The sequence below is a fragment of the Durio zibethinus genome, chromosome 2, assembly GCF_047325235.1.
Source record: "Durio zibethinus cultivar Kanyao isolate XHJ-2024 chromosome 2, ASM4732523v1, whole genome shotgun sequence".
Taxonomy (NCBI): domain Eukaryota; kingdom Viridiplantae; phylum Streptophyta; class Magnoliopsida; order Malvales; family Malvaceae; genus Durio; species Durio zibethinus.
In genome coordinates this window covers 31,048,600-31,120,688 of record NC_143163.1, presented here as the reverse complement: position 1 = coordinate 31,120,688, position 72,089 = coordinate 31,048,600, and the positions used below count along the sequence as shown (strand labels likewise).

At 29.6% G+C, this 72,089-nt stretch overlaps 3 protein-coding genes and 2 long non-coding RNA genes across 8 annotated transcripts; 4 read left to right on the top strand and 1 right to left on the bottom strand.

Moving 5' to 3' along the window:
• Window positions 1-2,286: 2,286 nt before the first annotated feature.
• On the top strand, window positions 2,287-7,038 carry LOC111317834 (uncharacterized). Of its 2 annotated transcripts, XR_002693535.2 has the most exons (5): window positions 2,287-2,745; window positions 2,827-2,942; window positions 3,416-3,472; window positions 3,595-3,669; window positions 6,768-7,038. It is a non-coding gene; the product is annotated as an uncharacterized LOC111317834 (long non-coding RNA). The 2 variants fall into 2 exon arrangements; XR_016331894.1 differs by lacking the exon at window positions 2,827-2,942.
• Window positions 7,039-32,666: 25,628 nt separating this feature from the next.
• LOC111317407 (non-functional NADPH-dependent codeinone reductase 2-like) lies at window positions 32,667-34,169 on the top strand. The gene is made up of 4 exons (XM_022919830.2): window positions 32,667-33,081; window positions 33,208-33,451; window positions 33,533-33,712; window positions 33,809-34,169. Exons 1-4 carry the CDS (start codon window positions 32,744-32,746, stop codon window positions 34,031-34,033), a joined length of 987 nt encoding a protein of 328 aa, XP_022775565.2. The 5' UTR covers window positions 32,667-32,743; the 3' UTR covers window positions 34,034-34,169.
• A 2,304-nt stretch (window positions 34,170-36,473) lies between these two features.
• Window positions 36,474-38,196, top strand: LOC111317406 (non-functional NADPH-dependent codeinone reductase 2-like). Its single transcript, XM_022919829.2, has 4 exons — window positions 36,474-37,081; window positions 37,164-37,410; window positions 37,510-37,689; window positions 37,816-38,196. The coding sequence occupies exons 1-4, from the start codon at window positions 36,741-36,743 to the stop codon at window positions 38,038-38,040; spliced, it is 993 nt and encodes a 330-aa protein (XP_022775564.1). The 5' UTR covers window positions 36,474-36,740; the 3' UTR covers window positions 38,041-38,196.
• Window positions 38,197-49,110: 10,914 nt separating this feature from the next.
• Window positions 49,111-59,094, bottom strand: LOC111317832 (zinc finger MYND domain protein). 3 transcript variants are annotated; one of them, XM_022920306.2, is made up of 8 exons: window positions 58,640-59,094; window positions 58,027-58,167; window positions 57,837-57,939; window positions 57,574-57,716; window positions 50,224-50,466; window positions 49,977-50,069; window positions 49,597-49,797; window positions 49,111-49,512 (listed from the first exon to the last, which is right to left on the bottom strand). In XM_022920306.2, the coding sequence occupies exons 1-8, from the start codon at window positions 58,964-58,966 to the stop codon at window positions 49,300-49,302; spliced, it is 1,464 nt and encodes a 487-aa protein (XP_022776041.1). In that variant the 5' UTR covers window positions 58,967-59,094; the 3' UTR covers window positions 49,111-49,299. The 3 variants fall into 3 exon arrangements, with proteins under 3 accessions (XP_022776041.1, XP_022776039.1, XP_089607522.1); XM_022920304.2 differs by having other exon boundaries at window positions 57,574-57,939; XM_089751396.1 differs by lacking the exon at window positions 50,224-50,466 and having other exon boundaries at window positions 57,574-57,939.
• LOC149520125 (uncharacterized) lies at window positions 51,298-53,368 on the top strand. The gene is made up of 4 exons (XR_016331891.1): window positions 51,298-51,347; window positions 51,826-51,929; window positions 52,033-52,200; window positions 52,296-53,368. It is a non-coding gene; the product is annotated as an uncharacterized LOC149520125 (long non-coding RNA).
• Window positions 59,095-72,089: the final 12,995 nt, after the last annotated feature.

Below are 72,089 nucleotides of genomic sequence, written 5' to 3'. Positions count from 1 at the left end.
AGAAAAAGTTTTAATACACTCAGAATACTTATAAATTGGTACAAAATTAGTTTTATATTATCTTGATTAAATCTTAACTACAAGGATCTTTTTTTTCCTTATTTATCAATTAATTTTAATATTTAAATCCTAAAAAAAGGTATTTAAGTTTTCACCATAAAGAATTTTTTTATCTTAAAAATATTTTAAAAAAACTCATGGTTTATTTAAAAGATTTTATCATTTGATTTATTTAATATTTTATGAAAAACAATTATTTACGTTCCTTTATTTATCTACAAAATAATCATACAAAAACATTACAAATATAAAAATAACAATATCAAAATTCACATCAAATTTCTTATTTTTTTTTCAACTAAATCAAAATTGAAATTAAAGAAGACAGAATTAAAATAAGAAAAGAAAAAATAATAAAAATAGAGAAAAACTATAAAATAAAATAAAATAAAAGGGAAACTTGTAATAAAATTGATTCGGTCAACACGCAGGACAATTGGGTTGGCGCGAGTCAAGGCTTCCCAAAATGGCATTATTTCTCGACATTATAAAAGTCAACAAATTTTCTTTACTTCTGTCTCTCTCTCTCCTTTTTCATTCGTTTTCTTCGCCTTCTCTCTAGAACTTATGATGCCAATAACTAATAAACTCAAGTTTTTCTAGATTCCAACAAGACTTTCAACAGCAGATGACAGGACGTTCAAACGTAGTCGAAAGATTTAACCAAAACCAAAAACCTACCGTAAAACCCAAAAAAGGGCCATCGTAGATTCCTCCGTCCACTGCAATCCTTGTTAAAAAACTCAAGAACTAGCCAAAAAATACAACAAACCCAAAAAAATAAAAAATTTTCCATAAATTCAAAAAAATTTAGTAAACTCCAAAAAAAAAAAAAAAAAAAAAACCCAAATCCAATTCTAAAAGTCAAAATTTTAAACTCCAAAACAAAGCCAAAACTTAGATAACTGAAACCAACTATCAAAAAACAAAATTACTTCTTACTTGCTTTTTGTGAATTCCTTTCAATTACTTATGATTGCTTTTTGCTTGTCATGTATTGCTATCTAATTATTGTGTCTTCTCTTAATTTCTCCTTGTACATTGTTTTGTGAATTCTTGTGTTTATATATGGACTCTAAATCGAAATTCACTTGTGTTGATATAGGGATCCAAAACCGAAATTCAATAAAAGAACATTAAATCAACTGAATCTAGCAAGATTTAATTTTAAACACTAAAAAATTTCATTTCCTTTTGCACAAACTTAGTTTATGCTTAAAAATTTCCAACCGCAAGCTTGACAATTAATTTTCAAATCCTTTAAATCACAATTTTAAATATCCAACATTCTTAAATTTTGATTTTTCCTCTTGTTTTGACTTTGACCAAGTACTAAAAATAAAAATAAAGGAAAAAAACAAAAGACTGAAAATAAAAAATAAAAAATAAAAAATATTTATGAACCTTTTTAATTTGAGTTTAAAATCTAATTACAAAATTTAAGCTCAATTACAAAATAAAGTTCAAGACCTAGTAATATAAAAAAATGGTGCCATTTTGTGAAGTTGGATTTGCAAACTCATGGTTAATTCTCTCTTAACTTAGGAGTTAAGCATTTTTCAAATTCGATCATATGAATTTTGGTCCATTAAAACTAAGATCTAGAAAATTATGAACACTTAAACAATTATGGTAACTGCATAACCTGTTACCAACCACATGTAGTCTTCTTTTTTGTCATTTACGAATAACACCTTATTGAAATCTCCCACAACGAGCTAAGGCAAGTCATGTTTAGAGGTAACCATTTTAAGATTATCCCGTAATATTTTTCCACTACAAAAAAATGAGTATTTAGTGATAATTTTTTAACAGCATTTCTCAACAAAGGCCTTTAGGTTCCATGCTTTTACAAAGTTAGCAACGTTTTTAACATAAACACCATTAAATATATATAGTGACATTTATAACATAAAATATCACTAATTAATACAAATTAATGGCGTTTATTCGTTAAAATGTCACTAAACAAGGAAATTAACAATGTTTGAAAAGCCAAACGCCACTAAATTAGTGGAGTTTGTAAGATAAAGCACCATGAATGAAATTATTAAAATTGTTTAAATTAAATTTTTTTAAAAAATGAAACATATTATTTTATTTAAATTTAATGACATTTATTTTTGCAAATGCCGCTATTTAATATCATTTAGGGGCATTTGTTATTACAAATGCCACTATATAGCATCATTTAGTGATGTTTGTAATAACAAACGTTGCTAAATTTTCGCCTAAATCGCATCAACACATTACTTTCTCTTTCATTTCCCCTCAAAATCACAAATGCAAATTATTTTCATTTTCATTTTCATTTTCTTTTCCATTTCCATTTTCTTTTCTCCGTCGAAATCACAAACGTAGATTAAAGCCTTTTATTTTTATTTTCCTTTCTTTTTCTTTTTCAAATCAAATCTGTTTCCCCTATTTCGTATATAGTAGACATTTTTTTCTAGAAGATCCCTAGTCGGTGAAGAAGGCTGATGAAGAAAATGGCTATGACTTCTTCATCTTGCTCAAATATCCAGCTGAATCTTGGAGGGTAGAAAGGATAGTGGAACTCATTCAGTTGAAAATCACTCTCATAACAGAATTTGAAAATTTGCTTTGAATTTGAGTGATTTTGGGATTAGCTTTCGAAAATGTTCTCCATAATTGGGAGTGGCTGGGAGCTCTACACTGTTTTCGGTGAGTTCTAGGAAGTACGCATATACTTATACAATACATAACCTTGAAAGTTAAGGTGGTTGCAATTTCCTCTTATTACAGGGATTTTTTAAATGAGAAACAAGATTCATATCAAAATGTTCTACTAATGAGATGATTTCAAAAATAGAAAAAGTTGCAATGCCCTTGGGTTTTGATGTGAAGAAAACAACTACAAGGTTTAATTTCTTCCCAACTTATGCATTTGACTACTTTTAATCTTCTTAAGAAATTTAGATGAATTAATTTGCAGTTAGTGTTTAAGTGAACAAAGTTTCATCCTTCTTGCTTCATTATCATGATTTTTAATCATTTATTAATAACTATATTACCTGCTCAGTGAAGCACTGATGCTTATTTGATATATACTGATTAAACTGGATTCAATTTTGGTTGGTGATTGTCACCATCCTCATATGGTAAAGATTGTTTTGGTGTCAAGTTTTTTCTAATAGAACTGGAGTATTGCATATCCACATTAAGCACTTGAAAGTTCTATTTCTTTGGGTCTTGATGGCTGAAACAGAAAGATTCATATGTAACTAAATCAAGATGATATATAATTTCTTTAGAACTTTAACTATAATTCAATAACTAGATCTTGGACAATTTTCTCATTTTTGATGGGTTTCCTTTCTTTTACCCATCTCAGATGAAGCTTCTAAGGGAAAGAACTAGACGCAAAAGTCATTTAGTTGTTACAATAAAGGTACCTCTTTTTCAGTCTTCACCTTTTGAGCATAATTTTAGTTTCACCTTATTAAAAGTTTTTTGAACATGGTTATTGGTGATTTGGTCCATAATCCCTGACCTTGCCTCTTTCCTTTTCAGATTTTTCAGGTGGCTCATTCATTTTGCATGGTTGAACTTCAAAAGTCTGGAAGAGACACCCTGGAATTTCACAAGGTATTAGACCCGATTGTTGTGTGGTTTACTCATAAAAATGCTCTACTATTGAATAGAAATTCTAGGCCTCTGTCCTGTTAATGCAATGGATAATTTCATTTACTAATTTGCTGATAACCATGGTCACTTTATCATGTAAAGCCATGCAAATCATGTCAAATTGATGTTCCACAATTAGAAGTAAACCAGAGTTTTATTTTTTCTCCCTTGGCTTTATATTACCTTGAATTCACACTTTGCTTTCTTAAATTTACAGTTCTATAATAATCTCTCTACTAGGCTAAAAGATATTGTTTGAAAAATGACAGATGAAAAAAAAGTACAAAAAATTCTTCAAAGTTACACCTAGACTCAGTTGACAGATTAGTTCTTTTTGAAATTTGTGGTTTTGACCTCTTTGTAGTTTTTGGATCAATTCTTGATGAATTCTAACTTGTTTTGAGCCAAAATTTTTTTGTTAGATTCCTAACTCATATATCTTTTATTCTATAAAAAATATAGCTTCAAATCCCATCCACACAAGTACAAAAAATTCTCGAAAGTCATGCCTAAACTCAGTTGATAGATTAGTTCTTTTTAAATTCATGGTTTTGACCTCTGTGGTTTTTAGATCAGTTCTTGATAAATTCTAGCATGTTTTAAGCCAAAATTTTTTTGTTAGATTCTCAACTCATAGATCTTTAATTCTAAAAAAAATTAGCTTCAAATTTCATCCATACAAGTACAGAAAATTCTCCAAAGTCACACCTAAACTTAGTTGACAAATTAGTTTTTTTTTTTAAATTTGTGATTTTGACCTCTTTGTGGTTTTTGGATTAGTTCTTGATGAATTCTAGCTTGTTTTGAGACAATTTTTTTTGCTTTTTAGATTCCTAACTCATAGATCTTTAACTTTGGAAAAAATTAGCTTCAAATTCCATCCAAACAAGTATAGCAAATTCTTCAAAGTCACACCTAAACATAGTTGACAGATTAGTTCTTTGCATCAGTGACAGCTTAGCAAGGATTGACTCTCTTTCTTGGCATTTAGTTTGCTTCTTTTTCATTTCACACTATTAGATTTACATGTTTACTTGTTAGTTTTAATTGATTGCATTTATTTTCATGAATTTACCTACTATTTGGTTAGATTTCTTTGAACATGCTCTGTTTTTTTCCTAATTTGTGTACTGATTGAGTTGTTAGTTCAATAAGCTGGATTTCTTGTTATTTGGTGCAGTTTCTTTATTGAATTTTATGGTAAACTTGTTGATGAATCTTATCTTAGCTCAGTTCTAGCTCATTCTCCTTGAAGTTTCTAGATCTGGCTTTTTCTCTCCTTGAATTAGTAAAATTCTTATGCAGCTGAGTTTCTGTTTTGATTTGTTTTAGTAATTTGTTGTGATTTCTCTTCAGTTTCTAATCTTTAAATTAGTTTCTATTGTAGTTCTTTACATGTTCTTTTAATTTTCAGCTCATGCTTCATTAATTTTGCATCATTTAGACCTAGATCTATAGCTTTAAATTCAATTTCTATATTTTTTTCACTTTTGGTTTCAACTTGCATTTTGAATTTTTGCATTTTTTGCTTCACATTTGAATTTCAAATTTGGTCTTACATTGATTCTTCACTTGTCTTAATTTTGCATCATGTACTTTGTTGCCATTTAAATTTAGTTTTTGTTCATGAAGTCGTGATTTGTTTATAGTAGCTTTGTGTTTTCGGTTTTGCAAGATTAGTTGCATTTTACATTTAGTAAGTATTTATATTTTTTAATATAAGAAATAACTTATCATTAAGTATAGAAATTTGTTTTATTTTATTTAGTAGGTTCTTGAGCACACTAGTGATCGTGGTGGAAAAAATCTTTCATCAAATGGCAGTGTTTAAGTCTAAGCAGTTATCAATTTTATACATTTTAAATTTTTGGTTAATGTACTAAAACAATTTTAATGTTATTGTATTAAACTTTGTGTTACATACATACTGGAACAAATTATGTATTTAGTTATTTAAATATTTATAATATTTAGTTTATGAATTTAAATTCGTTTTTATAAATTTAAAAATATTTATTTATTTATTTATTTAATTACAATAATAAATATTGAAATAAATAAAAAAAGTAAATTTCTTAATTTAGCGACGTTTGCAGTGACAAAAACCACTAAATTTAGCGACGTTTTTAGCGGCATTTGTGAGCATAAACACCATTAAATTTTCTCACTTAGCTATATTTGTATAAAAAAACGCTACTAATTTTAGTGGCATTTAGGAGTACAAATGCTGCTAAATGAGGAATTTTAGTGGTGTTTGTACTCATAAACGCCACTAAGTTAGTGGTATTTTTTTCTAAAATGTCATTATTTTTCTCGACACAGGAATAGTCGATGCTCTTAATGGTGTTTTTGGTAAACATCGCAAATCATTTAACAGTGTGAAAAAAAATCACTAAAAACTTATTCTCCTGTAGTGTTCTTTCCATAAACTTAGGACTAGCATAAATAGTAAAAAAAATCCAAGATAAGTTAGAAGATAGTACATTCATAGTTACATGAATATCTTGTTCATTTGGCAAAGTTTGTGCATTGTGATCAAGTCTAATCTTCATAGCATCCAATTCCTCCTTGAAAACAATAGGTCTCTATACCTTTCCATGTATTGAAAGGGAGTTTATTGATTATGTGTCGAACATCTTTTTCTTGATCTTTTGTTTCAATGATAACCATAATTTGTGGTTGGTAAAGGTTAACCAAGTCCCTAAACATTCTTACAAACTCAAGATGTCTAGCCCCTCTGTAATTCCAAATGACAATGACATTGTATCAAAGAGTTTAGGTATTGTAAACTTCGTGAACCTGTCCATGTTTCAATCTGATGCCATGTTCTGACCTATTCTCAAAATAGTCTCTATCTTGTGTAATAAATACTCTACCCCTTGGATTACTAGAGAATTGATATATATCTTGAACTTATGTATCATTTTCCTGATCATTAGAGTTGACACTTAATTATTTTTTACGTGCATATCTAAGGTTCTCTCTAAAAGTGAGGAAGTTGAAATATTGTTCAACCATTATGTTGGCAATAATGTGTTTGTTATGACCTATCTATTTAGGTAAGATAACATATCGGAGAAGTGTGAGCTTTGATGAAGAAATGGCAAGACAAGCAAAAAGGAAATCAATAATGGTTGAAAGTTCCACAATCTTTGTGGGTGCTATATGGGTGTTGTCCTATTTTCCTTCCTTATGTTTATCAATGATATTCTAGTAATATTCTGGTAATATTTTGGTAATATTCTAGATTGATGATATTATGCTAGTAAATTCAAGTAATATTCTAGATTGATTTGATATTAATTTAGAAAATATTAGATATTGATTTGATATTGATTAGGTAATTATAGGAATTGATTTAGTCATTATTTATATTTATTGTATTTTCTATTTTATTACAATTTACCTCTGCATAAATAGGCTTTAAGTCTTATTATAAAACATAAGTCATTACAATAAAGTTTTTATCATTTTCTCATCTTTTATGGTATTAGAGCGATTTCATGGTTCATTTCGAAAGTGAATCACCTTGGAATAATCAATATTTGCTTATTCTCATCCTTGGTTTATTCTCTTTTCTAAACTTCATTTTTTTACTTTCGTGCTTCAAATTTTTGGGTTTCTCTTTCCATATTTAAGATTCATCTTTTATATCAATACTCATAACTTCTCAAATCTCCATTTTTTTAAGAGTTTAATGACAGGTATTCAATAAGAAAATGTACAATCAATTGTCATTATTCTTGATGGAAATAACTACAATAGGTGGGTTACGGCTCTGTGTAGTTATCTAAAGGGAATGAAATTATAGCTTGTTGTTATTGGAGAACTCAAAGCACCAGAAAGAAAAGAAAAAGAATCTGGTGATGAATTTACAGATCGACTAGAGGAATGGGAAAGTAAGAATCATATAATTCTGACATGATTCACCAACACAATTATTTTTTCTATCAATTTACATTTTGGGCTATTTGAACTTGCAAAAAATGCTTGAGATTTTTTTGCCACATGGTACAACTCTCTACCTTACTCATCAATATCATATTTTGACCACTTTATCTTGCCTTCGTCAAGAACCAAGTGACTCGATTAATGATTTTCATTCTAAAATGCAACATTTATAAGACATGCTTGAAAATTTTGAGCCAAAATTCAAAAATGAAAGTGATGCTGGTAATTTTGTTACTTATCAAAATCAAATTCGTCTTATTCAATTTCTAATGGCACTTCGAGATGAATTTGAGAATATCAGATCTTCACTTTTGCATCAACATCCCTTACCAACTATGGATAATGCTTTTATGGAATTGATATCTAAGAAAACTTAGTTAGGCATGAGTCAGACTCATAGTGTTGATACTATTGTTACTGCTACTCTTTAAAAAAGTACTAGTTTTACTTTTCACAAGTCTTGTTCATGATGTGGGAGGATTAATTATCCTGTTCAGAAATGTAGAGCTAAATATCATTATAACGGTAGTCTAATTTATGATCTTTACACTAACAAGATTGCTTCGATAATAACCACTGAACTAATCACTTTTGAGTCTTTTTTTAAGACCATTATTATCTCGGTCACTGATCTTTAAACTTTGTTCAATCAAGTATTTTCTCAATCTCATGTTCTTGCTATGTCTACTACCATATCAGCTAATGTTTAGTTGTTTGATACTGCCTATAGAAATCATGACTGCTGACTTTTTTTTGCTTGAAAGCAAGATACCTGTACCTAATGGTCCAATCATTAAAATAGCAAATGGATCTATCTTAGAAGCTAGCCACATTGGTAATATTGAAACCTCAAAACTATATATATCTAACACTTACCTTGTTCCTAATCTTGCTTTAAATTTGCTTTCTGTTGGCCAACTTTGTGACCTTGGTCTTGATTTGCATTTTTCACTATGATATGGTTGTATTGTGTAGGATCCTCAAACAAGTCAGAAAGTTGGGATAAGGCATAAGGTTGGAACATTATTTGAACTTGAAACTTTGAAAATTCCACAACATTTGCTTACTGTTGCTACATTCCAAACAATCAAACTCTTCAGTTTCTTTAGATTTATGGTATTCTAGTTTAGGATATGCATCTATTTCTTGAATAAAGTCACTTGCTTCCATTGGTGTATTAGGTAATGTTTCTCATGACATTTTTTATTATTTTTCTTATTAACTTGGAAAGCAAAGTGCTTTACCTTTTAATAAAAGTGATTCTATCTCATCTGTTCATTTTGATTTAGTTCATTTTGATATTTGGGGTCCAGCTCTCATACTAACCTTAAGAGGTTCACGTTACTTTGTTATATTTATTGATGATTTCTCTCGTTATATTTGGATATATTTATTCAAACAAAAAACTGAACTTTTTTCTATTTTTCGTGAATTCAATAACATGATACAAACTCAATTTTTTAGAAAAATAAGAATTTTTAAGTCTGACAAAGCTATTGAATATACAAAAATTAAGTTTCGTAACTTTTAAAAGATGATGGGACTCTTTCTTATAGGTCTCGCCCATATACTTCACAACAAAATGGTCGAACAAAAAGAAAACATCATTATATTCTTAATACAATTCGTGCTTTTCTCATTTTCTCTGTCCTTCTTGAACATTTTTAAGGTAAAGCTGCTCTCACTGCTGATTAACTATTAATTGTGTTCCTATACTAGTATTAGGCACATGGTCTCCTTATGAGTGTTTATACAATAAGGTACCTGATTATCATTTTCTCAAAGTTTTTAGATGTATTTGCTTTGTTCTACTTCCTACTCATGAAAAGACTAAACTTGAACCTAGAACTAGATTGTGTTGTTTTTTAGGTTATGGTATTAAACACAAAGGGTATAGGTGTTAAGATCTAGTGTTTAAAACTCTTTGTATCTCAAGACATATAGTTTTTTGGAAACATGAAAAGTTCACTAGTGTGTCTTTATTACATTCACAATGTTTTTTTCCATGTATTTTTATAGATTCATCTTTTGATTTTTCTTCAAATGAAGAGACTATTATAAGTACTTCTGACCTTAACTGTGATTCATCTTCTTCCACTCTTACTATGTTTGATCTAACTAAGGTTTCTATTGATACAGTTGTTCTTTTCCCATACATACTGTCTCCACTTCATCATTCCACCCGAGTAAGAGAACCTAATACTCAATTTTGTGATTTCAACTGTTATTATGCTTTAGCCACGTTACATGAACCTCAAAAATTTCATGAAACTATCTCTAATCTTATGTGATAGCAAGTAATGTTAGAGGAGCTTCAGGCTCTTGAGAAAACTCATACTTAGGATATTGTTGAACGACCTTCTAACAAGTCAGTGATTGATTGTAAGTGGGTCTACAAGATCAAGACTAGATTTGATGGGTTAGTGAAATGCTACAAAGCTCATCTTGTTTCTCAAAGATTTACATAAGAATATGACATTGACTATGAAGAGACTTTTGCCTTAGTTGCATGTCTCATATCTGTTCGCTCATTATTAGATGTTACTGTAGCTAGAAAGTGGCCAACCTTTCAAATAGATGTTAAAAATGCCTTCTTGAATGGTCATCTCATCAAGGACGTCTATATGAAGCACCTTCTGGTTCATCTATACCTTCCAACATGGTTTGTCATCTTTGACGTGCTTTATATGGTCTTGAGCAAGCCCCTAGAGCTTGGTTCTTGAAGTTTAGTACCATTATTGCACAACTTGGTTTTACATCTAGTAATCATGATTTTGCCCTTTTTACTGGAACTATTGAAAATGGTACTACTTTTCTTTTGCTTTATGTGGATGATATGATCATTACGGGTAATGATGCAAATGATATTAAAGATCTAAAGACTTTTCTTCATTCTAAGTTTGAGATGAAAGATCTTGGTCCTTTGAGTTATGTTTTTTAGCGTTGAAGTCACTAATGATTCTACTGGTTTACATTTGTCTCAGACAAAGTATACTTCTAATCTTATTGCTCAAGCAGGTTTAACTAATAGCAAGATTGCATCATTACCACTTAAACAAAATTTGAAGCTTTCTCCTTCTGATGGTATGCCACTTCTAGACCCATCTTTGTATCAAACTTTGGTAGGTAGTCACGTATACTTGACAATTACTCGTTCAGATATTGCTATGCTGTTCATCTAGTTAGTCAATTTTTGTTTGCTCATCGATCTACTCATTTTGCTGCTATCTTCCAAACCCTACAATATGTCAAGGGTACTATGTTTCATGGTTTATATTTTTCCTTTAGTTCCTCTTTGGATTTGAATTGTTATTGTGACACTGATTGGGCAAGAGAACTTACTGATTGTCGTTCTACCACAGGCTACTATTTCTTTTTTGGTTCTCTTATTTCTTGGTGAAGTAAAAAACAATTTGTGGTGTCCCGTTTTAGCACTGAAATTGAGTATTGAGCTCTTGCAGATGCCACCTCAAAACTTTTATGGTTATGATGGCAACTTCAAGATATGAGTGTTTCTTATCACTCTAGTACTCTTATATTTTGTAACAATCAAAGTGCCATTTAGATAGCTCACAATAATATTTTTCATGAGTGTACTAAACATATTGAAATTGACTGTCACTTCATTCATCACCATTTGTTTGCTCAAACTTTTTGACTTATTCCTGTTACTAGTATTGATCAAAAAGTAGATATCTTCACCAACTCACATGCACATGGTCAATTTCTTGTTCAAGTTTTCAAACTCAAGTTGGCTTTTACATTACCGTCTTAAGTTTCCGGGGTGGGGGTTGTCAATGATAGTCTAGTAATGTTTTGGTAATATTCTAGATTGATTTGATATTAATTTAGAGAATATTAGATATTGATTTGATATTGATTAGGTGATTATAGAAATTGATTTAGTCATTATTTCTATTTATTGTATTTTTTATTTTATAACAGTTTACCTCTGTATAAATAAGCTTTAAGCCTCATTGTAAAACATAAGTCATTATAATAGAGTTTTCATCATTTTCTCCTTTCTCAATGTTCAAAGTAATTTCTTCCCTTAGAGAGACTGACCCACGTAACCGTTCTTTGATCCTATCTTGTTCAAAGCTTGTTGTTGGGGGTCCTGGTTTACCCCCAAATAGGCCAAAAGAGAAGTTGAGGAAGTTTGTGGTGAAAACTTAGGAGTTCCTTGCTGCCTTCTTTCCCTTCTCAACCATCTGTCCATGCTAATTCACATCCGTTAGCTAGCATTGAGTCCTCTGAACTCTACTATCTGAAAATGACGGTTGTTTCATGGGGTGGACATGGTGTCTTGTTACTTCTTCATGAACTTTTGTTTGTGTTTGCTGAAGGTTTTGTGAAGATGGGTATGGTCCCTTTCAGCATATATTTGAGACCATGGGAGATTACGTCCCCAAGTAAAGTCCTATCAATCCGCATGTTATCTTGCATGGGGCTCGAAACTTGCATGGGATCGAAACATCACTTTTAGGTGCGTCATCAACTCCCTACCCATGCCAACAATTATCTTAACTTTCATAGTTATATTCAAAATATTGCTTCTATCCTTATTCGTTGTTTCCTCAACACCACTTTCCTTTTGAATTATGAAAATCCATTTTTTTTTTGAACTTCGGTTCTTTGTTTAGCATTGACCATCGGTAGCTTGCCCTTTTGTTTTTTCATTCAGACTGTCAGCAATTGATTTTGACTTCTTTAAAATAAGGCTGCCCCTTGTGAAGATACTAAAGCGACATTTTTCTTTTATGAAGAGTAATTACGTTTTTTTTGGGGGGCTAGTATCCTTAAACATGAAGATGAGGACTGTCTCCTGTAGGTTAGCTTTAAGTGTAGTTGTTGACAAGTTTTATTCCTAGCCTTTATCATCTGTACCAGCATCCACGGTCCTATAGTCGTTACCATCTCTTTTTTTCTTCCTGTAGATTTGCTGGTTGCTTGGTTTGTGTGGCCTCAAACCTTCCTTCCTGGGATTGGACTGTGTGGGATATTGGTTTATCAAGACAAAACTCTTTCGTATGTCCTATCTTTCCACAGTGGAAACACAATAACCAATTCCTTCATAAATAATGGATTGTTTCCTTCCCTCCACGTTTACAAAGCTCTTCAATGGTTTGTCCAAGTTAACTTGGACACATAATTGAGCGAATTTCCCTCTCTTCTAAAAAAAAGGTGTGGTTATCAACCTTGAGAAGTCCCCTTATACGCATACCAACTTTTTGTTAAGATCTCAATATCATAATATTCGAGGTAACTCTAGTAGTCTTGCCCAAACCCTCATAGATGAGAAGGATGCTTTAGAGGCTCTAACGTTTGGAGACGATTTTTTAATGGCAAGAAACCGCCCTTCCACGGACCATGTTCATTCCTTAATGACATAGTCACAATCTTTTAGGTTTTGAAACTTTATAAGAAAGAAATCACTTTCAAGATTGATAGCGTAAAACTTACCTTGGGTTTTTCAAATCTGATTGAACTTAAAAATCAAATACTGGTAACTAACGTTTTCATAAACACTTTAACAATCAGTGTATTGATCCATTTTGATCTGATTCTCTTTTTTTCTTCCTTGGAAAGGGTAATGTTAAATCTCCTCTGACTTTTCATTTGCTTCTGGCTCCTGGGACTCATCATCTGTGTCTATCTTATCATCCCCATGCTCCAAAAAATGTTGTTTGTAAGCTCCATAGGTGGCACCAAGGAGTGAATCTTTGTAAGAAATTACTTTTCTATGCGTGTTAGTTGATAAGCATTCCACCTAATGAATTTTCACTTGGTGAGTTGCTTTATTAGAGTGACCATCCTTAACCCTTTTTGTGCTACGTTACACTTCCTCCTATTTTTCTTGAGAGAGTTTTGTGATGTTTGCACCCAACGAAACAAGGAGCGAGCTAGTTCTGATCAAAGAATGTCTATTATGAGTTTCATGGAATAGAGATGTTGATTCTTTTACCTTTTTACCTTTACAGATTTATCTAAATTCGATTGTTGCCCAAATATGAGGTAGAGAGAATCCACTAAAAAGTTCTACCATGTCAATTTTGGCAATGACAAAGTTTGCGACAACAACAATTGGCCATTAATATGACCGCAGTAGATGGTTTAAGTCTAGATAAAGTTGTTGACGACCTCAGAAGGCTCGTATCAAATATAATATTTGGAAGTTGTTCAAATTGAAGAAGTTAAAGAATAATTATAGGAAATGTCTCTCGATGATTAGAAATACATTTGAATAGATGGTGAAATTAATTTTAATAAAATTAAAAAATAATGTTAAAAATGAGATTAATTATTGTAATGGTGAAATTGATTTTTGTAATGATAAAATTAAAATTAATGATAAAATATATGTTTAGATATAAAAATAGTTGTGATAGTAAGATTAATTATAGTAAAAAAATTATTAAAAATATTAAGTTATTTAATATCTATAAAATTAATAATTTATTAAAAAATTATTTAATTATTTTTATGTCAAATAATAAATTTTTTAATAAACAATTAATAATTAATAGTTTGATCTTTAAAAAAATTATTTGAAACTTTAAAATAAAAAAATTTTAAAATAAAATAAAATAAAATAAACAAATAGAAGGTAATTACAGAAAAAAGCTATGATTGCTCTCCATTGAACTATATAAATTTGTTATAATATTTTTAACATGTCATATTGAATAGAAATTTTAAGTTTGTATATTGGAGGTATTGGTTTAATATTTTTAACATGTCATATTGAATAAAAAATTTAAGTTTGTACATTGGAGGTATTGGTTTAATATTAAGTTATACTTAATATGAATACATTATGTGTACTTATGCATAATACTAAATACGATTATTTTAGAAAAATATATTAATATGACAACGTTATCAATTTTAATTTCGGATGTGTGATCAATTTTTTAAAACACAACAATGTTCATTATGTAAAATCTAAAATGTAATTCATAGTATCAGATATATAATCAAATATTTTTTTGATATAAATATACAACTGATAGCAAATGTTTTTTTGGGCATAAACCTATAACTGATTTTACATATAAAGTATTAATTATGTTTTTTTGATGCGATTAATGAAGGTGTTTTTAGCAAGAAAATGCCTTCAATCGCCCTTAACAGAAAACATTGAAGGTATTTTTTACCAAAATCCCTTTCAATAATCTCTTTAGAAAATTATTGTCTGGAATATTAAAGGTATTTTGAGCAAAAAACACATTCAATAAAATCAACTAAAAATTAATCGAATGTATTATGAAGGATGTTTTCCTACGGGTAACGTCTTCAATAATCATAACAAAATATTTATGAAGGCATTTTTGGATATAGTCGCCTTCAATAATTTGACCATTAAAATTTATCGTTGGGGATATTAAATGCGTTTCAAGTCAAAAATGCCTTCAACCATCCCATCCAAATTTTGTCTATGAAATATTGAAGGAGTTTCTTACAAAATTGCCTTTAAAAATCCAAAAAAAAAATTTACTGATTGGATTATAGAAGGCGAGTGTGACAAAAAACGTCTTCAAAAATCGACTTAATATTTTCCTATCGATTATTAAGGGCATCTCTTCATGAAAAACGCCTCCAATATTTTATGAATTTTTTTTAAAGCAATTGGTGAAAGTATTTATGCCAAGAAAAAATATAGAATAATTAATAACAAATAATTTGTACCTAAACCTAAAAAAAAGTTAAAAAGGACAGATCGAACCAATAACTTTATGGTAAACATCCGTACGATTCAAAGAATTTGCTAAGCTTAATATTGAATGAATTTTTAAAGAAAATAAATTTAATAAGCTGAAAATTTTTTATCTAAATATTAATGGCGTTTCTTGTAGACAACGCCTTCATTAATCTCATACAATTTTTTATGACGTTATTATTGAAGGTATTGTCTGTAAAAAATATGCCTTAACTATTCATTGAAACTTTTAATAAAAAATATTCAATGCATTTTAGTCGAGAAACGCTACTAATATCAAATCTTGGATGGCGTTTATAAGTAACAATACCGTTATTTGAATATTTAATAGCGTTTAGATAATAAACGTCTAAAGTTTTATAAAAACACGAAAGCTAATAACATTTGTAAGTAAAAAGTCGTTACAAAACTGTCGCTAATACGTCATTTTATTAACTTTAAAGTCTGGTTTCTAATTGATGGTGTAGCACAGTGAAAATGTTTCAACCGCACCGCCACTCGTTATCCAAATGAATTTGTCGTGCAATTACACCTTTCAACCATGACGAATAGGAGTTGTGTTTCAATCTAAATGAACACTAGATCAAAGTAGTTATCAGTGTCAAGTTGATTTAAATGGGTCGAATAGTTTTATTGACAGTGAGATAAAGCTACTAACAGTACCTATTAGGCTAGCCAGCGATCTAATTTGACTGTTGGAAATAGGGGTGGCAGAATTACCCACAACCATCAAGTTTCGACCTTACACAACAACATAGGGGCTAGTTTTTTTTTTTTTTAAATTGAGTTCAAGATGGATCGAATATGGTCAAATTTTTCATTGCAAATATTGGATCGGATCAAAGACAGATTTAGGTGACATCCTCTTCAACTTGATATAATATATTTCTCATAGTACCTTTGATATATATATATTGTTACTTAGGTTAAATCTTTTTCTCATTTACTCTTTGACTCTTTCTTCCTCTGCATCTTTCTCTTTCAAGTCTGATTTATTTTTCTCATTTTGCTTCCTCTATCTCTCACTCTCCTGATCTTAACCCAAGTGATGGCCTTATCCCTTGTCTTTTCTCTCTCAAACCCATGTTAGATTCCTAGCAATCACCCATTTTCCTTTCCTAAATCTTTCTACTCATTTGAGCTTCATCAACAAAATTTTCTACCTCTCTCAATCTCCAGTCTCCATCCGGTGATCCATACTCCCAACCAACGGTACCCCTTCCCAACCAGAGGTAGCAGGCCAACAGCAGCTATTTTGCTTCAACAACCAAAGAGCACGAGTAACTAAAGAATTTGAGAGAGGCCACTTTTGAGAAATATAAAGTGTTGTATACATTTGCTTTATTTTAACAATTTCTTGGGATCTTTTTGCCAAGAATATTTTAGTGCAAAGATTTTCTAAATTCAACCTTAGTTATAATTTTACATGTATTTACTTTATTATAACAATTTCTTTTGATTTTTTTGCCAAAGAAACACACTAATAGTTAATTTCTTAGAAATTAGATGGTTTTAAAAACTCAATATATTCTTGTATGTTTTTAATGTTGCTTTTGCTTTTGGATTTTCTAAAAATTTTATAAATTTATTCTTAAATTTATTTCAAATTTTTATGCAAATTGGTAAATGTGATTGCTATTTACTTAGGCAGAGAAAGAGAAAAAGGAAAAATTTTACTAATTTTGATATACTTATTTTATAACATGTTAAAGTTAAGCAGGAAAAAAAGAATCCAATGGATTTGTATTATGTACTAATTGACTAATCTTGTATTTGTTTTGTAGGATTGAATATTATATTAATAATTTATATTTGAAATGTTATAAAAATAAATATAACATATGTCAATTTAGAGATCATGAAAAGATTGAAGCCGGTAATGCATGCCTATTGGCTTAAATAGAGAAAAGTAATATATTTTTAAAGTAACTAATATAAAGTTCTTAATATCTAGATTAATGTGGATATATATATTAATTAGGTATAATGTATATATATTAATTAGGTATAATGTGAAGAGTAGCAGGTTGGGATGGGTAAACTCAAGGCAACTTACATAGTGTTTGGTTTTAGAAAACAAGAATAATTTTCTGTTTTATTTTATTGAAAAATAAAAAATATGAGCGAAACTATGTTTGGTAATTAAAAATGAAAACAAGTTCTTAAAAAATAAAAAAGAAAATGAGTTGAAATATGAAAATAAAAAAATATATTTTCAATTGTGAAAACAAAGAATGTACATTACTTTTTTTCTCATGTTTTACAAGTTATCATATTTAAACACTCTTAATGTCATTAATTAATAAATATATATTATATTTATAATTAGATAACATTAATAATAATATCATTGAATATTTTATTTATTTCCTTATTTTTGGATTTGTTAGAAAATAATTTTTATTTTCGTTTATCAAATATATTTTTAAAAAAACAAAAAATAGAAAATAAAAACTATTTTTTAAAAAATAAAAATAAAAAAAATAATTTTTCAAACCAAACGGAGCCTTGTTCTCTTTTGAGTTGATTTCATAACTCAAACTCCTAGCAGGGGTCGGTTAGAGATTAGCTAGAGATCTAGGGTCAGGTTAAATACAAGACAAGTAAAAACCTACCCCACATAGCCTTGATTCGTTGTCATCCCTAGTTGAAAATAGCTTTGATAGTAGCTTTGGATGCTTACTTGGTTGTTTTTCATTAGAAAAAAATTTTTTCGACCATAAAAGGTGGTGAGTAATGGAAAAGAAAAAAAAAGAAAAAAGGAAAATAAAATATAAAAAATAAATGTAAACAAAATTAAATAAATAAATAATATATTAAACATTTCAAAGTAATTACTAATATTATTTTTCATAAAGAATAAAATTGATATTTTAATACTTATTCCTTACCTATTCCTTGAAGGATTTTAACCAACCAAATATTGTAATCATATTCTTTCTCTATTTCGTTCTACAAATCAAACTACATAAAAACCACTTTCTCCCTATTTCATTCTTTTTGTATTCTATTAGAATGTTTGATCGGGGGAATGCATTTTTTTTCGCCCTTTTATCCCAACAGTAAATAGTGAAACTACAGTTTGTTTAGTGGAATGATTAATGTAACGAATAGTCATTAAGCTTTATGCCCCATGGGAGGGGATATTTATGTAACATAATCAAAATTGTATTTGTATGGATAGTGATTTATGATTATAAGAAGAAACAGACAAAAATATAAGAAATAAGCACCAGAAATAGAGAGAAAATTATAAAAAGAGAAGATATTTCATTTCATTCATAATGATCTCATTAATACAATGTGATTATATATAGCAACATTATAAAATTTGCTATAAATTGCTAAACAAAATGAACCAATAGAAATAAAGCATCTGACAGCTAGTACAACAACTTAGTAACTAATCAAATTCAGCATCACCATTCCCATGTCAGCTTCCATAACGATTACTTTTTGTTTTTGGTTTTTTCATCATTTCCAATTATATCCTCTTCCAATGCCTTTGCTACTGAGCTTAACAATTCCTGCTCTGTCCATAGTTATTGCATCAATTTCCATGACATTACTTTCCCCTGTAAAAGATCCGTATCCCCAAGGATTAAAAGAAAGAAATTGAGAACTTAACATAGTATAATCCCCCCACGCGGCATTATTAAAACTTAAATTAGACCACCCATAAGTAGCTGAGTAACTGTTGGGTTCCCTCTCTTTAACATCTGCTTATCCTATATAGTAACAAGGTAGACTAATGGCTAGCCTTTTCTGTAACCACTAGAGGTGTTATGCTTGGCACCATTTTTGGTCCAATTTTTTATTTAGTAAACTCACATAGAAAACAAAATGAATTTGTATAATAGGAGGCAACTGGAATTTGTAAGTTATTAGACTGATTTTAGTTATAATAGAGTATGGCCTATAGTACCTAGAAATAAGTTTAAGATTCTTTTTTAGTACCAATTTATTTTGCCTGTAAGGTAAAATCTTTTAAGTAAACTTCATATCCCATTTGGAACTTTTTTCCACTCTTCCTTCTTTCTTTATAAAATTTCATCTGGTGTTAAGCTTTCTTTAGTTGATCAATCCTTAATTTACTCAGCTCTTTCTTTCTTTAAATACATCGTTAACAACTTTAACTCTGGCTTCAATACTAGCATCCCAAAACAAACCAAGTGGAGAAAATCATACAGTATTTGAAAATGAGTCATCTTTAAGGCTGTATGGTAACTTGTGCTATACCACCATTTAGCTAACAACTACTAACTGTTCCAAGATTTTGGTTAAAGGAAGCTCATACACCTAAGATATTATTCTAAACACTTATTCAGCCTCTCAAATTATTGATTAGTCTCAGGATGGTAAGTTGTGCTAACCTGAACCTCTGTCTCTACTAAATTCAACAATTCCTACTAGATAGCGCTGGTGAAAACTATCTCTATCAAATATAATTGTTTTAGGAGCTCTATGTGACTTAAAGACTTGGCTTAAATATAGTTTAGCTACATCTAAAGTTGTATAATGATGAATAAGAGCAAAAAAAATGGGCATATTTAGTGAATTTATTTATTATCACTAATATGCAGCTAAATTTCTAAGATTGAGGCAACCTTTTAATGAAATCCATAGTAACCACCTCCCAACTTTGTTGAGAAATAGGAATTGGCTGTAATAATCCAAGATAGGCCATATGTTCATGCTTGTTCCTCTGACATATCACACTGTTGCACATAGTCTTGAATCTAGTTCATTAAGGTAGGCCAATAGAAATAAAACTTCAATTTATAATAAGTAGCCTGTGAACCAAAATGGCCCTTTTTGAGAAGAGTCATGTAATGCCTTAAGTACCAATTCCTTTAGCTTACCATGATTTCCTAAGTATACTCTACCTTTATACTTTAGTGTACCATTGGCATAAGTGAAATGAAAAATTACAGTGGCATAGTTATTAATGATATGATATTCTTCTTAGAAAATTTATCATCTTTATAGCTACTTTCCACTTCCTTTACCCACTTAGGAATAATTGTGGTAGAGATTAGGCTCTGTAGATTAGACTTATTTTCATGTTATCTAGATAGAACATAGCCACTTTGTTCATAACACTTCTTTTAAACTGAATTATATAGTCTAGCCCCAACAATTTAGTTAATCCTTTCTTCTAAACAATAATCGTCAACTTCTGTTCCAATAAGTGTTTTAAGGATTCATAGTCTGTTTTAATAACAAATGTACCATTCTCCAAATAATGCTTTCATTTAGATGCTACCATTAAAATGGCTAAATACTTTTTTCATATATAGGTAGATCAACATATCTAGGGCTTATAACCTTACTCAAATAAGTTATAAGTCGACCATTTTGTGTTAGAACAGCCTTAATACCAATTGAACATGCATCAATTTCCAAACAAAATGGCTTAGAGAAATTTGATAAAGCTAACATAAGTGTAGTGCTCATCGCCTCTTTGAGCCTATTAAAAGCCAAATAAGCCTCATAACTCAAATTAAAGCCATTTTTCTTTAACATGTCAGTTAGTGGCTTACTAATAACACCATAATCTTTAATAAACTTCATGTAATAGCCAATGAGTCCTAGGAAGCCTCTAAAGGATTTCAAGATTTTTGGTTGCTGTCAACTTTTGATGACCTCTACATAGGAAAAATCCATAGACACTCTTTAAGCTAGTATTATGTGGCCTAAATATTCAATTTGACTTTGTCCAAAGAAGTATTTACTTCTCCAAGCAAAAAGTTGATTCATTCTCAAGATTTCAAAAATAGCATGTAGATGTTCTCAATGTGCCTTAAGGTTGGCCCTGTACACTAATATATCATAGAAAAACACCAACACAAGCATCCTCAAATAATTAAAAAAATACATCATTCATTAAAGATTGAAATGTAGCAAATGCATTTGTAAGGCCGAAAGGCATTACCTTGAATTTATAGTGGCCTTGATGTGTCCTGAAAGTTGTTTTAGGAATATCTCCTCTCTGACTCTTATTTACTAATACCCTAACCTTAGATCAATTTTGCAAAAAACTATTGATCATTTAAGTTCATCCATTAAATCTTTTACCATTGGAATAGGAAACCTATTCTTAACTATCATGGCATTCAACTGTCAATAATCAACGCAGAGTGTGCAATTGCCATATTTTTTCTAGACTAGTAAACGGGGTGAGGCAAACGAACTCTTACTGGTCTGAATGATGGAAACGGCTAGCATGTTTGTAATATGCTTTTTTACTTCAACTTTTTGATAGCGTGGAAACCTATATGACCTCAAATTAACTGGCTGAGCTTTTTCTTTCAATGGAATTATGATCTTGTTTTCTCCAAAGTGGTAAACCTTTTGGTTCTTCAAAAATATCCTTATATTCATTCAACAAGGATTGTAATTCAACTAGTATTATGGCTATTTCATTTTCAATATTAAGCATACACATCTCTAGTTAACTTAGGGTCCTTGTTAACCATATTCTGTAATTTCTCACTAGTGATGAGTTTTAATTTTGGTTAAAAATGTCCAGCTTTAAGTGTGATTGGTTGTCTAGCCTTTTGGATTGACAGTCACAATTTGTTGAAGTCCAAGGTTATTGGACTATATTTCTTCATCTAATTAATCCCTAAAACCATATCACTACCATTTATTGACAAAACCCTTAGATCATGGGAAAACTAATGGCCCTGCATACACCATTCTAATTCTTTACACTTGGCAATACTATACAATTTTTCACCATTAGCTATTGTGATAGCTAAGGGATTAGAATGAATCAACTCTACATCATCTTTAGCCCATATTGGAGTAACAAATCTGTGTGTACTTCCTTTATCTATAAGTACATAGAAAGGTTTTTGTTTGATACTGCCTTGAATTCTAAAAGTGTTATGCCCCATATTTCTATTTAAAGCATTCATGGATATTTCTAGATTGTCCTCAACATGATTCTGCTCGTCGGCCTCCAATGATCCATTTTCAAGGCACTTATTGAATTCACTTTTATGATCAATTTTATCACTTTCTGTAAGAACATTTAATTGCTTGTTTTTGCAAACGACATGGCTTGGCATAAACTTCTCACCACACCTAAAACATAAAATTTGAGCCTTTTTTTGCTTCAAGAGGTATTGTCTATTAATGTTTGGGCTTTGGTTATATCATAGTTTTAGTGTTTAGTTAGATGGAAGTAAGGGTTTTTAGGGTAGGCATTGTTACCAGTGATAAGGTTGGTTTTGTAGAGCTATTTATGTTTTTCGTTTTTATAGTTCGAGGATAATTTCATGTAATTTAGCTTGCCTATAAGCAACAATGAGGATTGTTGGCTTATTAGCTTTCACTCTTAGTTTTAGTTCTTCCATCAGATCACTTACAAAACTAGAAACAAAATATCCTTAAGCATATAAGGATTATACTACAGCTTATATGGCCTTAATTCTTTAAACCTCTTATGATATTTTTCCATAATGGTTCTTTAAGTCAATTTATTGAACTTTTTAATCACATCTATACAACTCTTGTCACAAAATCTCTAACACAAGTTTAAAGTAAACGCTTGCCAAAAAACTCTTTGTTTTTACATTATATACCCATTGAACCAAAGCTCAGCCTTTCCATTAAGATACATAACAGCTACCTCTAATTTTTTGTGGTCCTCAATAGAGTAAATGACAAAGTATTTTTTTGGTAATTTTTAATCTAGCCTCTAGGATTATCACCATAAAAAATTTACAACTTAATCATAGGTCTAGGAGAGAAAACATCCAGACTATGTTGAGTTGTTACTATTGATACCAATAGAGTAATTATTGTTTTAAGAGGCTTATTAAAGTTTTGATAAAAAGAACTAATATTATCATGCTAAGATTTTGATAGCCATCATGATTTATTTGTTTTGTAGGGATACTTACCCTAGTCATCCATAATCATCACTATAATAGGGGTCTTACTCTCCTTTATTTGTTAAGGCACTAGAGATGGGTTACTATTGGTGGCCAACTCTGATTCAGATAAACTCATTGATTTTCTTTGGATTGAATAGCTCAAGAACTTGGTTGATGTATGACTAGTTCCCTTCCATATTTTCCTCCATAACCATCTTTTGCTCTTTGAACTCTTTTTGGTTCTCATCTAGCCTTACCTCAATGTATTTCTTTTGCTCTTCCTACCATCTAAGAATGGTAGAGTCTGCTGCACTAAACTCTCAAATTGACTTTGTAAGGCTTGTAATTACTCATTCATGGTGTTAAGTTGGTACTATCAGTCATGTGTGAGTATTTCTTTTGTTTACCAAGATTGTTTGGTACTTTGTAAGCTATGATACCAAGTTGTAAAAAAACCAAAAATGTATTTATATGGATAATGATTGATGATAATAATAAGAAGAAATAAACTAAAATAGAAGAAATAAAGACCATAAATAGAGAGAAAAAAATATAGAAAAATAAGATATTTTGTTTCATTCATAATGATCTCATCAACACAACGTGATCATAAATAGCAATATTTTAAAATCTACTACCGACTGCTGAATAAAATGAACCAATAGAACATCTGATAACTGGTACAATAACTTAGTAACTAGTCTAATTTAGCATCACCATTCCGACATCAGCCTCCATAACGATAATTTTTTTATTTATTTTTGGTTTATTCCTTCCTTCTACTTCTATCCTCTTCCAATACATTTGCTACTAAGCTTTGCAATTTCAACTCTGACCATTTGCTGCATCCATTTTCATGACAAATTATTTGTCCTTCCCCTCATGGAAAATGGTAAAAGCTATTACTCTATCGCGAATTAAAAAAAATACTATTTACAAGATCATTTTGCCTTTTATAAAATTTTTGTAATTCTAATCTCTTTTTTTCTTTTTTCATTTTTCTAATAGAATAGTTCTTTAAGAAATGGGGTCTTCGACTATTAGAGCTCTGACCAACTGCAAGTACAATTTGCAACACTTATCTAGTGAACCAACAACCATAATCGATGGTTGGCAAAGCCAATATTGCATACCAACGGCCAAAATCAATAATTAGCAAAGCAATTTGACCCATTACGACGAGATGTGATTGTTACCAATCTTAATCTAGTTTGTTGACAGCTCAATTTGGTCATTGGCAGCACAAATCTCATATATAGACGTCCAGATATGGTTGTTGATAACATTGATCTAGCATATTAGTGACAACTCTAGTCGTTGGTAGCTTAAATTAAAAGCTCTCAAAATAATGCTAGTATCTATTGGTGGTAGATGGGAGAAATTAAAAAAAAAAAAGACAAAAAGAAAAATATAGAGAAGAATGTTGAAAATCTTTATTTAATACACAATTTTTATAAAATTATTTTTAATTTAAACTAAAATATAATTTAATATAAAATGTTAATGATGTTAATAATTGTCCTTATTTTGCTTTCAATTTAATAATACAAAGATTAAATTACTCAATATCTTAAAAAAACTAAATTATTCAAAATCACAGTGGAAGGATTAAATTACATCTTTTCCTATAATAAGGACAATTTGGCCCATTACGACAAGATGTGGTCGTTACCAATCTTGATCTAGTTTATTGACAGCTCAATTTAATCATTGGCAGCACAAATCTCATATACAGACGTTCAGATATGGTTGTTGATAGCATTGATCTAGCATGTTAGTGACAACTCTGGTCGTTGGTAGCTTAAATTAAAAGCTCTCAAAATAATGCTAGTATCTATTGGTGGTAGATGGGAGAAATTAAAAAAAAAATGACAAGGAAAAATATAGAGAAAAAATGTTGAAAATTTTTAGTTAATATATAATTTTTATAAAATTTATTTTTAATTTAATCTAAAATATAATTTAATATAAAATGTTAATGATGTTAATAATTGTCCTTATTTTGCTTTCAATTTAATAATCAAAGATTAAATTACTCAATATCTTAAAAAAACTAAATAATTCAAAATCACAGTGGAAGGATTAAATTACATCTTTTCTTATAATAAGGACAATTTGGCCCATTACGACAAGACGTGGTCGTTACCAATCTTGATCTAGTTTGTTGACGCTCAATTTGGTCATTGGCAACACAAATCTCATATACAGACGTCCAGATATGGTTGTTGATAGCATTGATCTAGCATGTTAGTGACAACTATGGTCGTTGGTAGCTTAAATTAAAAGCTCTCAAAATAATGCTAGTATCTGTTGGTGGTAGATGGGAGAAATTAAAAAAAAAAAAGACAAGGAAAAATATAGAGAAAAAATGTTGAAAATTTTTAGTTAATATATAATTTTTATAAAATTTATTTTTAATTTAATCTAAAATATAATTTAATATAAAATGTTAATGATGTTAATAATTGTCCTTATTTTGCTTTCAATTTAATAATACAAAGATTAAATTACTCAATATCTTAAAAAAACTAAATTATTCAAAATCACAGTGGAAGGATTAAATTACATCTTTTCCTGTAATAGAGGATCTGTTGTGTACTTTGACATCAAATTTACTATTAATCTTTGAAGAGTTATGATCCTAAGGATTATCATTGAATTTTGATGTAGTTTAATCACAGTCATAAAATTTGAATTAAAATCAAATTTACTAATAAAAATTTTATTTATTTTAAAATAAAAAATATATATTTATTATTAAATCATAAGAAAGTTTCGTGGTTACTTCTACGTAATTAAGTCCATTAGATTGAAACAATACTTAATTTTTATGGATACTATTTTAGTATTCTACATTAAAAAAAAGAATTAAAAGCAAATGTCCACATATCAGGCTTCTCGCTAAGCCTCATGTTTTTTCATTTCGATCAGACCTTGAACATGATGCTTTAAGATCAAGTTTAATCAAAAGATATTTTATATCAATAAATAATATATTTTTAATAAAAATTAATGAAAGATATTAAATGTTGTAATAATTTTAATTTAAATGGATAAATAGGGTAAGTTGAGTTTAAGTTTGGTTTTAAAGATGTTAATAGAGCTTGACTCGATTCAATCCTACATGAGGACACATCAAATTAAAACAAAATGATAAAAAAAAATTGGTGGATAAATAAAAAACTTTTTATAAAATATTTCAACTTTTATATTTTTTAATCAAATTAAAAACTATGATTGTGAAATTGTTATTGTTAAAAAATGAGCGATATCCTCCTGAGTGGTAAATTTATTAAACTTTATCTCAAAATAAAATAATTGTTGAGGTTTTTTTTTTTTCTTTGAGGTGTCAAATGTTCTCATAACATGAAAATTGCAACAATTTTACTACCGTTAAACTATCATACTATAAATTAATTAATTTATTATTTTATATTTGAAATTCTTAAAGATTAAAATTATTTTTAAAATTAAGAGTCTAACTTATTAATAGATCACAATAATATTTCAGCAAACAATTTATTTTCGATATTTGAATTAAATTTCTTATTTCATAAGATACTAATTAATTCTTTTTTATTTTTTGAAACCATCGATACATCTTTATATAAAAAGTCCTATAAGGGACATTAGCAAGGCAAGTGTCTTTTATATATATATATATAATGTTGTGCTATTTTAGTCAAAGGAACGGGTTTCTTTTATTTGGATAGGGGATTTGTCATTTTACTAAAGGAGTTTCTTTTATTAGGAGTATAGAGGAAAACTTTCTTCTATTTCTCATAAATGTTTCTTTTATGGGTTTTCATTTTTGTTTCAAACTTGTTGTCAAGAATGTGGTCTGTGATTGTTCTTTTTTTTTTTTGTCTTGCTTTATTTTTTTATGTTGTTTATTGGTAAAATTTGTTGTTGTTCTTTTGTTGTTTAATTGAATATGGATTTTTTTTTATTTTCTTGAGGTAATTTTGATGTTATACATTTTTATGTTGAATGGGGTTTGGGTTTTGTGGTTCTCAAGGTTGTATGTTGTTCTAAATGTGTTTTTTTTTTTTTTAATGTGATGTTGGATGCAAATTGGATTGTTCTTCTATTTTTGGATTTTCATTATTATTTTAGAGTTTGCTTTGGTGTTTTTTTGATAAAATTGTCATTGTTTTTTTGTTATTTAATTGAATGTGATTTTTTTTTTATTTTGGATTTTCTTGAGGTGATTTTCATGTTATACATTTTGGGTGAAATGTCTAACATTAGACTCCTAAAACCCATATTCACAACAACATGCAACATCAGACTTTTTGCATATTTTGGGGTTGGATGAAAATTGGATTGTTCTTTATAGAAATAGAGTTTTCTATTGCATAATTTGTGTCTTTTTTAGGAGTTTTTTGTTTTGCATTTTGTTGAATAAAGTTGTCAATTTGTTTTTTATTGATTTTTTTATCTTAGGTTTTTTTCAAGCTTTTTGGATATTAAATTTTAAGGTAAATGTGCTGTTTTTTTTTTTTTAATACATTGTATAGTTGATTTTTGTTTATCAATTATTAATAAAAAAGATATATGGGATAGTTAATAAGAGAAATTGGAAGGATTTTCAGGGTGTTTATAATTAGTTTTGAAGAATGAAATGGTGGTAATATTTATATACAAGTTTTGGAAAATGTTAAACCAAAGATATACTATGATCACTTTGTGAGGGTTTTAGGTAAGATGTTTAGGTTCAATTAAATGCTACAGTAATAACAAGACAAATGTTAGTTTGATCAATCCCTTTAATTGATGTTTTAATCCTTTTTCGCCAATGCATTTTGTTCAAATAGTGGGGCTTTGTTTGATTTTAAGTGCCAAAAATCTAAGAATTAGAGAAGAAAGTTGGCAATGGTTATATAACAAACCTAAACTGAACACGTTTAAAATATTTAGCAACTTTATGCAATGCAACAAGGGTAATATATACAACAGGTTCATCTTGTTTAACTCATTCAACCCCATGAACTGGTTCAACTTTTGTAGTTTTTTTCTTATTCCTTGTTATTCCATCCAACTGATACACTTCAGTGTGAATTGAAAGGTGATTTATACTAGTTCCCAACCTATTAGAAATCTCTAGGCTATTTGGTTAATTTAACATTTATTTCATAGTAGCTTATGAGACCCCTTAATTGCTCACTACTTGTAGAAAAAATATCCTAAGAAATAATGGATCTACACTAACAGAAGGAAAGTGAATTGTTGTTTTGTGCTATTCCAATTGGTAATCTTTTGGCCATATCCTTCAATTGCCATAAACAAACAAATAAATTCAAATTTTGAATGAACCCTTGATCCAACCAATTTAAATTGTCCACATAATGAAGTGATACTAACATAATTAATTGTTAAAAAAGAAATACTTTGGTATAGAAAGCCAAAATTTAGTGCTTAAAATTGAATGATAAATGCATTTAACAACAGTCATGAAAAGTGGATAGGTTTGCAAACAAGTAGAAATTATGAAGCTGCAAATGCTCTTGTAGTTGTTATCCGACTTTGGTGTTCATAAATTTTATGAAAGAAAGCATATAAATAAGGCAGCTATCAATATGAGTCATTTAGATGCTAAAAAATGCTATTTTGTCCATTTAGAAGTGGCTTGTGTTTTCTTTAAGAACTAAATTTTTCCCTAATTCAATAGAAACTTTAATAACTAATGTTTAGTATGCGTCTCATATTCATGATTAATGTAGCATAGAACATCTCATAAATATTTTAATAAATTATGAAGTATTATTTTTTTGAAGGTTCAGTTGTTGGTGTTAGGTTGTTTATGTGTGAGGTAAGTTTTAAGTTGTGGTTTTGCTATTCATGTTGTTGTTTTTTTTTTTTTTTAATTTTTCTTTTTTTTTTTTTTGTGCTTCTATTTTTTTTTATTTGTGTTTTAAGTTTTTTTTTTTATGTGTATAGTTAGATTCTAAATATAGCATTATATTATGTTTTCTTTTTTTGGGTTATGGTTTTTTTTCCCTACTTTTGGTTTTGTTAATAGAATATGTTTTGTGTTGAATTGTTAAGGTCCATCTATTAATCAAATCATATAAACAAATTTATATGAATAGATTTTGATTAAATTTGAAAGTTTATTTACTCTGTGTGTGTGTGGTTTTTTTACACCAATGGTTGTTAAATTGTGTTATTGATTAATTATTCATTGTATTTGTATGTGTGCAGCCAATAGTTGTTAATAAAGTTTGCTATTTTTATCGTCGTTTTAAATTATATAATTATTTTGTTATTTTATTTGTTTTTGTTCTTATAAATTATGAAGTTTTGTTTTTTTTTCAGGTTTATTGTCGGTATTAGGTTCTTTGTGGACGAGATAATTTTTAAGTTTCGATTTTGCTTTTCATATTTTTTTCATTCTTTTTTTTTTCTTCTTTTATGCTTCTATTTATTTGTTTTATTTGTATTCTAAGCTTTGTTTATGTTTATAATTAGATTAAAAATATAATATAATATAATATTTTTTATTTTATCTTATTTTAGATAAATAAAATATTAAAAATTAATTGAATACACCAGGCGAAGCCGGGTTCACTTACTAGTTATTTTTAAAGCGGGCATCTTTTGAATTGTTGAAACGTGTTTTTTTCTTTCTAAATTCTTTTTTGGCAAAACAGAAACAAAATCGGGAATAAAAACATTGTTTTCAATACATTTTTGTACGGATGCAGCAAGCTACTTCCACCAAGAAGCATAAATATTTTGCTTTCGGCTGGACATTGGCGCGTTTATGTACTCCAAGAAAGAGAACAGCACTGAACAATCCGATCTTTTCTTTTTCCTGTCCTTTAATTAAAGCTTGAAAATGGAACCGCGCAGCTCATATGGAACCTCATGGGCTGATCAGAGGGACTACGGACCGGATCCCCTCCCAACCGAGCCTAGCAAGAGCAGCGGAGAGGCTAAGGCTAAGAATTCAAAGAAGGTTGATGGCGGCCTAGGCAAAACGAAAGCCACAGCAGTAACAGGCATTAAGAAAGCTAAGGTAGGAGTAGCTGCGGGTATTAATAGGATCAAAGAAAAGAGCAGCAAAACAACCCATTAATAACATCATGATGCTCCCTGCTTATCGTTTCAAAACATACAATTCGACTCCTCCTTTTTCTTCCTCTTTTATTTCTGTTTGTTCACTTCCCTTTCTCTGTTTGTTAGAATTATACTTGTATTTGGATCTTGGTTGCAGTTTGTACAACAAAAATCTACATTTTATTGATTAATATGCTTTTACATTTTTGTGTATGATTTGTTATTAGAGGATTTTCCCTTTTTTTTTTAATTTCTATCGGAATATGGAAAAGGTTTTGATGAACACGGATGTGTCTAATTGGTCGGTCGAGAATAACGAAAGGTCACATTCAGACCAAATTACAAAAAAGAGAAGAATGAAGATATATATTGACCTTGGCACCAGACACCAAAGTCATGTATTGTTCTGATTGGTCAACCAGAAATTTGATAGAAGTTGAGAAATGTTGGTAACCTGAAAAATATTCGGGGATTGGTCAAATAACCTTGTCAATCAAGTTTGTCAATTAATACAAAATTCTGACCATGAATCATTTAAAAATTAGGTTTTCGCAGCTGATCATCATCGGCTGTCTAATTCATATTGCCATGGGAATAGTTTTATTTCGTTTTCAAGACAATCTTCCAATTCAACCGTTTCTGTATGGAAGAATGAGAAGCAAATCTTTCCGGGCTTTCTAGAGCTCGTATGAAAATTGTCATTGTTGTAATAGAGGTTTTTTTTTTTTTTTTCTTTTTAAAATGACCAATTTCGAAAGTTGAATTTCCAAGCTTATGAATGTTTTGTCCATACTCTACTCCATTCTTTTAAGTAGTGTTTGGCGAGATATTTGAAGGAAGAATTTTATTTCAATTAAGCTTTTTAAAAATTTAAAATTGAATTTATTTGTTTGAATAAAAATAAGAGAATTTAAAACTTTAGGTAAAACTTAAAAAGGGAATTTGAGAACCTTAAAAATCTTTTTTGAAATTTGACCTAAATAGGTGGTTTTTCAAAATTCTCCCACGTCCTTTTTTTACTGTACATGATTCATTACAAAATTAAAACTCAAAAAATAAATATCATTTTATTTAATTGTAATATATATTTTTTATTTTTTATATTATTAATATTTATCTATTTTTACAAATCTAATGATACCCTATTGTATATTTTATTACATACACATATTTATCTTTAATATCATTTTTTATAATTATTTTTTATCTCATTAAATTCAATAGACTAAATTTTTTAAGAAATATTTATTCAAACAAAATAATTACAAATGCTAATATTTTTAAATTTAAAATACTTTCATTTCAAAATTTTTTAAAATTTTAAAATTTTCATTCAAATGCCAACTTTTAATGTCGGCTTTTGCCTCTTTAAAATTCCCCTTCAAGAATTGCAGGGTTATATGTGGCTCCTGAATTCCCCTGTAACATGATTAGGAGCTATTTAAACTTGTATATATCACATTTACTTTATCCAAAAGAAAACAAAAAGAAAATGAAAACGAGCGGCATGGAAGAGATCATATAGATCAATTTTCAAGTAACTTCCATGTTAAAGGTATGGAGTTAATGATACATATGTGGTATTTGACGCAAATCAGCTTAAAAAACGTTACTGATAAAAAGAAGTAATATGAAATGGTTAGGTCTGGGCTGCGGAAGGCGAAGACTGGATGCCGATGGTCCCTCTGCTGTAGGGGAAGTAATGTCAAGCAAATGAACCTCAAAAGCTCTACACTGTGTCCACACAAAACTGCAAGAAACAAAGGCGTATATTTGGCCGTCTGCTCTGAGTCCAAGCCACAGAAGTAAGTAGAACGGACAGCAACTTTTTGTCCCTAAGTTTAGCTAATCAAAGACCAAGTGAAAGTTTTTATTAAAAATTATTTAATAAAAATTAAAGTAAAAAATAAAAATCATAAATTAAAAAATTTTGTTACATAAATAAAACTATAAAACTTTAAAAAATAATATATTTTGATATATTTTTTAAATAAGTATTCTTAATAAAAATTTTGACATAATTTTTATTATTAAATAAATATTTATCAAATTTAAATTATAAATAATTTATTTTAAATAAGTCTTTTACATATTTTTAATTTTTACGTTAAATTTTATTAATCAATTAATTTAAATTTTTTATTAAATTTTTATTAAATTTTCTTTTAACAAATTTCCCAAACGTCGTAACAAATTTTGCCTAACATTTATCTAAAAAAAAAAAAAAGGCCGGCGGAAGCGCTTATTGCAATAATTTAGCTCACGTGCCATGTCCACCCTTGTCGTGTTCCTCCTGTACTCTACCCTCAAAAGATCCAAAGAAGATCCCCACTTTCAACATACTACTACCTACTTTGCCAAACCAGGTGCAACAATTTTGAGTTCTCGAAGAACCTAGACTAACACTGTAAAGCAGATGGATAGCATTTTGGAGGCAACCTCTTTCAGTATTCCAGAATGCATTTTGGCCTCCAGTGGCCACCGAATGCCTCTTTTGGGCTTTGGCACTGCAGCTTCTCCACCTGTAGGACCAGAAGTTACGGAAACGGCGATTCTCCAAGCGATTGAACTTGGCTATAGGCACTTTGATACAGCAACTTTGTACAGGACTGAGCAGCCACTAGGTGAAGCAATCATAGAAGCAATTTCGCTTGGGTTAATTAAATCTAGAGATGAGCTCTTCATCACTTCCAAGCTGTGGTGCAGTGATGCCCATGGGGAACTTGTTCTTCCTGCCCTTCACAGGAGCTTACAGTAAAATACTGCCAACTTATATTTCCTCTTCTAATTAGTTTCCCTTTTTTTTTTTTTTTTTACACAAGATTTTCAGCAATCTACGTGAACATGCAAATTCTTTGGTCTAAACTGTTTGTCCTGCAGAAATCTGAGGCTGGAGTACCTTGATCCCTATCTCATTCATTGGCCAGTAAGCTCAAAACCAGGGATTTATGAATTCCCCATAAAGCAGGAAGATTTCCTCCCAATGGATTTCAATGCGGTATGGAAAGCCATGGAACATTGTCAAAGGCTTGGCCTCACCAAGTCTATTGGTGTTAGCAATTTTTCCTGCAAAAAGTTGGCTGACATCCTGGCCATTGCTAAGATCCCTCCTGCTGTTAATCAGGTAACTCTCCCTCTCTCAAATCACTTCAATCTGGTTTGAACTCTGGACAGCAATTAAGGAAGTTGTTCGAATTTTTACAAGGTGGAATTGAACCCACTGTGGCAACAAAAGAAGCTTCGAGAGTTTTGCAAGGCAAATGGTATCCTCTTGACAGCCTACGCTCCACTGGGAGCCCAAGGTACCATTTGGGGCAGCAACAGAGTTCTGGAGTGTGAATTGCTCAATGAAATCGCCAAGGAAAAAGGGATGGCCGTTGCTCAGGTACTTTTCTCACATTTTCTTCCCGACCCAAAAAAAAAACTTAAGATAAATCAACACGCAATAAAGAATGCTGCTTACCACGTTACCCAAAAACAGATTTGTCTGAGATGGGCCTATGAGCAAGGGATCAGTGTATTGGTAAAGAGTTTCAACGAGGACAGGATGAAAAGCAACTTGGAGATATTTAACTGGTCATTGAGACAAGACGAGGTGAAAAAGATCAATGAGATCCCACAAAGCAGAATTTGCAGCGGAGAAGATTATATCTCCAAATATGGGCCTTTCAAGACTACTGAGGATCTTTGGAATGGAGAAATTTGATTAATTTAATCATAAATATTTTTAACTGATGGTGAATAATCCACTAGGAGATTCTTTGTACTATCCAATAATCACATTGCTAACAGCATCCATGGTTTTCTAATGCTCAACCACATGAATATTTAAATAGTTTATAGCATATACATTCATAAAAATCAAATGGTTTATTGCATTCTATAAGAATTTTTACGAGACAAAATTGTGATGCTTAATGGGTCAAAGCAGGTTGGTATGGACCTTGGCATAGGGCATGGCCTTAAACTTCTAAATACACTCTTCATTGTGTTGCTTGATCTGAGTTATTCTAGGATTGGCCCTCAAAGGTGTGGATCCCTGCCTGTCTCCTCTACATCCTAGATATCGTGTGCTTGCAGGTAAGTCCTCATCTTTAACACCCACATGTGATGATTTTCTCCAAAAAAATAGGAGGTGAGGAGAAAATTTGTAAAAGCCATTTAAAAAAAATTTTAAAAAGGGTGAAGAAACAACAGAGAGAGGGAAAGACGTTTTTTTTTTTTTAAGCTCCAAATCTTAGTTGTTCATTCAAGTAATCAAGTGGATATATTTTACTAGAAAAAGTATTTATGTTGGTCTTTGTTAGTAATCCTGTATGCAAGCTTGAAACATAGCTATGATATCATTTGTTACGTTAAAAAGTCTCAATTCAGGTAAACAATCAAATCATCAAATGATCAATTTAATGTGATTCAACTTAATCAATTTATTTTTACAGATAAAAAAAAATTCACTACTTGTAAAAAATTATAAACACATTAATAAATCAAACACTCACAATCAATATCATAAACTCTTACATTCTCTTTTAGTCTTATAAATAATTTTAACCAAAATAGACATATGCCTATGTGCAATCATACATCATATTTATGTAGATCCTCTTATTGTCCTCTAATTCATTGAAACGTACGCACCAATAAAGATATTTTCAATCTCTTTTAGTCTTATAGGGTGTCTTCCCAATAAAACTTTATAACTCTTTTACATCTTTTTCACATACTTAATTTTATGTAGACTTTACCTATTCATAAGCACATTAACTTGTATATCAAGAATCTATTTTCTCTTAGAATTATTTTTTTACAAGTTTTTTTATCTATCAAGTAATATCTAATAAATCTCAAACAAATCTTTTATAAAATTTGAGCCACTATTCTTAACAATCTCCCCCTTAATTCAAATTCTATCAATCATCAATTTTTATGCTAGACAGGTTTGATTCCACATGCAACGGAAGTCTCACAATCATTTTCTTTTGTGTCTTCATGTTCCACGCTTAGCAATCTCTGAAAAGACAAACTCGTACTCTTTCAATGAATCAAGCTCCTCTAAGTTTGTTTCTTTTTATGTCTCAAACTTTTGTTTTAATATTAATTGTTAGAATCACGATAGCTCTAATATTAATTGTTAAAAAAAAACCCCATAATCAATTAAACATTCAAGCCAAGGGAAACATAATTAAACAATCAATTAAACGTATAAAAGATAACAATTTAATATGATTTAACATAATCTATCAACGTCCACGGATGAGGAAAAATTTTATTAGTTATAGATAATTATAAATTCATCAATAAATCAATCTCACTCACAATAAATATCTATAGACCATCTTTCTCTTTGGTTCTATAAAGTATTTCAACCTAAACAATCACATATTTATATGCACTTCTACACCATATCTATGTAGACTTTTTTGTTTTCTTACTCATTCAAACATATATACCTATAAGAATTATCTTAGTCTTTTCTAGTTCTATGGGGTGTTTATTCAATAAATCTTAAAACTCTCTTACATATTTTTTTCATATTCAATTTTGTAGAGACTTCATCTATTTATAAGTATATAAATTTATTTATCAAGAATTTTTTTTTAATTTTTTTTTTAATTTTTTTATTTATCAAACATCTAATCAATTTCAAATAAATTTTTTAATAAGATTTGAGTTATTATTCTTAATAACTTCATCAAACTCTAATCACTCTGAATATATTTTTCTGCCAACAAATTGTTTAAGACTAGGATTATCACACAATCTCAAAAAATCGTAACACTATAATTCTAATAAAAAAATATAAAAAATTATTGACTAAGTTGGACTCGGCACGGTCATTCTCTTCAACACCCTCCGGTCCATTTAGTGGAATTGAGAGGAGCCGAATCCCCTTTTAGTTTTATTCCATCACTACAGTCCAATACTAATAAAATTATTCCTAAGAACTTGATACTCCCTAAAAGTCCAACTCATCCTCACAAATAAGGAATCCACATGTGTCCATTCCACCAAGTTTAGCTTCTAGCTCACTCATGATCATCATATTATGATATGATAGAATGAACCTCAATTCTTTATCCGATGAGATTATATATCGCACAATTCAATGTGAAGCTATAAAAAGCTGAACAGAATATAAAATTTTTATCAACAAGTGGACTTAAACAAAAGGGCAAAGGGCAATTCATTACACAAAAAAAAAAAAAGTAAACCATTAATGTGAATCATGCAACACCTTAAATTCGATAGTCAAGTTTATTTTTCTTGACAATCCTTTCCATTTTTCTCGTGCGAGGTAGATCATACCAACCAAATAGGATTGAAAAGCTCGGGCTTGATTAACCGATCAGCAAAATTCAATAAAGTAAGGATTGAAGGAAAATAATTTTTTTTAAGTTCTTGAGAAAAAACAAATGGAAAGTGGTTTGGAGGCAACAAGTTTTAGTATTCCAGAACATGTTTTGAGGTGGAGTGGACAGAAAATGCCAATTACGGGATTTGGCACGGCATCCGACCCAGTTGAAGGATCAGAATTAGTTACCAAACTTGCAGTTCTCCAAGCAATTAAACTTGGTTATAGGCACTTTGATACAGCTTCTTTGTACGGGACAGAGCAGCCGCTGGGTGAAGCAATCACGGAAGCAATTTCGCTTGGCTTAATCAAAACTCGAGACGAGCTCTTCATCACTTCCAAGTTGTGGTGCATCGATGCTCATGGAGAACTCGTTCTTCCTGCTCTTCGGAGAAGCTTAGAGTAAAATATCTGTTTCCTATTTATATTCCTTGTGATATATCGATATACTATTGGTTTTTCCTTTTTGTCATTTGCACTGCAGAAATCTCAAGATGGAGTACCTCGATCTCTATCTCATTCATTGGCCTTTAAGCGTAAAAAAGGGGATTCAAGGAGTCTCAGGAGATGAGGAATACTTTATCTTCCCCATGGATTTCAGTTCCGTATGGGCCGCCATGGAAGATTGCCAGAGGCTTGGCCTCACAAAATCGATAGGTGTCAGCAATTTTTCATGCAAAAAGGTGGCCAATATTTTGGCAATTGCAAAGATCCCTCCGGCTGTTAATCAGGTAACTCTCCCTTTCTATCTGGCACACACTTGGCCTTCAAACTGGTTTGAGCTTTGAATTAGTGATACTGTAAGTGAAAGCTGTTTCAATATTTTCAAGGTGGAAGTGAACCCGCTTTGGCAACAAAATAAGCTAAGAGAGTTTTGCCATGCAAATGGGATCCTTTTGTCAGCTTACTCTCCATTGGGAGCCATAGGAACCAGTTGGGGCAGCAATAGAGTTCTGGAGTGTGAGGTGCTGAAAGAAATTGCTGAGGCAAAAGGGAAGACCGTGGCTCAGGTGCGTTTTTCCTCAATGAAAGAGTTACATAAGTGTTGTTGTTTCATTGTTGCCCTTGTTTTGAAATTTTAAATGAATCAAGACACATGATGAAAAGTTGATTACTAAATACTAATCCAAAATCAGGTATGTCTAAGATGGGCATATGAACAAGGGGTGAGTATAATAGTGAAGAGCTTCAACGGTGAGAGAATGAAGCAAAACCTTGACATATTCAATTGGTCATTGAGTGAGGATGAGCTGAAAAAGATCAATGACATCCCACAAAGCAGAGGCTGCCGGGGAGAAGAGTTCTTGTCCAAAAACGGTCCTTTCAAGACACTTGAGGAATTATGGGATGGGGAAATTTGATTTGGGATATTATTTCCATTCGCGCAGAATTGTTTTTCAAAATTTGACAAAGAAAAATTGCTTATATGTCACTCTCTAATAATTCTGATGACTTTGTTGTACTTTTTTCCCTTCCACCGCCTTTAGTGAATGATTGCTTAGTACTCTTCCATTTAATCTACTACTATAATTCTTTCTAAATTTCAATTACGTTGTAGCAGCACCATCTCACATTACAATAGAGTTGCTATACGTATGTTCAGTATGTACCCATAAAAACAGAGTATAATCCCATATCTTTATCACGAAGTGGAGTTGCCAAACAAACGTGATAATGCATTAACATAAATCGTGGCATTAATTTGGCATCCGGAACGTATTAAACAAATACTTTAAACAAAGAACGAATCTGTCGAGTCATTTTGAATTCAATAATTATTAAATTTCTCCATAAAGATGATAGTATTTAAAGAATTTGTTATTGGAGATTTTCAAAATAAAATATGAAAAATAATTTTATATTGAGAAAAAAAAAGACAGATAGTTAAATCTGTTTAAAATAAAAAGATAAGTTTGTTTAAAATAAATAGTTTTAACTATTCAAAAATAGATAGTTTTTATCTATTCAAAATAGACAATCAAGTCTGTCAAAAAAGATATTTATCTATTTATAAAAAGCTCCTCTGATTTTCTAAAAATACATAGAAAACAATTTGGAACTCTCTTTCTTTCTTCAAACTATATATTTCTTCTATAAAAGTTTTGCTAAAAGAATATTTATAAAAGTTCAGTGATCTTGTGATACACCAACAACTGCTCGGTGCATTGATTTCGTTAGTGTAAAACGTAGTCAATCATTAAGCTTCCTTATATTCTCAAGGTTTATTGCCTGCAATCTTTTTGCATACCTACTAAGTAAATAATATAGTGGGGGCAAATAAAACCTTAAGAAAAGTGGCATCGTTACATACTTTGAAGCCTTTTCTCAAAATTTTAGATTTACTAGAAGCAACAATTTTAGTTTTTCATTGTTTGCTCTAACAGTCTTAAAGTTTTATTCGATTCAATAATAGCTAATAATGGCTACTGAAGCAACGCTCAGGGAATTGAAATCTGATATTTTCAAATTAGATCGTTTTAATGGTGGCAATTTTCGAAGATGGTATAAGAATATGCATTTCCTATTTTCAACCTTGAAGGTTGTATATGTTCTAACTACTTTTAGACCAGAATAAAGTGAAACAGAAGAATCTATTGTTGTAACAAGAGAGAGACAGAAATGGGATAATGCAGACTACATTTGTAAGGGCCATATTCTGAACAATTTGTTTGATTGCCTATTTGATACATATCAAAATGAGCCTACTGTAAAGAAGTTATAGGATAAATTGGAGACCAAGTATATGACCAAGGATGCAACATGTAAGAAATTTCTCGTTAGTCGTTTCAATAATTATTATATGATTGATGGATGTTCTATGATTTAACAACTATGTGAAATTGAAAAAAATGCTTAATTAGTTTAAACAATAAAATATGAGTATAAATGACACAATCATTGTGTCTTCTGTAATAGATAAACTTCCTCCATCATGAAAGGATTTTAAAAGAAGTTTAAAACATAAAAAAAAAAAAAGAAATCACTCTTGAGGCTTTGACTAATCATCTTCGAATTGAAGAGGAATACAAAAAGCAAGAATAGAATTTCGGTTTTAGTGATGTCGAAGTTCATGTTTTGGAGGAAAGACAAACTATAAAGCTTGACAAAAAGAAGTTCAAGTTCAAGCATATTGCTAACAGGCCTAACTTCAAGAAGAATAAAAAAGTCTCATATTACCATTGTTGTAAGCCAAGACATTTCAAGAAAGAATGTTAGTTGCTATAGAAGAACAATGATTCTTCAAAATGAGATACTCTTGAAAATTTTATTGTCATGATTTTCAAAATCAACATGTTTAAAAATGATGAATCTTGGTGGGTTGATTCAAGGGCAACAAAACATTTGTACAAGAACAAAAGCATGTTCACAACATTTAAACCAAGTGAATATGACAGTGTTCTCTACATGAAAAATTCTTCTACAGCAACAATCAAAGGCAAATGGACTATTGACCTTGAATTCACTTATAGAAAACCTTTAACTTTGAATGATGTTTATTATATACCAGAAGTTAAGAAGAACTTAGTGTCCTGAAGTCAGTTGAACAAGTTTGGTTTTAAACTTATATTTGAGATAGATAAATTTATTTTGTTTAAAAAAAAAATTTTTGTTAGGAAAAGGTATATGCATGAAGGAATATTCAAACTTAATATTATTAATAAAAATAAGAATGTTGTTTCTACTTACATAGTTGAACCTTCATATTTATGGCATTATAGATTAGGTCATTTAAATTATAGAAAATTGCATGATATGAGTAAACTTTTTTTAATTCCTGAATTTAGTCAAGATATTAATAAAATGTAATACATAAATGTTGACTAGGATTCCCAGAAATCATTTTCCTAAGGTTAAAAGAAATACAAAGTTACTTAAGTTAATTCATAGTGATATTTGTGATATGCATAACATTTCTACATTATCTGAAAGAAATATTTTATATATTTATAAAAGATTGTACTAGATATTGTTATGTTTATCTATTATATTCCAAAAATAAAGTACTTGATAAGTTTAAAATATATAAATCTGAAGTGAAACTTGAGTGAATATTTTATCAAGTACTTGAGGTCGGATAAGGGTGAAGAATATTATAGTCCAAGTTACTTTAAATCCACCGAAATAATTCACCAAGTTACTACTCTTTATACACCACAACAAAATAGTGTAGTAGAAAGAAAGAACAGAGTCTTAACAGAAATGGTAAATGTAATGTTATCCTATTCTGGTCTTGGACAGAGAGTTTAGGATGAAGCTTTATTAAATGCTTGTCATATACTAAATAGAATTCCTAACAAATAAGCAAAAATAACCCCATATCAACAATGGAAGAAAAGAAAATCAAATCTTAATTATTTAAAGGTTTGGGGATAGAGAGCTATAGTTAAAATTTCAAAACCAAAAGGAAAAAGTTGGATGAAAGAGGAATAGAATGCATATGTATAGGATATGCACAAAATAGTAATGCATACAGGTTCATGGTTATTGAACTAAATGATTCAATTTTGGTTAACATTGTTATTGAATCAAGAGATGCATTTTATTATGAAAATAGATTTAAATCTATTTCGAGACAACTACAAGCAATTCATCTTACAAGTGGAAAAGAAATTTCAAGTCCATTGGAACAAACTAAAATTACTAATGAATCTTGTCAAGAAATAATGATTAGCAAAAAGGTTAAAAAAGAAAAATATTATGAACCAGATTTCTTTATGTTCTTTGTGAAAAGGATTAATGAAAGCATAAACAATAAAATTCCTTATAGTTTTAATGCAGAGTCTAATCCTGTTCATATGAATAAGCAATGAAGTCTCAAGATTTTGCTTTTTGGAAATAAGCAATAAATGATGAAATAAAGTTAGTAATGGGAAATAACACTTGGCTTTTAGTTGACCTTCCACCAGGTTTTAATCTAATAGGCTATAAATGGATTTTCAAAAAGAAATTGGAGGTGGATGAAACCATAGATAAATTTAAAGCAAGGTTGGTAACCAAAGGCTTTACACAAAAATAAGAAATAGACTACTTTGATACTTATGCTCTAGTAGCTAGAATTACTACAATTAGGCTTCTAATTTCACTTGCCTCGATTTATAATTTGATTATGCATCAAATGGATGTAAAGATGATATTTTTAAATGGTGAATTAGAGGAGGAAGTATATATGAAACAACCAAAAGAATTTATCATTCCATGCCAAAAGCATAAAGTTTGTAAGCTTATAAAATCCTTGTATGAAATTAAGCAAGCACCAAAACAATGGCACCAAAAGTTTGATGAAAACATTCTTACTAATGGTTTTAGAATTAATGAGTCAGATAAGTGTATATATAGCAAATTTGACAATGACAAAAGAGTCATAATTTATTTATATATGGATGATATGCTAATATTTGACACTGATTCAAAAAAAGTTAAAGAAACAAAAAAATTTTATCAAATAACTTTTCAATAAAAGATATGGGTGTAGTGGATGTTATTCTTGAAATTAGAATAATCCAAAATGATAGTGGCATAACTTTGTCACAATCGTATTCTATTGAAAAAGTACTTAAAAATTTTGATCTTTTTTATTGTATTGCAGTATCACACCCATGGATTCTCAATTAAAATTAGTATCTAATACTGGTAGAATAAATGATCAATTGCAATATGCAAGAGTAATTGATTGTCTCATGTATGTAATGACTTGTACAAGGCTAAACATAACATTTGCTATTGGAAAGTTGAATAAATACACGAGTAATCCAAGTAACTTGCATTGGCAAATAGTTAAAAGAGTACTTCGATATTTGAATAACATAATCAATTATGAATTGTGTTATATTGGATATCCTTCAGTTATAAAATGATATTCTAATGCTAGTTGGAATACTAACATGGAAGATCATGCTTCTACAAGCGGATGAATCTTTGTACTTGATGGGGTGCCATTTATTGGGATTTCAAGAAACAAACATGCATAATAGATTTCACCATGGCAACTGAGTTTATTACATTAGCCATAATAACTAAAAAAACTGAATGGCTAAGAACTTTATTATTTGAAATACCTTTATGGCCAAACCAATTTTCCTAATTTCTATCTGATGTGATGTGAAACAACTCTAGCAATAGCATATAACCAAGTATATAATGAAAAGTCTAGACATATTGGATTAAGATATAGCTATGTTCAACAATTAATTTTGGATGTAGTGATCATTATAAATTATGTGAGGTCAAGTAAAAACTTGATGGATCCTTTAACCAAAAATCTAGCTAGAGAGTTGGTAAAAAACATGGATAGGGCTCAAGCTCATGAAATAAAGTCACTCATGACGAAAACTCAACTCAATGATTGGTACAACGTCAAGTTTTTAGTTCTATGAGACAAAATACATCATCTATATATGACTATCAACACTATAGTAATGTTTAATGCCATCCCAAGTAAAGTGCTAATTACCTATAATGGCAAAGAAATGATGAGTAATATACTCTTAATAGACCCATAATATAAATATGTTAGAGTGTTATAGTTACAGGAACACTTTTGATAGGAACTACCTATATGAGTGTAAAGTGTGGCCGCTTCTAGGAGTTTAAGAGCTTGGCTCTAACAACACTCATGAAAAGAGGATGCAGACACGTGACCATAAATGTGTCACTAGATACCAAGCATTCATTAAGTGTTGAAATCATTGTGTGAAACAAGTTTGGTTTATCAAATAGAATAGTTGGTTCAAAGCATAGTTTATCATACAATTTTGGTTAACTTTAACTTGTTTTCACTAAATGAAGGTTTAAATTAGAAAATACCTTCATTTATGCAATTGATTTCTAATATCATCATAAATCTGGATTATTTTGAAAATGGTGAAAGATTGTTAGAGATTTTCAAAATAAAATATGAAAAATAATCTCACATTGAAAAAAAAATAAAGATAGATACTTAAGTCTGTTTAAAACAGAAAGATAAGTCTATTCAAAATAAACAGTTTCAATTATTCAAAAATAGAAAGTTTTTATCTATTCAAAATAAACAATCATGTCTGTAGGAAAAGATAATCATCTTTTTATAAAAAGCTTCTCTGGTTTTTTAAAAATACATATCTTAGTACTTTTCTTCTTTCTTCAAACTTTAGATTTCTTTTATAAAAGTTTTGCTGCAGAAAATCTTTATAGAAGTTCAATGATCTTATGATACACAGGTGATTGCTCAATAAACTGATTTCGTTAGTGTAAAACACAGTCAGTCATTGGGTTTTATTGTATTTTTAAGTTTATTAGGTATAATCCTTTTACACACCTACTAAGTAAATAATACGGTAGGGGTGTATAAAACCTTAAAGAAAGTGCATTGCTATTCGCCTTGGAGTCTTTCCTCAAAATTTTAGATTTACCAGAAGTAGTAATTCAGTTTTTTAGTGTTTGCTCTAGCATTTGTTTCCTTCCATCCCATTGAGGATTCATCTTGGACAAGGAAATTGAAAATAATATTGATGATGTAATTAGTTACTATAATAGTAAGATTGAATATTGTAGCAATGACGTATAAATCAGTGATGAGATATAGATTTGGATATAACGATGAGATAAAGTGAAGTGTGATGTAAACATTAAGGTCATATTTAGTGCATTAGATAATAATCATCTTGTATTATATTTAGTTTGTATCTAAAGAAATAGATATAATTACAAAGAGGATTAACCATCCTTTTGGTATAAAAAATAGAAAGGATTCTTTTTAATCTATAAAATTAAATTTACATATTCTATTATACCCTTAAAAATTACATCAATAATTTAAATTGTATAAACTTTGAATAAGGATAATTTTGATCAATAAATAAATTATATTATCTTAAACCTTACACACATCAAATACAAGATAAGATGATATTATTTAATTTAATCTTATTATAACATCATCTTATTTTATTATACCAAAATCTTGTATACCGAACATATTCTAATTTATTTATTAGTCAAATTATTTATTTATTAATCAAAATTATTTTTTTTTTAAGTTTATATAATTTAAATTATTGATGTAAATTTTAAAAATATAATAAGATACGTAAATTTAATCTTATTGATTAAAAATAATTTTCTTCACTTTGAGATGATTAAATCATCTAATACCAAAAGGATGATAGAGTATAATCATCCAATCTTATTATGATTTAATTTAAACTTTTATTTTAAAATTAATTCAATAAAATTTTTATAAATATTTTAAAAATACCTCGGCAGAGCGAGGGCAACAACCTAGTATTAATTATATGCGTCCCTTTTTAAAAAATAATCGACTGTTTGATAAAAAATTAATCGACTGCTCTATAAAGAAAATGGAACCAATTGACCACTGATAATTCCCCCTCTAATAAGAAAACTGAAAAGGGGATGCATCACGGTGGAAATCCTCCCACGGTATCACATCCCTGGCACCTAAATGGGATGTACGGCACAGTTAGAGCAAAAAATATTTCCAATCGTGTCACACTGTGGCATCGCTTCAATCCAATCGACGCCAGATTCAATGTAATTGTCGTGTAGACTAGAATACCATGTGGCACTAGAATTGAATAATTATAAAGTTACAGTGAAAATAATTGGTCAAATTATGCATTAGTCCCTATACTTAGATGATATTGAACTTTAGTTCCCATACAATAATTTGCAAAAATTTGATCCTCATACTAATTTAATTTAACAATAGTAGTCTATTTGATAATGGTATTACTTGATCTTACATAATCGTTGACCATGCGATGCAACATTGACTTTAATGATATGATATTAACTTACTGACATAACAATTGAGATTAAAGAAATCAATTGTTAAATTATGTAAATGATCACTCAATTCATACAAAATTTCAAATTTAATTTTTATACTCACACAAAATTTGAAATTTAATCCATCTAATACAAAAATTATTTTGAATTTTTAGACATTTTCTAGTTTTTTAAAACATTAAATTTTAAAAATTGCTACAATATTATCTCATAATATTCTATCACAATATTAAAAAATCTATCATAATATCTAGTCATAATTTTCATATATCGTCACTAAATCATTCACAATTTTTTGTCACCCATATGAAATACTATTAGTAATTCTATCACTATTTCTTGTTATATTCTGTCATAAAATATAAATATGTTACTAATTTTATCATTTTTTTGTCATAATTGTAGTATATGGTAATATGAAAAAAAATCTCAAACCAATCTATTAAAAATCTATCACAAATTTGTCATTATCTAATTTTAATAAAACTATCATTTTGTATTAATTTATCTAATGACTTAGAATTATAATTACTTCCCATAAGTAAAGGTAAGCAAAAGTCGATTTAAATCAACTAGACCAACCAAAACCAAGTGAATTTGGTTGATTCAATTCAATTTATTCGATTTTGATTATAATCAATTTTTTAAATCAATTAAATTGATTAACTCGGTTGGTTTTTGGTTTTTAAAATTGATAACTAAACTAATTGAATTAATCAATTTTCTAATAAGTAAAGATAAAAAATTAAGATGAGTATTTTATTTATTTTTTTCTTGTAAAATATTGTTGAAATTATTAAATTCTTTAGCGATTTAGTTTGAATGATACTTGAGTTTAAGTTTTATTGAATTGAATTTATGATTAAATAATTACTCATAATAGGAAAAAAAATAATTAAAAAAATCAATTATTTAATCGAACCAACCAAACTGAACCAATTTTGGTTGGTTCGTTATGGTCGATTATTTAAAAATTTTAGGTCGGTTCGGTTTATTTGTTGAATAAAAGTCAATTAAGTTGGTTATTAATTTTTTTAAATCGAACCGATTGAACTGATTAATTGCTCACCTCTACCCATAAAGACAAAACTATCCATAAAATAATATTTCTATTGCTTTAAATTAAACCTTATTTAAATGATTTTTTATAATCAAATATAGCTAGGTTTAAGATTCTAAATTGAGAATATAGGGTTTAATTTAAAGGATATATTCTCAATTTAGAATCTTGAACCTATATTTGATTATGAAAAATCATTTAAATAGGGTTTAATTTAAAAAGAATAGAAATATCGCTTTATGGATAATTATATCCTTATAGGATGTAATTATAATTTTAAGTCATTAGATAAATTAATAAAAAAATAGTTTTATTAAAATTATATAGTGACAGATTTACATTATATATTGATAAGTTTATAATAGATTTTTAATAGATTGATTTAAGATTTTTTTCATATGGGCACAATAAACTACAATTATAATAGAAAAGTGACAAAATTAATAATAAATTTATATTTTATGATAAAATGTAATAAGAAATAGTGACATAACTAATAATAATATTTCATATGGGTGACAAAAAATTGTAACAGATTTAGTGACAATATATGAAAATTGTGAGTAAATATTGTGATAGATTTTTTAATATTGTGATAGAATATTATAAAAAAATATTGTAGCAATTTTTAAAATTTAATGTTTTAAAAAATTAAAAAATTTTCAAAATATTTTTTTTATTAAAAGGTAATTTTAGATTTTTTGCGAGTACAATGATTAAATTTTAAATTTTCTGTGAATAAAAAATTAAATTTTAATTTTCATATAAATATAAAAATTATTTGTATAATTTAACAATTAATTTTATCAATCCTAATTGCTACATCAATAAATCAACGCCACATCATTTAAATCAACGCAATGTTAGTATGGTCAGCAACCACGTCAACTAATTAAATAGAGATTAAGTAATACCGTTATGAATTAGACCAACATTATTAAATTAAACTAATACGATGATCAAATTTTTATAAATTATTATATAAAGACTAAAGCTTAAATTTCATGTAAGTATATGAACTAATTGAACAATTTGACCAAATAATTGGCATGTAACGAGATTTATAGCATCCAGAGAACTAAAGAAGATCCACAAGCTTTGCTTCACTACCGCCTCCTGAAGTCAAACGTGAGCCAAAAGCAGTGTTTTGAAAAATTGAAAAACTAGATTAACGCCGCTAAGAAGATGGCATGCAGTTTGTTCATGGGGGCTACTTCATTCAGTATTCCAGAGCATGTATTGGCCCACTGTGGCAAGAGAATGCCACTTTTGGGCTTGGGAACGGTAGTCTCCCCACCTGTAGGATCAGAAGCTACAAAAATGGCAATTCTCCAAGCAATCAAACCTGGTTATAGACATTTTGATACGGCTGCCAAGTATGGGTCAGGGCCGCCGCTGGGAGAAGCAATTAAAGAACTTTCGATTGGACTAATTCAATCTCGAGACGAGTTCTTCATCACGACCAAGCTATGGTGCGGCGATGCTCATGGAGAACTTGTTGTCCCTGCACTCAAGAGAAGCTTACAGTAAAAAAAAAAATTGCTCACTTTTCTATAACCTCAGTATATGGAAGTTTTCTCAATTCAGTCAAGGGTAACATGATATTACTCTTGTCAAAAACCTTTTATTTTCCTGCAGATATCTCAAGTTGGAGTACCTTGATCTCTTTCTTATTCACTGGCCCATCAGCTCAAAGCCCGGGATTTATGAATTTCCAATAAAGGAGGAAAACTTCTTCCCCATGGATTTCAATTCTGTATGGGCTGCCATGGAAGATTGCCAGAGGCTTGGCATCACAAAGTCTATTGGGGGTCAGCAATTTTTCCTGCAAAAAGCTGACTGACATCCTCGCCATAGCAAAGATCCCTCCAGCCGTTAATCAGGTAACAGTTCGCTCGCTCGCTCTCTCCCACCCTCAATTTGGTTTGGAGTAATGATAGTGAAGATGCTATAATGTTTGCAACGTGGAAATGAACCCACTGTGACAACAGAAAAAGCTAAGAGAGTTTAGCCAAGCTAAGGGGATCCTTTTGACAGCTTACTCACCGCTGGGAGCCAATGGAACCAGTTGGGGCAGCAATAGAGTACTTGAGCGTGGGGCTCTGAAAGAAATTGCCGAGGCAAAAGGGATAACTGTTGCTCAGGTGCTTTTTCCCCCCACAAACGTTGTTCTTTTTTCTTTTTTTCCGTTGCTTTTTTCCCGTCTGGGTTTGACTTTTGGAAACTTAAACAAATCGAGACACATTGAAAGTTTGGTTAATCACTCCAAAAACAGACGTCCCTGAGATGGGCATACGAACAAGGGGTCGGTATAATAGTGAAGAGTTTCAGTGGTGAGAGAATGAAGCAAAACCTTGATATATTCGATTGGTCACTGAATGAGGATGAAATCCCCCCTAGCAGGGTGTCCCCGCGTGAATTACACCTCCAAATATGAACCGTGCAGGACAGTCGAGGAGATCTGGGATGGTGAAATGTAATTCATCATAAATAAAAAGCTTGATTTCCACCTCGCTTGCAATAATTCCGAAAGCACCAATCGAGCATCAGATGTTTGTAATCACGAATGAATAACTGATTCAACTAGTACATAAGTGTTGTTCACTTTATTAAAATAGATTATACTATTTACATAAATTGAGTATATCTACCAGGAATCAAGAAGCATAAATAGTGCTTGTACAGTTGTAGGACTTTTCCAGAAAGGCATCTTCGCATTAAATAAATGACGTTATATGGCGAGCCCTTGACTACAAACAGATCCCAATCAAACTTAACAACTCATGGGCCTCTCATAAATTGGAGGTAAAGATGGGCAATTTTCATTCATGTTAGCATATGGCTCTAAGGTGTTATATTGTGGCAAGTCCATCCAGTACTCACCAAGAATCTGACAGAATGGAAGCCTACCATCCTCGTTGTTGCACCAACTTGGCAGTCGTGTTTTGTTGTTCTCAAAAATCTTAAGCATGTAGGCATCCCGAATCTGTAAATAAAACTCATTTCATAACTATAAGATCAAGTCAAAACAATAATGAAATTTAAGGAACACCAAAGTATTGATGCTTACAGTGAATTCAGTTACTTGAATTGAGTTAGAAATAGGACCAAAGACCCCAGCCTCTTTATACATCTCAAGGATAAAGGCAACACATGTTGTTGACTTTCCATCACTGTATACCCATTCATCTTGTTCTGGGACGGTGAGTAATTGATCAAAAGCCATGCCACGCTTTTCAGTCTCCTCTAAAATTTCGTACAGATCCAAATTCTACAAAAATACATGAGTTCGAAGCAATAAATTCATCAGATCAAACAAAGTGTCGGTAATCCAAACAACTCCACCATAACAGAAAGAGACAGAGAGGGGGCAGAGACTGGTTGGAATTAACTATTTCTCATAAAGTAACAATTATAGATTCATAAAAGTAACAAAGGAAAGCACAATACCTCAGTCCCTAACCGCTTATTTAGTGCTTCATTCCACATATTTGCGGCATATGCTGGCTGCACTCTAGTCCACATAGACATGACAGAAATGACCTGCAGTCAAAATTGTCTAGTTAGGACTAGGGAAATAAGCTTTTAGCAAGCTCAGTATCCAATGTTTTTGCCAGTAAAACTATCTGCTCCATCATGAACACAATTTCAGCAGAGCATACTCGGGATGCAAAGAATGATCAGAGAAGATACCTACCAAGTGAGCATCAAGAGGTGGTGGATAGTTGTCAGCTACAGTGTCTATCCAACTAAATATCATGTTGTGATAACCATATGGCTTGCCTGACATGCTCCGAGCATACTCCCATGCTGCAGTGGCATTGAAGTTTGCACGTATATCTGGATGTAAAGGAAGCAAGGCTATCTGTGGATTAGAACTATCCTTCAGTGACAACTTCCACCATTCATCCCATGGAATAACCACTATAATTTCTTCACCCTGCAAAATTTATGCAAGCAAATGGCATAAGGAAGAAACCCCCCTTGATAGCACTAAATATATAGTGTTTTACAAGTCCTTTTTTGTGCAAGAATTCTGAAATTTGATTGAATATGGTGCCTTTAATGATTATTTTCTTGATCTTTAGGTACAATGCACATGGGACGTGAAAACCATACAATTCATGTAAGATGGTGCAATATTCTGCCAAGAGCAAGAACCATGCAATATCAGCCATATATTGGAGTTTATAGCCAGACCACTTAGCCAAGAAAAGATCATGATGAATTAGGCTAAAGAAGTTGTAGCAGTAAGAGGACTCTTTGTGTATCTTAAAAGAGTTTACCCCAAGAAGAACACTACAAAGAAGGATAAGGATAGAGTTATGATACAAGGATTCCTACATCTATTCGGCCAAGAAGAAATCTTATGGAGCCAGGACTCTTTGATTATCTTGAAAGAGTTTTTTGGCAAGATAAATACTTTTAAGAGATAAAGATGAGAGTCTACTCAAGGACTCTTGAAGATTTATCTCAAGAGTTTTAACCTAATACAACTACTTTAAGAAGATAAGCTCTTGGATATTCACTCAAGCCAAAACTCCATTGAATTCAAGATAATGATGACATGGCAAAACACATCAATATGAAGGACCAATCCTGGAATCCCATTTGGCCACACAAAGACTCCCATGTTCAGCCAACTCCTTTAAAGATCAAGACAAACTTATCTCTTAGAGTTTAAATAAGAAAAGGACTTTGTAATCCCAATCCCTTTCTTGGCCTAATCTACCTCTATAAAAGGCTCGGCCTCCTCAACATTCCTCTCCTCACTTCTCTTCTTTCTCTTAGTTTCATTAGTTTTTTATTTCATTAGTTAAGGTGACAGATTTGCCAATTACCAAATTCTTGTTCTTTAATTCTTTTTCAATCAAGAAGTATTTTCATTCAAAAATTTCTTTTCTTGTTTTCTTGTTTGCAAAATCTTGTTCTTGTTTTCTTTACTATTCAGCAAAGCATTCTTTTCCAAGATTGATCCAAGTTTTCTTTATTTTCTTGCAAGATTCAACTACATGTTCCTTCTTGATCTTTAATTTCTTTCATGCAACTTTTATTTACTTTCAAAACAATTCGGCATCTTGTCTACAATCTTTTAAATCTTTACTTTATAATCTTTTAAGTTTTGATGAAGTTTAGAACCCTGCCATACATTACTTTTAATCTTTACTTTATCCATATCTATTTAAATCTTGTAATCCTAAATCCCTACAATTTCATTTGTTTAGATATAGAATCTCAACCTTTTGTCTTTGGTACTTGTGAACTACCTAACACTACATTCTATAATCCCCCTATGCAGACGATGCTTGGAATACTCCACTTTATTACTTGATTTGTGCACTTATAGGCTCTATACAAAAAGTAGCAATCAAGTTTGTGGTGCCGTTGCCGGGGATTATAACGGTGTTCTCAATATAAATAAGGATTTCTTAAACTCTTGTAATCTAAACACCTTTTACTTTTATTTGCTCTAACGTGTTCTTTTTTTTTTTCCCTATTATGTCAGATTTTTATGGCAGTGAGGCAGAACCTTTGGGGATTATGACAAGCGACTTTTGAGTATTCCCATATCCAACCACTGTTCCAAACTTCTTGACTGTGGAGCACTTTCGAATGGTATGACCAAGATCCACTTACAGCCATATCCTCATCACTTGCATCATTAGCTGAAAAGGTAAATGTTGTTGAAAGAAGGCTTAATCTTAACCATGTCAATTCAATTCAGAGCCCTTTTGACAATTGTCGTATCTATAATGGGGAATAATATAGTGATAGGTGTCAAGATAATCAATCCTGCTTTTACCCAAACACCGACACTCGATTTTGAGGATCATCCGAATTACCAATGGGGAAGCAGTCAAGAGCCATCATCCATATATACCCCAACCTACCTTATGAACCTTCCATCTCAACAATACTTTCTTCCACCATATGATCCACCTCCTCAATACCATCCATCACCACAACACTTTCCTTCATGTGACCCACCATCTCCTCATTAAGAAACAGAACCTTCCCTTGATGAATTCATTCGAAATCAAGCCAATCTCCTCGAAACCCAAATTGCCAATTTGAAAGCCTAAAAAAACATGTAGATCCAAGTTGGATGGGTGAAGTGGAGAGTATTTTAAAAGATGATCAGAAGAAAGGAAAAGAGGTGTATGTTGCTAACGATGATGATGACGACATGATGGATGAGCCCATGGTGGTGAACCTACCTAGCTTTGTGAAAATACTTGAGGAAGATCATGATGAGTACATTCAAGAAGAAGACCCTAAAGAGTTCATAGAAGATTCGGTTGAAGAAGGAAAGATGTTGATGTTAGTTGCAAAACCACTCCTAGAAACTACACAACCAGTTGAGGATGAACCACAAGAAGAGTATGAGATATCCAAAGAAAATCAAGATGATTAGGAGCCTATTTTGATTAATATGCCAACATTTATTATGATGGTAGATTTTGAGGACGAGGAATCAATTTTAGGATTTGAACCTCTAGAAGGGCATAGTATTAGTCCCATCGAAGTTGAGCCCATGACTTACAATCCGCTTTTGCTAATTTCCCAAACCTATGAAAATTATAATTTGAAATTGAATAAGACGGATAAGCCAGTTGATGAGGGTTGTTTGTGTGGGAAAACACTTATTTACAGCTGGTTGTAATCTTGTAATCTGTATATTTATATTTGTATCTCTAGAATTAAGTATTTGTATCCCTAGAATTAAGGAAGATTTAGTTTCCTAGTTTAACCCCTAGTTAGTTGTATATAAACCTAAGATTCTTGTATAATTGGAGATAAGCAGTTTTTCAATATACATTCAGTTTCCACAGTTTGGTTGATATATTGCTCAAACCTTTAGAAACACCCCCCATTAAGTTGAAGGAAAAGGATGGGTATGCACCAGTCATTCTGATGAAACCTCCCATAAAGGAACCTTTAACCTTAGAAACCAACCCTAAAGTTTCCATGGTTATACCTCTTTTGCTGATACTGAAGCCAATGCCCACCTATCATAATCCAGCTATACTAACGACATTGCTAGAGCTGGAAAATTTCGCCACAATGAGTGAGCCCTACTGCCAGTTAGAGTCTATTGATAAAGATATGGTAAGAAATAAAACTATTAAGTGGATAGATTCTGGTGTTAAGAGTGGGGTAGTTATGTAACCCAATGGACAAAGGTATGGTCAAGCTAGACCAAAACTGGTGCTGCTTAGTAGGCAATCCAAGTTTTACTTTAACTGATATGCTCATTGTTTTCTTTTTTTTTTTTTCCTATGACAGGTATGTTTTTAATGTTTTTTGTTTAAGTTGTTTTGTTTTTAAGGATAAAAAGAAGCAAGGAGGATGCCTCATGCAACTAAGACTCGGCCTTAAAAAAAATTTAGGGAGTATTTCTTTTTTCCTTATTTTGTTTTTTATACATGATTCCATTCGCCCGGGGGAGACGGGGAAGAAAACTTTTTGACTTAAAATGATTTTTGAAATCTTAACCCATCTTTGCTTTCAAACCAAATTGACTTGCTAAAAATGATTATGCTATTCACTTAGTTGAAGTTACATATATTCTCAAAAAATGACTAAAGTATGATATGGAGTTTTAGTTTGGACATAGTGAAACTTGAAATAATTCTTAAGCATATCTTTACTTCGGATATGATCTTTATGCGTGCATCTCTATTCTCTTTATATGAAATGCTATAATTTTTGTGAAGGTTTTTAAGATATGGATCTTCATCAAATTTAAAATTTGAATAAGTGCTCTAGAATTCACCTACTCAACCTTTGAGGCGAAATCCTAGATTGTATTTGACTCAAGAAATGATTTAGGCAGTTCTTTGGACCATTTGAACCTTTGTCAAGCCTACCCTATGATGATGCATCCCTAGTACCTTTATTTTGAGCCTTTATACTAATCTTTTTCTTTGTTTATTTTAGCCACATTACAAGCCCAATAAGCCTTTTCTTTGATTATTATCCTTTCTTTTGTTGTCTTAACCCATTGTGCTTACTTGTGTATTATGAACATTTTCTTGAATTTGAGAGGAAGAGAGGTGCAAGGAATGAAATCAAAGAAAAAAAAGAAAACGGCAAAAGCAAAGGCAAAGCCTAATAAAAGCAAAATATGGCTAAGTATTATTTTCAAAAAAAAAAAAAGAGAAAGAAAACAGGAAGAAAAAGAGAAAAAAATGCCATGAATAAAACAAAAGAATAAAATGATGCCTCACAAGTCAAAGTATCAAAAAGAGCTCCCACTTGTTCAAAGTCCAAGAAGTTCAAAGAAAGTAAGCTTAGGGTTTATGAGCCTAAAATTTCCTTTCTCCTACCTTAACCCAAGCTTTACATTACAAGCCTAAAAGACTTTTTGATCTTGAATCAGGTATGTAAGTCTAACATTTGGAGAGGGGAGGGAAAAGTGAACATATGAAGCCTATTCTGTCTTTTAAGTTGAAATGTGATGAAATATTTTGCATTCTTTTTACTTAAGTTATATGCATGAATTAAAATTTGAGTAGATTCATATGTGTAAAGAGCATAAGAAATTGGGAGCTTGTTTTTTAAGGAATTTCTTCTTACTCTATGTTTATGCTTAGCTTTGTACTATGCAATAGTACATGATAGGAATTTTATGTCAATTTTAACTTTGTGAGTATAATGGTTTTTATTTTTGTTGATTTGAGGATTTTTCTTGAGGACAAACAAAGATTTAAGTGTAGGGGTGAGATAGCACTAAAATATATAGTGATCTACAAGTCCTTTTTTGTGCAAAAATTCTGAAATTTGATTGAATATGGTGCCTTTAATGTTTATTTTCTTAATCTTTAGGTATAATGCACATGGGACATGAAAGCCATGCAATTCATGTAAGATGGTGCAATATTCGGCCAAGAGCATGAACCATGCAATATTCGGCCACATATTGGAGTTTATAGCCAGACCACTTAGCCAAGAAAAGATCATGATGAATTGGGCTAAAGAAGAGTAGTAGCAGCAAGAAGACTCTTTGTTTATCTTAAAAAAGTTTTACTCCAAGAAGAACACTACAAAGGAGGATAAGGATAGAGTTATGATACAACAAGGATTACTACATCTATTTGGCCAAGAAGCAATCTTATGGAGCAAGAACTCTTTGATTATCTTAAAAGAGTTTTTAGGCAAGATAAATACTTTTACAAGAGACAAAGATAAGAGTTCTACTCAAGAAAGATTCTTGATGATTTATCTCAAGAGTTTTAACCTAATATAACTACTTTAAGAAGATAAGCTCTTGGATATTCACTAAAGCCAAAACTCCATTTGAATTCAAGGTAATGATGACATGGCAAGACACATCAATATGAAGGACCAATCATGGAATCCCATTCAGCCACGCAAAGACTCCTATGTTCAGCCAACTCCTTTAAAGATCAAGATATAATTATCTCGTAGAGTTTAAATAGGAAAAGGACTTTGTAATAGAGCATCAATAGAGATTCATCAATAATTAGATGAATATCTGTTCATTGAAGAAAAAATCAAGAGCCTTAAGTCAATAAAGACTGAGAAGGTTGACTAAAGAACAAATTAACAAATTTTTTTATTAAATATTATTTATTAAATATTAAATTTTTATTTTTATTAAATATTAAATTAAGGCTCCATTGGAGAATTCAGACCTAAGCACTAATCGAGAAGCGATGGGGACGACGGAACCCGTGAATGCAGAGGATTCTATTGAAAACGAATCCTAATGATTTATCGGGTAGGATGGTGGAACAAACCAGAGACCACTTCATTTCTTTTTATTCTGTTCTGATTCTGAGAGGTCATGAGTTAACCCGACAACTGAAATAGATATTGAAAGAGTAAATATTCACCCGCGAAAATTAATCTACCTCTACAAAGAGGCTAGGCCTCCTCCTTTGAAACACATCCCTTCCCTCACTTCTCTTCTTGCTCTTAGTTTCTTTAGTTAGGTGACAGATTTGCCAATTACCAAATTCTTGTTTTTTAATTCTTTTTCAATCAAGAAGTATTTTCATTCAAAGATTTCTTTTCTTGTTTTCTTTTTTGCAAAATCTTGTTCTTGTTTTCTTTACCATTTGACAAAGCATTCTTTTCCAAGATTGATCCAAGTTTTCTTTATTTTCTTGCAAGATTCGGCTACATGTTCCTTCTTGATCTGATCTTTAATTTCTTTCATGCAACTTTTATTTACTTTCAAAACAATTCAGCATCTTGTCTACAATCTTTTAAATCTTTACTTTATAATATTTTAAGTTTTGGCGTTAGGATTAGTTGATTGGCATTAATCTTTGCTTCTCAAGTGACAGTTGGTGAAGTTTAGAACCTTGCCATACATTAATCTTTATTATTTAAACCCTATAACCCTAAAACCCTACAAGTTCATTTGTTTAGACATAGGTTCTCAACCTTTCACCTTTGCTACTTGTAAACTACCTAACACTACATTCTACAATCCCTATGGAGACCATACTTGGAATACTCCACTTTATTACTTGATCTGTGCACTTGCAGGCTCTATCAAAAAGCAGCAATCAAGTTTTTAGAACCATAATCTCTATTAAAAATCCCAACTTTTAATTTGAGATTCTCAGATCTTCAGAAATTATCTTTCCCTGACATAAATAACTACAAATCATACTAAATTTCCAATACCTCACTCACTCTAATTGGAAACACTCCTCTCCTACATACCCTCAACCCGACCAAAGAAAGAGGGAGAGGAGGGAGCATAGCAAAAAAATTGAAGTCAACTTTATAAGTTGTGATCAATCGCTGATAATGGTTAAAGGGTGATACATCATACATCAACTAGATAAGGTCCCAAAACCAAAAGCTATTGAATCCTAGACAGCACTTTACAACTATAAATTCGAGTTCTTTTATTATTATTTGTTTTAGTTGAGTAGTATATGCATAATATTTTCCTCTTACTAGACATTGTAAGATTAATGAAGAGAAAAGGAAGCAAAGCACAACAAATAATATATATATATATATATATATATATTCTGCAATCCAGGTGCTATTTATAGCATACCTTTTCATTTTCATGTCCTGATTCAGCAACCCATAGATTACCAATGTCATCCTTCAAGCAAACCGCAGTATGACCAGCGAAAGCTCCAGTCACCCATTTTTCTAATGTCTCAAATCCCCCCCACCGACCACGGATCTTTGACACTGCCAAAAAGTCACCAGAATGCACATCTTCAGGATTTATCATTGCACGCCATGACTTAGGACGTTTTTCAAATGAAGCACCCATGTGTGTTTTCAAAAAAGCAAGGTTGGCATTCTGACCCCAGATGGTATTAGAAAACAGAGGCAATACATCAACTAAAGAGAGCAATGTGCCAAGCATTCCAGATGGCATTAGAAATACAGAGATTCCATGCTGCTTTACCTGCTCAATAATGAATCAGAATGTCATTCCCATGCATTATACATGTTAGCAAAGAAATTTAGAGAGACAAAATTAATCAAAACATACATATTCCAACTCTGCAGTTTCTTCCCAAGAATCAAATTTCAATGTGTGCTCTCGAGCAGAAAAGTAGTAATCCCAAGTAATCCTGTAAGGTGTTGCAAAAACATAAAGATCCATACAGGTCCAGCTGTGCGCTTCAGATGTCTGTAAAAGAAAATTTTTATAGTTCAAAACGAAAATCAACACTCCAAATTTTACCATAGTATGTCAAAACAATCACCATTATCTTCAAGACTCGAGCCAAGAGATGCCAACCACTTTTTCAATATTTGAAGTCTACTAAGGAAAATAAAAGGATTTCAAGTTTTTAAACTACTTAAAGCTGCTAAAACTAATTAAAAAACCAGTAACCATAGTCCATTAACCACAAATGAATAACCTTAAATAAATTCCGTAACCCATATTTAGCATTGCAAAACTAGGAAGAAAAAAGCGAGTCATTTGTTTAACACTCTAAAGCAACTGAAAAAGAAAATGTAATTTGACTCAAACGCCATCAATGAACAGACAATTAATCACATGAAAATAAGTAAATTAACTTGGCAACAACAGAAATTACAGTAAAAGCTTCAATTATAACCACAGTCATAGTAATCAATAGACCAAAGAGACCAACCGTGAGGTAAAGAACTCCACCGCCCACTCCCGAATCGTTGTGATCTCTTTCGGTGAGCTTGAGACGAGCCTCGTTGCCGTCAAAGCAAGCTCCTTTCCACTCAACCGACCCATTGTTTGCGCTAACTGATCCAACAAAAGCCGGTAACAAGTCAACGGCGCTGTGAAGATTGTTCAACACCGGCCAAGATATCTGGCGCGGAAGCACCGGGAGAACATCTTTGACCCTAAAGGGAACTTTGAAAGCTTGACCAAAATCAACGCCAAATCCTAACCCTAAAGCACAGAAAAATAATGGTAGAAGAAAACGATGGAAGAAACGAGACATGGGAAGAACGAACCAGTTGAACTGGGTTGGGATTGCGGATCGAGAGAGGGAGAGAATTGAAAATTGCCCTAAAATTAGGGAGCCATTAGGGTTTTGAGTTGGATGTTGAGGGAGAAAGGTCCGTTCGTGAGTTGGGGAAATCTTGGGTTAGCTTTTAAATTGACTTTTGTTTCGTTGACGATAAGGAATAGGAGTTTTGTTTTGTTTTGTTGACGACTATGGAAACCTGGCAAAAGGATGGGTTTAAAAAATTTTTTAAAAAATGTTCGTTTGTTCGAAGGAACGTTTTTATGTTTCGTTAACAACTTTTTGGAATTACAGTTGAGTTGGGTTTAACGGATTGCAGGCTGCAATTCGAAATTATGATATTTAGTTGATATGTATTTGACATTTAAATTAATTAATTTATATAATTAAATTTTTAAAAAATAATATTTAATATGTATAAATTTAAAATTTTAAAATTTTAAAAAAATCTCAAAATTTTTTTCATATCATGCAGCAATAAATTATTGATTTAATTATAATATTTTATTTACAATTAGCTTGTCCACCCTTTGAAAAATTTTATGTCATCTCATTGTTTTCTTTTAGGTTAAATATAAAAATGGTTACTAAATTATATATTTTTTTGTTAGTTTAATTTTAAAAAAATAAAATTATTGGATTTGTATTTGAATTTTTATTTCATTATTATGTTGATATCTTACACTAATATTATAATAACTTTGCTAATGACCATTAATATTAATGAGAGGATAATATATTTTAAAAAATTTAATTAACGTTACATTATTAATATCATTTCAACAAAAAAATTTTAAAAATTTCAAAAATATCTAAAATAATTTTAAAATGTTTTTTAAAATGTTTAAAAATTTCTAAAAATTTTTAAAAAATACTAAATCTTTTTAAATCTAAAAATTTTTAAATTTTCAAAAAACTTTTCAATTTTATTTAAATTCAACAAACTTTAAAAATTTTCTAAAAAATTCAAAAAAAAATAAAAATTCCAAAATTTTTTTTAAAATTTCTAAAATATTTTTTAAAATATTTAAAATTTATAAAAAAATAAAAAAATATACGAAATATTTTTATAAATTATAAAATTTATGATAATTTCAATTTTTCAAAAAATTTAAAAAATTTATAAAAAAATCCAGAAAGTTCAAGAAAATTAAATTTTTAATCAAAATTAATTTTTCTTAAAGTTTAAAAGAATCACAAAAACTTAAAAACTGATAAATAAAAAAATCCAAAACTTTTTCAAAATTTTTGAAAATTTAAAAAAATATATAAATTTCCTGAAAAATCTAAAAAATTCTTAAAAAATTATAATATTTTTAAATATTAAAAATTTTCAAAAATAAGAAATATTCTGAAAATTTTTTAAAAATTATGACAAATAAAAAATATAAAAATACTTAAAATTTTAATAAAAATCCAAAAATTTTCAAAAAAATTTAAAAATTCAAAAAATATATAAAAATTGTAAATTGTAAAATTAAAAAAATATGAAAAATTTTAAAAAATTTTTAAAATTTTTTTTCAATTTTTAAAAAATTTTATATTTTTTTTGTTTTAACTATTTTTAATTTTTTTTGTGAATTTTATGAAACTTTTGTTTTTATTAAAATCTTCAATTTTTTTGAGTTTTAAATTTTGAGATTTTTGAAAAATTTTAAGTTTCCTTAAATTTAAAAAAAAAAAATTACTTTTTTAATTTTGTAAAAATTTTTAACTTTGATTTTAGAATTTTTTAAACTTTTTGAAAAAAATTTAGAATTTTATAAATTTTTTAGAATTTTTTGTAATTTTTAAAAAGTTATAAAATTTTTTTATTGATACATAACATTGATGATATCATTAACTGAACTTTTTTTTACATATATAAGATCTTGTTGAATGTTCATGTCACTTTAATAAAATTGACTAATGGTGTTAGTCTAAACGATTAACGTAATAATTGAATGAAAATTTAGATATCAATCTGATAATTTTATTTCTTTAAGTATCAAATTAATAAAAAATTTATAATTCAAAGGTTATTTTTATATTTAACCATTTTTTTTCTAAGTATGTATGTCAATGGGTAAAATAGAGTAATACTCATCCTTAGCTCTAAATTTTTATATTATATTTATCCTTATACTCATGCCAAGCGAATATTTTAAATTTATCTACATCTCTATCCCCACAAGTATTTAATAGGTATGAATAATCTATATACACATAGTTTTAAAAAATAAAAACTAAATTTTATTTTAAAATTTTTTTATTTTTTATATTTAGGTAATTTTTTATAAGTATATATTAATTTTTTTCAATAAAAATATATCAATTCTAATTAATCTAAAATAATAATTTATATTATTTAATAAAAAATGTATTTATTAAATATATGTAAATATATATAAGGTATTGGTAGGAGGTGTATTATATTACCCATCTTCATCCCTTACCTAATAAAAATTTAAAAATCATACTCATACACATCTTCATCCTTATGATATAATACACATCTCTATCTCTATCCTTATTTTAATTTGGCTAAAAAATGTTTTTGCATGCAACGTCCAAGATACTTCTTAACATATTTTTCATATATTTTAAATTGCCTTTTTTGCTTTAAAATTTATCACACTTACTGCAGGTGAAAAAAAGTGTTTAAAAAAATTGTATTTTAAAGGGAATAATATGTTAAAAAGAAAATAGAATATTTTATTTAATGGATGGTTTTTTTTAATGAAAAGATATTAGAAAAAAAGATAAGTAATTTTTTTAGTGATTAGTTTTTTTTTCTGAAAAGATATAAATATCTTTAATTTTATTGTATTATTGTAATTTTAATTTAACTTTTATGCACTTTATACAATTGAATTATACATCATTTCAATCAAACACTTTAATACCAATATAGAATACTAATATTTTGTCCATGCATTTTAATAGAGGTAAAACTCATAATAAAACACTATGTTTTTTTTTTTACTTGTTATGTTCATTTACTCGATTGACAATATCAATTTTTTTAATCGTCTAGTCAACACGCACTTAACTGTCACGTCACCACCAATAAGGGTCAACATCCAAAGCCCTAGTTTTAAAACTAGCTCACCCATCGCCAAGAAAGGGATCTGACACCTCCACTAATATTCTATCAATATATCACTTTAGAACTGAACACTTGGCCTCTAACTTATCTGAAACCAATAAATGTAGCCCACGTTTATCTACAAACATTAAATATTGTTCACAGTCACCTATATGGACCCTCCTCAAACTCCACTAGACTCTCCATCAACTATCGACTATATCAATTATATTACTACTCTTCATATCATATATAAGATAAAGAAAAGGCCTAGGTATGTAAAGCTTAAATATTCTCTCCATTGTAACTTTCTCAGTACATTTCACCTCCTTCTCCACTAAACTTTATACCTTTCATAGACTTGAACATTAGAGTACATATTGAAAAACCAACTCCAACACTCTTTAACCATGCTTTGTAGTTGTAGGTACAAATTCCCTCACTTTCAACCTCCAACCAACTTTCATCCAACTAAGACACCATCACATGGCCAATATAATGAAACTCCATGTTAACTTCTATAAAAATTCCTTTATATCTCCAAATTTTAATTATTCTTATTCATTCTTTTCTTTAACATCATAATATCAAAAAAATAAAAGTATCCAGCTGTTGCTAAAGAACAATGCATTAATTGACAAAAAAAATGTCTTAAAATTATTGTCAAGTGCAAAAATTAAAATTTTATTTAATAAAAAATAAAGATATTATTAAAGTAAAAATAATCAATTAGAAATATAATGATTTGAAAACAAAAAAAAAATTGAGAACATATTATTTAGATTCTAATTTATTGTTGATTAAAATAGAATATAAATCTTATTTTACAAATTAATATTATAATTGTTAATTATTTAATTTAGTGTAATATTATTTTCACTGTTGACTCTAAGATATAAATATAATAAATAATATTAAATTAAATTAAACTAAATCAAATCCTCCAATGGTGATGGATTAATCATTATAATTTTTAAGGTCATAATTTGATTAATTTCATAAACTTAATCATCACTTTGGAATCTATAATCATTATCCCCCCATTAAGTGCATAGTTGATTAAATACCTAGAGGTATATAAGTTAAAGATGATAGTGTACCAAGATAGTGTATGCAAAGTTTACTGATTTAAGGGGGTCAAGCATCCTAATCCAACAATTTGTATGGAATGATACATTATAAAAGTGGCTAAGACAAAAATAAGCAAATAGATATATAATTGGTGCTTATATTGTTGGGGATCACCACAGCTTTGATATCACTTGTTGGAGATCACCATAACTCTGATTCACTTGTTAGAGATCACCATAACTCTGATTCACTTGTTAGGCCAAAAGGCCCTAATCTAATTCACATCAGTGAAAATATAATCAAATAATCAATCAAACACATAAGAGATAACAATTTATTGTGGTTCGGTCCAACTGACCTACGTCCACAGATAAGAAACAAGATCCACTAGTTGTAGAGAATTAATAACATACATCAAAACATATCAATCACTCAACAATCAATACCCATAGACCCTCTAAATCTCTTTTAGTCCTATGAAGTATTCTTAACCCAAACAAATATATCACATGTGTATCCTTTCAACATAAATAAACATATACCCATATGTACCTATTCATCATACCTATGTGAATTTTCTCAGTCTCCTCTAGTACACTCACAAACAAACATACACACCCATAAAAGGTAAAGCCCTGACACTTCTAAAAGTGTTTATCCCATAAAACTCTATAACTCTTTTACATCTTTTTTTTATACCTAACCTTGTAGAGACTTCACCTATTTATAACCATACAAACTTGCCTATTAAGAATCCATTTTCTCTTAAAATTCTTTTCCTGCAAGTCAAACTTACCTGTTAAGAATTTTTTTTTTTTAGAATTCTTCTTCTACAAGTCTTCTTGTCCATCAAGCAATATTTGGTTAATCCCAAAAAAATCTCTTATGAGATTTGAGTCATTATTTTCAACATATATAAGGCTAAGTAAGAGCAATAACAATGACTTTCCATGTATGCTATTTATGTTTACATTTGGATTCAATGATTCATTGATTTCCTTTAACCAAGTTTCTAACTTTATTCATAGGAAAAAAATTATATTTGGATTTCATCAGAGCAAAAGATTGACCTTTAGAGTTTGAGACTAGGGTACTAGTTCTGAGTATTTTACCATATATTAGTAGATAGATGAAAAGTAAAGCACCTTAGAAGTTGAAAGATTACTAATCACAAATTAAATAAACCAATAAAATATTAATATATCATCCTCTATTTCCACCATAAAAGATCAAAAAAATTACAGGTAAAAGATGTAACATAAACACCGGTTGATTATTAGAATGGCAAAGTATTTACTATTAACTGATTCTAAACACATCATCTCATACTCAGCGAAGAAGCAAAGCAACAGGTGAATCTAATGGTATATGCACATCTTTTCATACTAATCCTTCAAACTGCGCAAAGATTTTGCAACTGGAGATGAAGGCCCTACACTATTACAAGGTTAATTCTAGAAACACCCATTAGACTAAGCCAAAAGGCTAGAAATCTCTAGAAGCAAAAGAGATGCCACGATATGGGCACAAGATATTTACGAGATTCCATGTATCACTTTCAAATCTGAAAACATAGTTAAAGTGACCAAAGTTTCAACCCAACTGCCATAATTTATCGACTAGCTTAATCAGAAACTTCTTTGGTTATTAAATGTACAAATTCTCATTTGAATTGTAGCTTAGGAAACTTTGAAAAAATCCAATACATATAAAGGTAAAATACACCCACTTCTATTGTTTACACTTTTGACAACCCTTTCTTTTCATGTTGTAATCAATATTTTGAATTGCGTTAACCTTGATATCCTCCTCTCATGTCACTAATTCCACCATTCAGGATTAGAAACATTCAATATGTCTTACCTTTCACCAAGTCTACCTCAACCATTTAACATTTTTCTTTTTTTTTTTTTTTTTACAAAGCATTTTAATATCAATCACTTTGGTTACCTATTTTTCTCCTAAACAAATAAAAAGCTCACTCCAACAACCAACATAGGCACATTAAATATGATGAGAATAAGAACAACACAGATAAAATAATCTTCTAAGAAGTTTCTAGGAATATCTACTCAATTTGTTAGATTTTTTTTAATTATGAAATTTAAATATTAATTTTTCATAATTTTAATGTCTAAGGTTTTAGAATAAAATAATTTTAAGAATTTTTTAATTAATGAGAAGTCATACCTTGATTGAAATTTTTTTTTAAAAAAAAATGATGTTTTATAATTTTTTTTCTTTCTCTTGACCTCTTGATTAATACACCTTCTTGATGGATTAATCTATCAGTTTATAAGTAGAGAAAGTGAAGCAAATTTCTTTCGTTCATTCATACATTTTATCAACATATGAATTATAAACAAAAACTCACATTCTTACATTTTTTTTTTGCATTCATTAATTAAATAATACTTATTAAACTATAATAATTAAATTTTACTTATTTACTTAAATTATTGAACCACAAATAAAAAATATTTTATGGTAGATAATGGGCATGTAAACCACATAATATCTAACATTCTCCACTTGGCCTATGTGAAATTGTTCAACCTTATAGTTTTATAATAAAATATAATACACAGAATATAAATTAAGTCTTTTCTTAAATTGATTAAATTATAAATCATTATTAAGCAAAAACAAATAAAGATCGTAGCAATTGTATGTCATTAGCTTAATATAGTCCCTTCTATGTATTACAATATTAATTTTATTCTTGATATGATTTGTAATAAGAGATATCATAATGTTCGAATAACAAATATCTTTCTTAGAGATAAATCCTGTTCATATTCACATAATTCATTTATATATATATATATACACACACAAACACATGCACAAACATAATGGAACAAAATGTATTAATGTGTCAGAAATAATACTTAAAAGAGCTTAGAGTATCAAATACTTAATGAACATAAAAATTTATCATAATGTCAATAATAGTTTTCAATAATGCTCAATCTTTGAACATGTTCATTAAATGTCTTTGGTGGCAAACTTTTTGTTAACAAATCCACAACCATAAGATTGGTAATAAATTTTTTTAATTTGTCATAACGATTTTAGAGACAGCTAGATGAAAATTTTAAAAGTCTCAAAACAATTGGAGAATCACCACCAATTTTTTTTAAAGGTGTGATTGACCACCTAAAAAAATTTTTTTTTAATGAAACAATAAAACAAATTTGAAGTTTATTCAAAAGATATTTTGGTTTATGAAAAACAAAGTTGAGTTCGAAAGTACGGTTACGCGTTAGAAGTGATTAGTACCTCACAATACCCATTTAAAAAAATAGTAACAATTGATCACATGTTATCTTTAATATTGATAAAAAAGGTCTTAATTCTAATATTTATAATAATTTCTTCAAATTTTATTTTTTTGTGAAAATATTTTTTTATAAAAACCTTCTATTTAGGAATAAGACAAAAATCTTTAATATTGAAACATTTTTTTATTTTTTAATATCTAGGTAGAATTTCCAAGAATAGTTCTCTACTTGAGATTTTCATAATATTTCACAAAATCTAGACATAATATTCCTTTATAAAAAAATAATTATTGAAAATCCCTTTGATATCTAGACAAGATCCTAAGAATTATTTTATACTTAAAAATATTAGTTTTTATTTAAAACCATTCTTCAAAATCACCAATCATTAATTCTTATTCTTTTGAAAATATTAAAATGCAAAATAATATCATATGAAGCATATGTATGATGTAAATACAAATTAAAATGCAGCTAACCAAGTAAGTCCATCTTATACATATTTAATTTTTTTTATTTAGGAACAAAATGCAAAATCCTTAGTTTCGATACATTTCTAAATCTTCTAATATTTAGGCTGAATTATAAAAAAAATTTCTGCACTTAGAGTTCTCTTGATATTTCTTAAAATCCAACTTAATATTCCTTCATAAAAAATAATTATTGATAAGCCGTCCAATATTTAGATAGGATTTCAAAGATTATTTTTACGTAAGAATACTAACTTTTATTTCTAAAAATCTCTTTTTTAATTTTATTTTTAATAAACATCAAGCATAATGATACAAGTGAAAAGGTAAAATCAAACACTACAAATAATCAATTTCATTTCATTCTTTCCAATTTTTATTTTTTTTATTATCTCTTTAATGAAATATTTAAAAACAAAAATCTTAATGATGAAAATTTTTCTTAATTTCCCCATATCTAAGTGAAATTTAAAAATATCGATCATTTGTTTAAAAAGCTTATACTAATTCCTTCACATAAAAATAATTTTTTTAATAAAATAATTATTTGAATTCCTTATATTATCTAAGTAAGGTTTTCAAATTAATTTTTTACTTAAAAATACTATCTTATATTTTTATGTTTCAATTATGAATAATAATTTATCCACTACAAAGATTATATAAAAAAATAACATTAACACAAGCATTCACATTTTTATTTAAATCAAGAAACTTTTATTCAAATTTAAAACAAACAAATGAAATACAAATAAAAACCCATTAAATAACTAGTTCACATTTAATAAGAAAGTGGTTTGCCTCACTTAGGCTTTGTGTTCTAGTCCAAAACAAAAAGTCCATTAGACCCAAAGAACAATGCTACCAGGCCAAGAAAATGGTCCAGATTGAGCTTGATGAATTGGGTAGCAAACCGAGTAAGGGCTAATTTACAGGTTAAGTTACTGATTTGACTTGCCTAATTCTTTTTTTTACTATAAAGCCAAACTCTTTTTTTTTTTAATTCATTCCAACTCTTTCATTAAAAATAAATAAATCTTTTCTTTCAGCCCCCTCTTTTTATATAAAACCCAACAAAGCTTCCCCATTATCTAGAATCCAATAATTAATAATCTGTAGGGACATTGTTAGCCTCAACTGGTCGCTAGTGTCATTTTTCTTCTAGAAAACAATCCCAAACTCTTTTTGGGCTCTTTGTCATGGATCTAAGTATATTCTTCCATCATCTGATCTTTTTAAAACTAAAGTATATTCTTCCTCTCTTTTTACTCTACCTTTCCATCATTTTTGATCACCCAAAAGTCTAACACCACCACTAGCCTCTGTTAGTCCTTGTCACCAACGTCACAAGTCACCATCACTACCGTTGCAAGCCAACTCTCCTACTTTGTAGATAAACTATCACTTTCCCTTTTCACCCTCAAAATGTCTTGAAATATCCCAAAACCTCCTAAATTGAAACCATGCCCTTAGCTTTTATTTTCATTTTTTTGAACTGCTATTCCTTTTAAGGATATGTTTGATTTGATTTTCTTTTTTTTTTTGGTGGAATAATGTAGTATAGACTGGGCTATGGTGGTTTTTGACTACCAGTTCAATGTTTATTATTACTACATTGTTTCTTTTTTTTTTTGGCAAGGCATGTCTATGTTTTTTGGTAATGATTTTAGGCATATGTAGGCAGTCTAAGGAATTTGTAGTGGTTTAAGAGTGTTTCGGTTAGTAGAGGATAACTATATATGGTGCTAGTTTATGGTAACAGTGGATTTGGCTAGTAAAGGCTTGTAGTGGTGATCTTTTTTTTTTTTTTTAGGTCAAAAAATAGGTGATTTTTTATGGTGGATGAGAGTGAAGGTCAAATCAAGAGTGGTGGCTTTGGGGTGTCTTGGTTAGGCTCAAAGGTGAGAGGTTTATTCACTATTGGTGATTTTTTTTTACCGATAATAGGTGATTTTTGGTTCAAACAAAACTTCATGAAAGATGGTTTTTTTTTATGTAAATTACCCCTATTTTTTTTGCATGAATTGTTTTCATTTTATCAAGATAAGCTAAAAACTTATTGCCGAGAATTTTGGCTTGTTGTGGCTTGCAAGCTAGGTAAGGGAGCAAGTTGTTCCTACAAAATTGGTTGTAGGGTAATGGAACTTCAATTGTCTTTCTTTTTTTTTTTCTTGGTCTTTTTTTTTGTAATTTTTTAATTAATTAAAGTAATTAAATAAAATTGGGCCTTAAAATTTTAGACTTTATATTTTGATCTTGGACTATAGGCTTTTAAGTCCAAACAAATAAATTTTATATTGATCCAAATTAAACTAGGTCTTAACCCAAATAGAATTTAATTAGATTTCTTAACCCATATAAAATTATATAAAAGCAATTATTCCAAGATAAGCCCAAAAAAGTCAATCCAATTAAAACATTTTAATTGAGCCCCAATCAAATTATTCAAATCAATCATAAAATCTAACAAACTCAAATCGACTCAAAAAAATTAGGTGTCTACACAATTAACACTTTTTGTTTCTAGACTTTTTCTTTAATAGCAAAGTATTTCAATTCTATATAGTAGTATCTTTTAAAAACTTATCATTTTTAGAAAAGAAGATACTTTGACATTATTATAATAAACTTTCAGCAATTTGGCAATATTGTTGCAACTTCAAGTCCTAATATAAAGTTCTACGACCATAAACCATGAACAATGGCCTCAAAACATGCTTTAAACTCAGCTCTATAGTTGATGCAACAATGACAAACTACGTTGCACTTTTCCATGAGATCCCTCCATTGACTAAAAGAAACAAATAGCCAAATGTAGATTTTTTAGCATCCACACACTTAGCAAAATTTGAATCTAAATATTTTATCACCTCAAAAATGATAGGATCTCTTATAATTAAGCATGTGAATTTTTTGTTCCTTACAAGTACCTTAATACTTCTTTGCAGCCCTCTAACGATTAATCTAGGATTATTTTGATACCTGTCCAATATTTCGACACTAAAACTAATGTTTAGTCTAGTATAAGTTTGGCCATACATCAAGCTTCCAATAATAAATGTATAAGGAATTTGTTCAATTTTTTTGGGTTCCAATTTATTCTTTGGGCATTGCATAAGGCTCAATTTTATCTTTTTTTTTTAATTGGAATAACACTTGCAAAGCACTTTTCTATTTTAAAATCTCTCTAGAATTCTATTAATATATGTTTTTTGAGACAATCCTAACAATCGTTGTAATCTATCATGGAATATTTTCATTTCAATTACATAGGATACCTCACCCATATCCTTCATTTCAAAATTATTCGAGAGAAATTTCTTGGTCTCATGTCATAAGCACAGATCATTAGTAGCAAGCAAAATGTCATCAACATATAGAATCAAAAATATAAACTTACTTTTACAGACCTTTAATTATATACACCAATCTATAGTGTTTTTCTAAAATCCAAAAGAAGTAATAGCATCATTGAACTTAAGATACCATTATCGATAAGCTTGTCTAAGTCCATATATCGACTTTTTAAGTTTACCCAACATATGTTCTTCTTTTTTAACTGAAAAACCCCATATTGGTTCATGTAAACTTTTTTTCTAAATTCTCATTCAGAAAAGTTGTTTTTACATATACTCTATTTGATGTAGTTCGAAATCATAATAAGCCACTATTGCCATAATAATTCTAAAAAAGTCATTGTTAAAAATCGAAAAAAGGTCTTTTTATAATCAATACCATCTTTTTGAGTAGAACCATTGAGTCACGCTTGGTTTTGAAGACCTATTTACATCAAACTCTTTTACAACCTTCAAGTAATTCAATAAAATCCCAATTTCAACTTTTTTGTCATGGCATTTAATTGTTTAATATAATTATCACTTTTTATGGCTTGTGAAAGTGAAATCGAATTTTCATCAATTTTTAAGACAAATTTTAACACTTGTAGATAAAGCACATATTCATTAAAAATAGCAAATCTCTTTTGCCTTTGAGACTTTCTTAATGTTACTTCACACGGTACATCCAATGCAAGCTCATTAGAAACAATTTCATTATGGGATATTTGATCATTTATTTGTTGTTCTTGTAAGTTGTTAAACTGTTCAACAACTGTAGGACAACAATTTGGAAAAAAGTTATAGTTTAAGGAATTTACATCCTAACTTCTTGAAGTTTCGCTTTGTGTAGTTCCACATTCGCACTCATTTCACCATTTTCAATGAACCTAACATTTTCAATTTCAATGATTCCTATACTATGAATAAGACAATAAAATCTATACCCTTTAGATTTTTCTAGATAGCTAATGAAAAACCATGTATTGTTCATGAATCCAATTTTTTCTCATGTGAATTATAAATTCTTACTTCTATCAGGGAGCCTAAAAAATGCAGGAGCTTTAAACTGGGTTTCTTTATTGTCCAAGTTCAAAAGTGGTTTTTGAAATTGCCTTACTAGAAACCTTATTGAACAAATACAAAGCATTTTTCAAAGCATACATTCATAGTGATAAGGGTAAAGAAGAATTGTTTAATATACTTTGACCATGTCCATTAAAGTATAGTTATGCCTTTTTGCAACACCATTTTGTTGCGATGTACTTAAAAATGTGTATTAAACACATATGCCATGCTTTTCAAGAAATTTAGCAAATGGACAAAGACATTGTCCATTTTCATCATACTTTCCATAATGTTCACCTCCTCTATCAGATCTAACAATTTTTACCTTACTATCTAATTTTTTTCAACCTCATTAATAAATACCTTCAAAGCATTTACTAACTAAGATTTTTCATGTAATAAGTAGACTTAACCATAACGTGAAAAATCGTTAATATAAGTGATAAAATACTTTTCTCCACCAAAAGATAGAACATTGAAAGGTGTACAAATATCAATGTGTATAATCTCAAAAAGCTATGTGCTTCTTGTAGCTGCTTTCTTAATTATATGTTTTATTTGCTTTCTCTTAATACAATTCACACAAATCTTAAGATCAATAAAATTCAAATTAGAAAGGATTTCATTCTTTATCAATCTTTGTATTCTTTCTTTAGATATATAACCAAAAAGTTTATGCTACAAGTAAGTTGAATTTTCATTCATTAAACTATATTTAGTACCAATATTATGATGCAAGGTCAACAAGGTTAGCAAAAAGGTTATTAAGATTTAATTTGTATAAACTATCACATAAAATAC

Excerpts from the sequence above, each read along its gene's own strand:
- LOC111317407 (XM_022919830.2), top strand. The coding sequence starts at position 32,744 with ATGGATAGCATTTTGGAGGCAACCTCTTTCAGTATTCCAGAATGCATT. Across the intron at positions 33,452-33,532 it reads TCCCTCCTGCTGTTAATCAG|GTGGAATTGAACCCACTGTG; the intron begins GTAACTCTCCCT and ends AATTTTTACAAG. Across the intron at positions 33,713-33,808 it reads AAGGGATGGCCGTTGCTCAG|ATTTGTCTGAGATGGGCCTA; the intron begins GTACTTTTCTCA and ends ACCCAAAAACAG.
- LOC111317406 (XM_022919829.2), top strand. The coding sequence starts at position 36,741 with ATGGAAAGTGGTTTGGAGGCAACAAGTTTTAGTATTCCAGAACATGTT. Across the intron at positions 37,411-37,509 it reads TCCCTCCGGCTGTTAATCAG|GTGGAAGTGAACCCGCTTTG; the intron begins GTAACTCTCCCT and ends AATATTTTCAAG. Across the intron at positions 37,690-37,815 it reads AAGGGAAGACCGTGGCTCAG|GTATGTCTAAGATGGGCATA; the intron begins GTGCGTTTTTCC and ends ATCCAAAATCAG.
- LOC111317832 (XM_022920304.2), bottom strand. The coding sequence starts at position 58,966 with ATGTCTCGTTTCTTCCATCGTTTTCTTCTACCATTATTTTTCTGTGCT. Across the intron at positions 50,467-57,573 it reads CAGGACATGAAAATGAAAAG|GGTGAAGAAATTATAGTGGT; the intron begins GTATGCTATAAA and ends TAAATTTTGCAG. Across the intron at positions 49,513-49,596 it reads TTCAAGTAACTGAATTCACT|ATTCGGGATGCCTACATGCT; the intron begins GTAAGCATCAAT and ends TTTTATTTACAG.